Source organism: Trichechus manatus, unplaced genomic scaffold, assembly GCF_000243295.1.
Source record: "Trichechus manatus latirostris isolate Lorelei unplaced genomic scaffold, TriManLat1.0 scaffold00079, whole genome shotgun sequence".
Taxonomy (NCBI): Eukaryota; Metazoa; Chordata; class Mammalia; order Sirenia; family Trichechidae; genus Trichechus; species Trichechus manatus.
The window spans coordinates 114,882-166,965 of NW_004444015.1; the positions used below are offsets into that span (position 1 = coordinate 114,882).

The following is a 52,084-nucleotide window of genomic DNA, read 5'->3' on the forward strand; positions in this document are numbered from 1 at the left end:
CAGGACACTTAATTGTGCTCATGAGGAACTTATACATAGACCAAGAGGCAGTCGTTCGAACAGAACAAGGGGATACTGCGTGGTTTAAAGTCAGGAAAGGTGTGCATCAGGGTTGCATCCTTTCACCATACTTATTCAATCTGTATGCTGGCAAATAATCTGAGAAGCTGGACTATATGAAGAACACAGAATCAGGATCGGAGGAAGACTCATTAATAACCTGTGATATGCAGATAACATGCCTCTGAATTATGGTATTGGCAAAGAATATTGCCAGAATGAACAAGTCTGTCTTGGAACAAGTACAGCCAGAATGCTCCTTGGAAGTGACAACGGTGAGACTTTGTCTCATGTACTTTGGACATGTTATCAGGAGGGACCAGTCCCTGGAGAAAGGCATCATGCTTGGTAAAGTAAAGGGTCAGCGAAAAAGAGGAAGACCCTCATTGAGACGGGCTGACACAGTGGCTGCAACAATGGGCTGATGCATAACAACGATTGTGAGCATGATGCTGGACCGGGCAGTGTTTCAGTCAGTGGTACATAGGGTCGCTATGAGTCGGAACTGACTCGACCGCACCTAACAACAACAACACCAACAACAACGGGGGTGGGGAGGCGGGGAAGGCAGGGAGGAAGGAAGCGAAGGGAGCCCTTGGTGTGCTTGGCCGGGAGGTGGCCGGTTGGATGGCAAGTGCCTACTGTGGTGAGGGCCGGGGATGGTTCTCAGAGACCAGGCGACAACCATGCAGTACCAGAGGTGGCAGAGACAAAGCTTTTTCAAAGTCCCTCAGTGCAGTGGCGGTGGTAGCAAGGGTCCTGGGCCCGTCCAGCGACTGTCCTGTGCGCCTCTCTCCTGTATAAAATATGGTGTCCACACAACGTCCAAATCACATAACCTCCTATTTCACAGAACGTATTGTGGATGTTAAGGGACATATACCTTTATTTGTATACGTGTGTAACTACACAAGTCCAGTAGTGTTCATTGTCCGTTATTTTTAATAGGGAAATTTGGGATCAACCTAAACATCCATCCAAAAGGTAATGGTGGGATAAATTATAGTGTTGTTAGCTGTTGTCAAGTCAGCCCAAGTAGATTGCCAGGCCTTTCTTCCTCATCCATCTTAGTCTGGAAGCTGCGCTGAAACCTGTTAAGCATCATAGCAACACACAAGCCTCCACTGACAGATAGGTGGTGGCTGTGCATGAGGGGAATTGGCTGGGAATTGAACCTGGGTCTCCTGCACGGAAGGCAAGAATACTACCACTGCCCCCATAAATTATGGTACATCTATACAGTGATATACTATGCAGCTGTTAAAAAAGAATGAAATAGATCTGTATGCACTCACATGGAAATGTGTCCAAGATATATGTTAAGTGTGAAAAACAAGTTACAGAATGCTGTACGATTCCATTTGTGTTAAAAAGGCAAAACAAAACAGAGCTATATGTGGTGTGTGTGTGTGATTTGTGTATACATAGAAAAAATCTGGAAAGACATACGTGTATATATGTGGGCTTTCACTTTTTCCTTCATATATATTTCTTTATTATTCAAATGTTCTCAGAAGAGCATGGCTGTCCTTTGTAATTTTCAGGCAAGCAAGCAGAAACAACAACCCCTTTGCACATCCCCAGTAGACCCCTTCCCCCCACCCCCAGCAGTGACTCTGCGTCACTCATGAAGGCCTGCATCCCCCACTCTCAGTTTATGATCTTCCCCTCCCCCCAGTTCTTCAAGATAAGGAGCCCATCAGCGGAGGCCTGTCTCGATCCACACTTAGACCCAGCCTTCCCTCCTGCCTGTCTCAGGGACGAGGGACCACTCCGCATCGTCAAGCCCAGAAACAAGTCCAAGAAGGAACAACGGGCATATTTTGAGACAGGACTATGTGCAACTTTTGCCTCATACCCTTCTTTGGTCAACTCTGGGGTTTATTGAATTATTATTTTTTATTAATGGCTTTTAAAATTATTTCATTGTGAAGAAATATGTAACCAAACATTCACCCTTTCACCTATTTTTACTTGTGCAATTCAGTCACTTTAATTATGTTCTGCATATTGTGCAACCATCCCCACTATTTCCCAATTTTCTCATCACCTGTAAGAGAAACTTGGTGCCCTTAAAGCAATACTTAAAGGCTTTTTGATCAGGACAAGTAGAATTAGGCCCTCACAGGCAGCAAGTACTGCTATGAGAAAGTATTCCAAATGAAAGAAAAAGAGGAAATAAGGGTAAGAGCAACTTTCTAAACATCCATTAGAGTCCATGTTGACTATGGGTTTCTGGAATTATTAAGGCCTTTATTCTGGGAAAGAGCGAGAGCCTGAGCAGCCACCAGGACAGGGCAGGTGTCAGGATGAGGAGGGATAGCTGGGGTGCTGTCTGAGGCCTGGCAGCTTGGGCGCTCGGCTGGGGTTGGCCCACCCTGAGGGACTTGGGAAGCCTTCAGGTCTCTGTCAGGGAAGGCAGAGGCTGGCCTTTCCCAGGATGTGCCCTCCAGGTTCCAGTGTGAACGGCTGCCCCCTGCTGGTGCAAAGCAGGCTTGGCAGCAATGACAGCCAACTGCAGGAGATTCCCATGCTCTGACTGCTGCCATCCTACTCGCCACAGCCTGGCTGTGGGCCCTTGGTCAAGCCATTAGCTTCTCTGGGCTTTCATTTCCAGATCTGTAAAATGGGAATGATAGTAGCACCCAGCACCCAGCACGGCAGTGAGGAGTAAAAGAGCTACTGCTTTTAGCTGAGCATGTTGCCTGGGGCAGTAAAACGTCCCTATCTGTCTGCATGGAGCTAGGTTGTTTCAGAGCGAGTAGGGAGAGTCAGAGGTGGAGGGCCTGGCCCACAGCTCCAGCTCTCCAGAAGCTCCCTGTTGGGTGGATGGACGACTGTGATGTCCTTCCCAACCTTCAGCCCAAGGCAGACAGTGAATAATTCTTGCCACAGAAGTTATGACCCTCCTTCCACCCATCTCCTCCCCACTTTTTCCATGCCCTCCCCCAGCTCCTACCGCTTCCCCAGTTCCTATGCCCTCCCTTTCTCCTAACCCTTCATCCCATCTCCTCCCTGCTCCTTCCTTCTGCTTTCCTTTCCTCCCTCCTCCCCCATTTTTCCCCTCCCCATCTCCTCCTCCTCTCTCCATTTCCTCCCTCTTCCTCTCATCTTGAAGGAGTCCCACGTTCAGTTCCTGGCCAATCCACCTAATGCCCAGCCCCTGCCTGTCTGTCAGTGGAGCCTTGCATGTTGCTATGATGCTGAACAGGTTTCAGTGGAGCTTACAGACTAAGACAAAGAAGAAAGGTCTGGTGATCTATTAACAAAAATCATGGGATGGTGCAGGACCAGGCACCTTTTCATTCATTTGTGCATGGGGTCGCCATGAGTCGGGGAAGCTAACAACAACCTCTCATCTCCTCCTCCCCCGCAGCCCCAAGGCCTCTGGGCCCTCCTCCAACACTCTCAGACTTGCTGCTCCCTCAGCCTGGAGCACTCTTCTTCGACATCGTACACTGCTGGCTGCCTCCCCTCACCGCCGGCAAGTTTTAGTCCGTGTATCACTCTACTAGTGAGGCCTTGCCTGGCGGCCCCGTAGAAACGAAGGAGCGCCGCGCCCGTCCTGCCCTGCTTTACTTTCTCGGGCCTGGGCAAGCCCCCTGACAGGCTATGTGTGCAAATGTTTCTTCATTGTCTGTCTGGAAGCCCCACGGGTCAGGGGACTCGTGACTCCAGTGCCTGGTGGCCTTATTTGCGGTCCTTAGTATTCGTTGAACAAATGAATAGGAAAGGAGGTCCTTGGAGATGGAGGAAGGGGGCCTCAAAGCGAAAGGCCTCCCTGAAGGAAGGTGGCGTTTGGACCGGCCTCAGGCGAAGTGTGCTTTACAGAGAGGAGAGAAAAGCAGGGCTACCGGTGACAGGCATGGCACGAGGGAGGGCACGCAGGTTGCAAACAACGCGCACAGGTGGTCGGTGGGCCTACGGCTAGCGCGGGGACGCACTGGACTGGGCGGCCACCGGGTCTGCGCTCCGCCCGCGGCTCCGCCCACTGTGGCCTGGATCACGCGCTCGGGCCACGCGCACCTCCAGGCCCCGCCCTTGAGGGGCGGGGTAGGGGCTTCGTGCGCAGGCGCTTTCGGCCCGGCCCGGGCCTACGGGGCCCGCCGCGGCCGCCCGGCGCAGTCGGCGGTGCTCGTTCCCGACGCCGCGGCTCAGGAGGCGGCTCCTATCTGGCCTCCCCACCCTCCCGGCCGCAAGCGGTCAGCGCCGCCCGGGGGCGCGGCCTGAAGCAGAAATGCCGCCGTCGCCCGGCCGGGGCCTGCTCGGGCTCAGCCTGGTCCTGGCCTCCGTCTGCGCGGCCCTCAAGTCTGCGGCGCAGGGGAACTCGGCCACAGGTGTCTTCCCACGCCCACACCCGGCCCGCGGCGCTCCCCGCTTTCCTCTTCTCCGGCGCACATCCATTCCTTCGTCCCAGTATCTCGTCCTCCGTCCAGCCAGCCATTTTCCTTCCTACCTTCCCTCCCTTCAGCCATCCATCTTTCCTTCATCCATCCATTTTTCCATCCCTCCCTCCATTTTCCTTCATCCATCCATCTTTGCTTTTCTCCACTTCACTTCTTCCTCCCTCCCTTCATCCGTCCACCTTTCCCTTTATCCATGTAGCCAGCCATCCTTCCCTCCATTTTCCTTCATCCCTCCCTCCATCCATCTTCACCCCTTTTCCCTCCCTTCCTTCCTCCATTTTTCTTCAACACAGCCATCTTTCTGTTCCTCCATCATTCTTCCCTTCCCTCCATTTTACTCCATCCTTCCCTCCCTTCATCCACCCATCTTTCCCTCCCTCCCTCCCTTCATTCTCCTTCATCCCTCCATCTTCCCTGCATTTTCACTCTTTCCTTCTCTCTCTTCTTCCATGTGTTTCCCTTTCTCCATCCATCTTCTCTTCTCTCTATTTTACTCCTTTCCTCTCTCTATCCATCTGTCTTTCCCTTCACCATCCATCTTTCTCTCTGTCCATCCCTCCCGCCCTCCATTTTCCTTCATCCTTCCATCCAGCCATCTTTCCCTTCCTCCATCCATTCCTTCAGTTTCCTTCATCCATCCATCTTCCCTGTTTTCATTCTTTCCTTTCCTTCCTTCATCTGTCTATCTTTCCTTCCCTCTATCCATCCTCCCCTCCATTTTCATTCCTTTTTCCCCTTCTTTCATCCATCCATCCTTCCATTTATCCTTCCTTCCCTTCCTCTCTCTTTCCATCCCTCCCACCATCCAACCTTCTCTCCTCCCTGCCTTCTTCCCTCCTGCCCTCCCTTCCCCCATCTAACCTTCCCTCTCTCCATGAAACAGCATTCCTTACCTCCATCCATCCTTATCTGTCTTTCTCACTACTTCTCTGCCTTCCTTCCACTCCGTCTTTGATCTGGGCTTGAGACCTAGCTAAAGCCTGATCCTGCCACCCAAGACTCGGGCTTCTATGCACACCACTCCCCAACCCCCCACTGAGGCAGAGTGTGGGTTTTATGCCCCCCAGTGCCCCCCTGCCCATGCCTTGCAGGCCCAGTGTGGGCACTGGCTGGGCTGGTGAGGTGCAGAGGCCCGCCTTGGGGTTCTCAGTACCTCAGGCACCTACCATGGGAATGGGGGTTCAGTGTCAGCACGGTTGATCTCACTGAAGCCTGTCCTCTCTCCCTCCCTCCCTCCTTCTCTCCCTCCCTCCCAAGCAGATGCGCTGAACGTCCTTCTCATTGTTGTGGACGACTTGCGCCCCACCCTGGGCTGTTACGAGGACAAGCTCGTGAGGTCTCCAAACATCGACCAGCTGGCATCCCGCAGCATCCTCTTCCAGAATGCCTTTGCCCAGGTATGTCTGGGGACCCCTAGGCCTGGGGGTGTGCCTCGTGGGGTCCCTTCACTATCGTTAGATGGCACCGATGGTGCCAGGCATCTTGGGGTTAGAGGGAATCACAGTAATGGCGGCTGAGAAAATCCACTTGGCTGCTCACAAGGAAGCTTGTGTGCGCAGAGGTGCCCCCTCCTTGGAGGATGCACTCTGGCCCTCGTGCTCAGGACAGTCCTAGCCAGCTGTCTTCCTAAGAGGTGACTGCCCGGGGCTCAGGAGGAAGGTGCCGCAGATTGCCACCTTTGGGCGAGTGCCATGGGGTGTTCCTCCCTGAGTCCCTCACAGGGCTGCTCCCAGGACGGTGTCTGCTCTGTGGGCCTGTGAGATGCTGTCACATACAATTATCTGCTGGTTTGTGGGGGCTGATTTCCTCCCTTTCTCTTCTGGGAAGACTTAGCTCTGGCAACTGAGTGAGGCCCAAATCCCACTGATTGGCTTTGAGAGCTGCATGACTCAGCCTCTAAACTGTTGACTGAGGCCTTCAGGAGGTTGCTCGGTTACCTTCTAGACGACAAGTCTGTTTTTCTCTGAGGATGATTAACTTTGCTTCTGTTCCCTACCAGCAAGCAGTGTGCGCCCCGAGTCGCGTGTCCTTCCTCACTGGGAGGAGGCCCGACACTACCCGCCTCTATGACTTCAACTCCTACTGGAGGGTGCATGCTGGAAACTTCTCCACTATCCCCCAGTACTTCAAGGAGAATGGCTATGTGACCATGTCGGTTGGAAAAGTCTTTCACCCTGGTACGCCTTGCTGTCCAAATTTTGGGCTTGCTTTTTGGGGTTGAGGTGTCTTTGCAGAGGGCCTCTTCCAGCTGGGTGGGCACCTCATTAGCCACTGCTGCCTTTTTTTAAAGATCACTTCTCAGCGTGGCTTCATGTTCTCACCAGAAGTGAAAAAGCGTAGGAGTCCTTCTTCCCTCAGAAACTGGCTGTGGAACTGTTTGGTTGCTTCAGAGCCTCAGGTGGTAGGAAGCACACTGGGCGGGGAGGTGGGAGGGTGGAGTGCCAGCCTAGCTTTGCCCTTGACTGTCTGCACCTCAGGGTCTGTCAGGAAACTGAGGGGTCTGGCAAGAACATTGGAGGGCCTCCCACATGGCCGGGGCTGCTGAGCTGACTTGTTGCCCACCATGTGGATTCGGTCAGAGAGAGGAGTGTAAGCTGGCCCCCAGGGCCTTTAGTTTGCCTGACCTTGACCCTCCCTGAGAAACTGGCTCCATTTCATGGCACCATGGCAATGCTGAAGCACAGACCAACTCATGGACATTTTTTCTGTTTATAAAAGTAGTGCATGTTCATTGCCAAAAAATTGGGAAGACAGGAAAAGTGTCAGTTAAAGGATCTAAACCACTTGTAATCTCACTGCCCTGAGGAGAGCTGCATTTTGAGCAGCCCTGTTGTGTGCAATTATTTTTCTGGTTTGAGATCATCCTATATATGCAGTTTTACAGCCTGGAATTTTCTAAAACATAAAAATGCTCCTGTAGAGTTATACTTCATAAAGAGTCATTTAAAAAAATTTTGTGGTGGTGAAGGAAGTACATATAACGGAACATTTGCAGTTTAAGCCATTTTTACGTCTGCAGCTCAGTGACATTAATTGGTAACCACTGCATCTCTTTTGTCTATGCATTTGCTTACTCTAGACATTTCACATAAGTGAAGTCATTCAGTGTTTGTCCTTGTCTGGCTTATTTTATTCAGCATATGTTTTCAAGGTTCACTCGTGCTGTAGTGTGTATCACAAGTTCATTCCTTTGTATGGCTGAATAATACCCTATTGTGTGTGTGCCACATTTTGTTTGTCCAGTCATCTGTTGATGGCTACTTGGGTCGTTTCTATTTCTTGGCTATTATGAATAGTGCTGCAGTGAACATTGGCGTGTATATATCTGTTTGAGTCCCTGCTTTCAAGTCTGGGATATATACCTTTTGGGGTATATCTATTTTCTACTTAGGAGTGAAATCGCTGGGTCTTATAGTCATTCTATGTTTAACGCTTTGAGGAACTGCCAAATTTCCACAGCTGTAAAAAGTCATGTCTCATGACAGGTGGTTGTCTAACATGCAGACACACCTCAGTGTAGTCCACCGTTGAACTTTGTTCTCAGTTTCTTGCTGCATACATACCGCTGGCATGAACGTCTCTGGAAGCAGAGGGAACTGCTGATGGGCAGTGGCACCAGGAATCTGGGACCTGGGTTCGAGTCCCAGCTCTGCCACTTCTGAGCTGTGCAGTTGACCCTGGACAAATCATTTGTCCTCTTTGAGCCTCAGATTGCTTGTCTGTGAAGCTGGAGTGATGGCTGCCCTGATTACCTCACAGGGAAGCATCCAGATCCAGGTAGGGAATGATGTGAGAGCACGCTGAAAACGGTGCCGTACAGATGGCAGTGCTTATTAATAGGGGCGACAACTTGAAAGTTCCGGGACCTTGCCTTTGCTCACTGGTTATGCCAACAGGCTCAGCAGCCTTCCGGAACCCAGCTGGCCAGCCCAGGTTGAGGGCAGTGCTCAGATGGGCTAAGTCAGGCCGGCTTGGAAGGTGAATCTGTCCAGTATTTAGGTGCTGCAGCCGAAAGCCCAACACGAGTAGAACTTTCTGCAGTTTGGTATTCACGTCATGACACCTTTTGCTTGCCTGAGCACAGCTGGAGGGAAGTGGTGAGCTTGGAGTGAAGAGGAAGTACAGCTGTTGCCTGGCCTCCTCCTTCCTGAGGATTTGATCTCTGAGTCAGGCACTAAACCTCACATCCTAGCCAGAGAACAAGCCTTTTCCTGCCATCCTCATGGAAACAATTTTCGACTGGTCTTTGTTCTCAGGATCTTTTGCTGTCAGGCATGGGCCTGCTCAAGGGTGACAGCAGCCACCACTGAGTGCCAGGTACATGCCAGTGGCTGTGCTGGCCACTCCTTGCCGCCTCTCACCAGTGTCATCATTTCCCAAGCAGGAATTGGAGGCTCAGAGAGGTCAAGTAGCTTGCCCAAGGTTGCTCATGTGCTATGGGGCAGTGCCAGGATTGGAACCCAGGTCTGCCAGCCCCCGGTGTGCTCTTTGCACTCTGCTGTGACCCAGCGCCCCCAGCTTCCCCCGGGCCTGCCTCTACTGGTGCTCCCCAGTGGAGCCCAGTGTAAGTCTGTTGGCGATGCCCTTTCTCCCGTGGCTCTGCCTGTGCTCTCTCGGCCCCTCCTGGCTAATCCTCGGGGCAGCGCTTCCTTCAGATTCCTCCAAAGCCCCACAGACCCCTAGAAGGCTTCCCTGTCTGCCCTCCCTGGCCCATGCACCTGTGTGCTTGGGACCTCCCGCCCTCACATGGTGTTCCTGTTCTTGACAGCTGCCAGTCGGTCTTTGGTTTCACCTGTTGGTGTTTTGACTGCCTGAGTAGACTTTAGACTGCTAAGCTTAGGACTAGGTTTCTGCTGCTTGAAGGAGCAGTAAACTGGGAGTGCTGAGGCCTGGCTTGGAGCCCTGCTCACTTGCCTAAAATCTGGCTGGCACTGTGCAAGGCCAGTGACCTTCTTTGAGCCTCCGTGCCCTCGCTTGTCAGATGGTGGTGCCCGTGCCTCTGCTGTCTCCTTCGTAGGGTGGGGGGAGGATCCAGTGACAGCAAGTCCGGGACAGCTCCAGTGTGGACTCTGAAAGGCTGCGCTGCTGTAACAAATTACCACAAAGTGGGTGACTTCCACAAACAAAAAACCAGTTGCTGTTCAGGCAGTTCCGACTCATGGCGACCCCCTGTGTGGGAGAAGCACTGTGCTCCATAGGGTTTTCAGTGGCTGATTTTTCAGAAGTAGATCTCCAGGCCTTTCTTCTGAGGCACCTCTGGGTGGACTCAAACCACCAGCCTTTCAGTTAGCAGCCAAGTGCATTAACCATTTGTATCATCCAGGGCTTCTGGCTTAAAACAACAGAAATTTAGTCTCTCCCAGTTCTGGAGGCCAGAAGTCCGAGTTCACGGTGTCAGCAGGGCCATGCTCCCTCTGAAGGCTCAAGGGGAAGATCCTTGCCTCTTCCAGCTTCTGGTAGCCCCAGGGGTTCGTTGGCTTGTGACACCATAACCCAGTCTCTGCCTCCGTCTTCACGTGGCTGTCTTCACTGTGTCTTTGTGTCTCTTCTTTTCTTGTAAGGATACCAGTCATATTGGAGTAGGACTCACCTACTCCGATCTGGCCTCGTTTTAACTAATTACATCTGCAAGGCTCTGTTTCCAGTCAGGTTAACTAATTACATCTGCCAGGCCCTGTTTCCAATCAGGGCCACATTCACAGGTGCAGGGGTGAGAACTTGAACATATCTTTTTGGGGGATACAATTCAATCCATAACAAACGGGCTGGCTGGCCTTGCCCTTTTGAGTCCCTTCCACAGAGCCTAACACAAATTGTGTGGGCTTTAGGGGCTGGGAGGTCAGATGCTAATTACTCAGCTTGAAACCTAGAGAGTTAGCTTTGGTGGGGACTTCTTGTCATCTGGCCTAAGCTCTTGATTTTATAGATGAGAACACTGAGGCCCAGTTGTTTACAAAGTGTTAGCTTTTGGGTGGGGAGGAAGGCATTGAAAGACCCTTCGTGTTTTATTGAAGGGCTTTCTTTGTTTTCCCTCAAGGAATATCTTCCAACCACAGTGATGATTCTCCGTATAGCTGGTCCATTCCACCTTACCATCCCTCCTCCGAGAAGTACGAAAACACCAAGGTAAGGCTGTAAAGACACTCACTTCTCATCCAGCAAATGAAGGCTGAGTCTGGGGATGTGGCATACTTTTTCCAGCTGTCACACAGTGAGGTGTGCGAGTTTCCTTTGTGAGTAATGTCTCGACAGAGCCAAGTGTTGGGCTCTTTAGTATCAGGCCCAGTGGAGAGGTGGCTTTGTTCTAGAGGCGGGTGAGTACTCCTTGTTCTAGAACCTTCAACTCTAATGTCTTAAGATTCATTTAATGGCTCCTTGGTGCTCACCGTGGATAAGGCTCTGTGCTGGGGGTTGTAGGAGAGAGAAGAGAGACCTGGACCCCGGGAGCCTCGGCCCAGATCAGAAGAAAGGCATGCTGTCTGTCTGCCCAGGACCTAATGGATACGTTCAGGTGCTGAGGCCTCTGGTGGCGATTTTACAGTTCTAGAGCACTGTGGAAACTTACCCTCGGTTCAGAGGACCCTGGTGTATAAGTGAAACTAAAACCCACATTTAAGGAACTCAGAAAAATCAGCTGGAGAACTGAGACGTGACATGTTCCTGGAGGTTTTTGGAAACACTGTGGGGAAGGGTGAGGATGTATTTTTTTGGGGGAGGGTGCTCAGGGGTGGGGAGTATTATTCTCCATTCTTGACAGCTTTCCCCTTCAGAATACTGTGAAAGCTGAGGCCATGGCCTTTGCTTTGTGACCTGGGTTGGAACAGAATGAGATCAAAGGCCCCATCTCCATCCCTCAATTCCCAGATGCCTTCTGGCTACTTTTTAGTGATCTCCCTTAGTAGCGCCGGGCCCTGCTCCCACCCCCTTCTCAAAGCAGGGGATCTGACTGTACCAAATCCCCGTTCAGTGTGGCCCATCGTGGGCAGGCAGAGGGTGAGCAGGTGGTCTGCAGTGTGGTGTCCTGTTGGGGGCAGGGTGGGCAAGGCAGGGCTGTGAAATGGTGCTCTCCTGGAGAGGGAGCAGCCGCTGCCACCGGCCCTGGGCTTCATGATGGCGAAGCCATAGTCGAACCTTACCATGACCTTGTGGCCAGCGTGGCTACTTTGAGACACGAAGCAGTAGGTTCCATTCTGTGTGAGGTATACCTGAGGAGCCAGAAAGTCCATGGATGGTAAGGTCACCTTCTCCAGTTGGCTGGGACCCTGTCACTTACAAACTTTAGGCTGTCACTGAAATTGGAGACAGATTTTTTTCCCCCAATTTTTTAGAATTGAGCTATAATTCACATACCATAAAGTTTATTCATTTTAAGTGTACAGTTCAATGGTTTTTAGTACATTCAGAAGTCTGTACCAGCATCACATCGTTTAGAACACTTTCAGCACCTCAAAAGAATTCCCATAACCAAAAAAAACTAAACCCATGGCTGTCGAGTCGATTCCGACTCATAGCAACCCTGTAGGACAGACTAGAACTGCCCCATAGGATTTCTGAGGAGCGACTGGTGGATTCGAACTGCTGACCTTTTGGTAAACAGCCATAGCTTTTAACCATTGCATCGCAGTACCCGTTAGCTGTCACTGCCAACTCGTCCCCCTTCCCTAGTCCCTGAAAACCACTAATCTCCTTTCTGTCTCTATGGATTTGCCTGTTCTGGACATTTCGTATCAGTGGAATCAGACATCTGACCTTTTGTATCTGACTGTTTCATCAGCATAACGGTTTCAAGGCTCATCGCGTCGCAGCACTATGAGACCTTCATTTCTCTTTCTGGCTGAGTGGTAGTCCATTGTGTGTACGGACCACATTTTGTTTATCCGTTCATCTGTTGGTGGACATTTAGGTTGTTTCTACCTTTTGGCTGTTGTAAATAGTGCTGCTGGGAACATTTGTGTACCAGTTTTTGTGTGGACATACGGTTTTATTTCTCTAGAGTAAATACCTAGGAGTGGAATTGCTGGGTCACGTGGTTACTCTGTTTTACTTTTTGAGGAACCACCAGAGTGTTTTCCACCATAGCTGCTCCACTTTACATCCCCACCAGCAATGGACGAGGGTTCTGATTTCTCCACCTTCTTGCCAACACTTGTTATTGTCCTTTTTTTTTTTTTTTTGGTAGCCATCCTAGTGACTGTGACGTGGTATCTCATTGTGGTCTCGGTTTGCATTTTCCTGATGGCTGTTGATGTTAAGCATCTTTTCATGTGCTTTTGGCCATTTTTATATCTTGTTTGAAGAAACGTCTGTTGAGCTCCTTTGCCCATTTTTTAGTTAGCTTATTTGCCTTTTTATAGTTAAATTGTAGGCAGCTTTATTTTTGATAATTAGTTTACTTGGGTTTCTTTTAATTAGTTATGACCTGGAGACAGAGAATTAACCGCAAGAAGCAAAGTGCGGGTGGATTAATGGCCTCTCTCCGGAAATAAGAAATGGTTTTGTTGTAGTTCTACTTCTGATCTGCCTGTCCAGTCTGAGTGACTGGCACTCAGTGGGCTGGCAGTGCAAACGTTAAATCCTTGGGTGCAGCCTACATGCCTTCTGCTTGTTGTACAACAGAGCTGACTTGATATATTTTGTTTTGAAAGACCTGTAGGGGGCAAGACGGAGAACTCCATGCCAACCTGGTTTGTCCCGTGGATGTGGCGGATGTGCCTGAGGGCACGTTGCCTGACAAACAGAGCACCGAGCGAGCCATCTATTTGTTGGAAAAGATGAAAATGTCGGCCAGGCCTTTCTTCCTGGCTGTTGGGTACCATAAGCCACACATCCCGTTCAGATACCCTAAGGTGAATTGCTGGCTGAGCGTTGATCCAGTACAACTGTTATAACAGTGTTTGTTGAGGGAGGGTTGTGTACTGAGGGTGGCCCCATCTTGCTGTCCGCAGTCTCCAGGGATGCCCAGTGGGCACTATTGTCCCAGTGGAGTGAAGATTTGATTCAGAGCTCAGGGCCAAGAAGTGTCCTAGGACATGTAAAATTCTGTCAGAAACACTTGGCTTTCCACCAGGAACATTCTTCTTTCCTTACCTTGAACTCAGTGAACAAATGTTGGGTTGGATGGTGAGATCACCATGGGACATGAGTTAGAGCTGGTGGCCAAAACTTGCAATAAGGGATGGGTCCTGGGAAACAGTTCAGGGGTCAGGAAGCCGTCTTCAACAGCTGCCTTTCCCCCAGCCCTGTCAGGTCAGACCCCTTCAACTCGGGGCATGTCATCTAGAGTACGTAGCCTTTTCCTTTCCAGAACGTTTCTCAATTTTTCTCTATCGTGCTTTCCCTGGGGCCTGAGTAGCCCATCCTCTGACTTCATGAAGGATGCCCCTCATTTGTAATGCAAATAGACACCGCAGAGGATGGCCTCCGAAGCTGCAAGTATTTTGCTTTGTTTGGCCCAAAGGCTGACGCTTTTCTGGCAGGAGCTGCCAGCCCCCTTGACAGAAGCCTGTGTGGCTCACCCCTCCTGCCTCCCGTGCAGGGAAGAGTTCACTGAAGAGGCCCAACTGCTCTCCTTGGAAAGGGCTTACAAGGCTGGTTTCGGGAACTCGTTAAGAGTGGCTCTTTGAGTCTAGATTTTTCATCAGGCAGTGCGGCTCCTGCTGAGCTCCTCCTTTCCTGCTGGGTGCTGACGTGACCAGTCCCCAGTAAAATCCCTGGTGGATGACATGCACACGTGCGGTCATACCCTGTGTGCCTCCGGTGGGGGCGGACTCTGGAGGCTTGGGCCTGGTGTCTCCCAGACTCCACCCTGGCACCTTTCCCCTTTGCTGATGGTGCTTCAGCTCTGTAACGCATCAGAGCTGTGAGGACGACTTGTGCTGAGCCCTGTGAGTCCTCCTAGTGAGTTACCACTGCTGAGGTAGTCCTGGGGACCCCCAGCAAACCTCTCCACACCTCTGCTAGTTGGGGGCAGGTGGGGACCGGGGCAGGAGGGCAGTGTTTGTATGAGGGGAGAGAGCTGCCAGTGCTCTGTTCGTGGAGACAGAATTGCATGAGTTCATTGCCATTGGCGCCTCGTGAGGGTGACTGCAGGCCTGGCTTTCAGGTGGGGAGTGTTAGTGAGCCGCTGTGTAAATGCATCACAGGCTTCCAGAAAAGGCAGCGCACACTGAGAGTGACAGCCTGTGCCTTTGTGTGCTCTCCCCAAGGAGTTTCAGAAGCTGTATCCCTTGGAGAACATCACCCTGGCCCCCGACCCCCAGGTGCCTGCTGGCCTCCCCCCTGTGGCCTACAACCCCTGGATGGACGTCAGGCAGCGGGAGGACGTGCAAGCCTTGAATGTCAGTGTGCCCTATGACCCCATTCCTGCGGACTTTCAGGTACCGAGGACACACTTTGGGGAAGCGTCGGGCACTGATGATGTGGTGTCGTCAGTGAAGCACCTCTTCTCGGCAGCCACTGCTCTGTAATGTCTTACAGAGAACCTTCTCCGTGCAGGCGTGGTGCAAGGTCCGGGGTGGGTCCTGTAGGTATCTGGGACACAGGCAGTGTTGGTGGCTCGAGAGTGTCCCCACCAGTCTCAGCTTCCAAAGAGGGGAGCATCCAGAGTTTGGTGACTTAGTAGATGTGGGCATGGCGATAGGGATGTATATTCCAGGTGACAGTGACAGGTCATCAGCCTAGGGCGTGGGCGACTTCCTTGCAGACCGGAATGCAGGGTTTGCCGGTTCTTGGGGGGTCCCCTCTGTGGGAAGTCTGCATGGGAGCCCGTCACTCTCAGAGGCGGTTTGGTGAGCGGGGTCTTGGTGCCCAGCCAGCTGTGACGTCTCATGTCCCTTCACTATGACGTGGGGGTGGGGCAGCCACGAATTGAGAATCCTCATGTTGACTGGTCAGCCACTGACTTAGTGTCCCAGGGTGGCTGTAACACAGCAGCTCACAAGTGGTGACTTTCAAAAACAAATTATTTATCTCACAGTTCTGGAGGCTAAAGGTCCAAATCAGGGTCTCAGCCATGTGGATTCCTTCCATGAGCCTCCCTTCTAGTTTCTGCCTTTGCTTGTGGCCAGGTCCTCCTGTGGCGTCCCTCTTTCCCTCCTTGCCCCTTCCTGGTTCTCGTTTCCCATGTCCACCCTCGTCTGCCCTGCTGTCTTCTCTCCTGGTCCATTCCCCTTCACCCTCCTCTTCTCCAGCTTCTGCCTTGCCACCCACTAAGCGTCCTCTCACCCAAGTCAGCATAAACTTTGTTGACAAATAAAATTGATCCTCCTGGGTCTGGCTTTCCTGAGCTTTGCGCCGCTTTCTCGCTGTTGCCCAGCCCTGCCCTTCTAGCATTGTCTGCTTCCCGGGCTTCCTTGCCAGCCTGCCTGAGCCTCCTCCACTCCCAGTCTTCATGGCTTAAGAAGCAACTGCCCCCACAGTCAGTCCCAGGCCCCCATTGTGCCCTTTCTGCCCTTCTCCCTGGTCCAGCTCATCTAAGCCCTGCTGGCAGATGACCACCGGAACTTTCCCTCCAGCCCAGGCGTCATTCCTGATTTTCAGACCTGCGTGTCCACCTGCCTGCCAGGGCCATCCCCAGGCGGTGCCCGCAGAGACCTGCCTCCCCTCCTCCCCTCCTTTTTCTCCCTCCTCCTCCTGGTTCTCTTGTGTCCCCCCCGCCCCATGCAGTAAATCGCACACCAGCTGAATGGGACACCTGGAGTCCACCCTTGGATTCTTCATTCATCCTCCTCATTCACCTCCCCCTGCCCCCGCTCCTACTGGGTCTCCCTAAATTCCTCCCCGGTCAGCAGGGTCCTCTTCATCCCTCAGCCCATCTCTCTGGACCACTGGGTGGGTCTTTCTTTGGTCCATTCATTCACCACCTGTCTGTTGAGCACCCATGACAAGCCCAGCCTGATCGGGCCCATTTTGTCTGCAGCCAGAGCTGCTTACTAACCTGTGGCCTGATGGCGTCTGCTCCGAAACCTTGAGAGACTCAGTGATAGCCTTGGCCTCCAGCCCTGGGATGGCCTGCCTTCCCGGCGCGCTCCCCCACCCCTCCCCTCCCATCACGTTCTCCAGCCTCACCAGCCTGCCCACCAGCCCCAGACACGCCTGCTCTGTGGAACTTTACACGGTTCCATGTGCCACAGCCCTGCTTAAAGTGTCCTACCTGTATTGTCTTACTTGAAACTCCTACCACCCTTCAGGCCTCTTCTCTAATTCTCCTCTTCTGTGAAGCCTTCCCTGATTTCCCCAGGGCTCATTCTCCTGGGTCGTCCCTGGCCCCCACCAATGATGCCTCCCTTTTCTTGTCTCCATGCCTGTGTCCTCCTCCAGGGCCCAGCACAGGAAGGAGTGAGAACTCTTGAATAGGACACAGTCATCCTTGAAGATGTCTTTGGTCCCCAGGAGGACCATTGTTCCCCATGTTACAGACTGAAGACTATCAAAAGTCTAAGTAGATCAGGGTTCACCAGAAATCTGGAAGGTTAGCTGGATATCTGTTTTCTTCATTGCCCCGTGCAGAGAGTGGGTGGGCCTTGTGATCGCCCTCACCCTGGTGGTGATGAGGACCTGCGAGTGGGGCCAGCTGATACTGCAGGGGTTGGGCATGTGGTGGAAGCTGGGGCTGGGCAGACGGGTCAGCAGCTCTTTTGCCCCTCGCTCTTGGAGGGTTAATCTCCTTCCTGATCATTTGTGAACAAGGCTGGTGGCGCCAGCACATAACCTTGTGTTCGGTTCCTGTGGCCACCATAACAGTACCACGGAGTGGGTGGCTTGAAAATGACAGAAATTTATTCTCTCTCAATTTGGAGGCCGGAAGTCCGAATTCCAGGTGTCAGCAGGCCATGCTCTCTCTGAAGGATTCTTCTTGCCTCTTTCCTAGCTTCTGGTAGTTGCTGGTAATCCTTGGCATTTCTTGGCTTGTACACGTGTTATGCCAATCTCTGCCTCCATTGTCACATGGCGTTCTTCCTGTGTGTCTCTGTGTCCAAATTCTCTCTCCTTAGAAGGACACCAGTCATTGAATTAGGGCCCACCCTAATCCATTATACCTTCATCTTACCTCGATTACATCAGCAAAGATCCTGTTTCCAAACAAGGTACCAGTGGTGAGCACTTGAACATATCTTTTTGGGGAACACAGTTCAACCCACATCAGCCTGACTGCTCCCGAGGTCCCTGTTGGGTCCAGGGATGTAAAGCCTGCGTTGCTCTCTTGTCCCTCCATTGCTCTTCTGCTTGTTGGGAGTTTGTTAAAAATGTGCCACACGCACTCTGTGACAACCAGCCGTCGCCGTCATGTGCTGGGTTAGGAAGAAGTCAGAGGAAAGGCCCAACGAGGGCCCTGTTGGTCCCTCCGGGTCAACCCACATCAGAGCATGCATGGGCCAGTGTTTAGGGGGTGCTGGGGGATCAGTGTCTGCATGTGTATCCATTTTCTGGGACCCGTAAGAATATGTGAGGGAGAGAGAGGGACATCAAGTGGCACGTGCACCCATTTGGATCTGCACCCCAAAGTGAATGCTGATTAGCTTAGAAAGGAATCTGTCTTTGGACCTGCAGGTTTTGCTGTGACTGTACGGGCACATGAGGGGACATAGATGGGAGGGAAATGCGTGCTGCATTTTGGCTGATCGAGAGGGACGTTCAGGAGAATATACCCTGGGTACGCCACGGTGATTGAACAGGGTACGCCACGGTGATTGAAATTGTAGCCACTCTCATTGTTTATTGTTTTTAAATTTGCAGCGGAAAATCCGCCAGAGCTACTTTGCCTCCGTCTCGTATTTGGATACGCAGGTCGGCCACCTTTTGAGTGCTTTGGATGATCTTCACCTGGCCAGCAGCACGATCATTGCATTTACATCCGATCATGGTGAGCCTTTGGAATGCCCTGGCAGTCATTCAAAGTATCCAAATTTTGCAGTGAAATGTGCTGTTTCTCAAATTGCCTTAAACAGAGGCATGTTCTTGTTTGTGAGTCAGTGCTGCCCAGGATCAGCTTGTGGCCTGGGGCCTCTAGATGGAGGCAGGGCCTCTTTTGGGTCAGAGGCCTATCTTGGATGCTTGGGTGGTAGAGGTGGGTGGCTGGTGGGGAACTGTAGCAACTATTTTTTCCTTGGCGAACTCAGCAGGGACCCTCCATATGTGTCTGGAGCTCTTCTAACCCCCACTTCTAGGATAAAGGGTTGGAGGATGTTTGATTCTTTCCCAGAAGATCCAGAACAATCCAGGCAGGGCCCTCAGACCTGGCCCCACCCTTCCCACCCCCATCCCTGCTGCCCTCTCTGCCAAGAGCCTGGAGTTCTCAACTCTTGGTCTTTTCTAAGGCTGTATCCTTCTTTTTCCAAAAATGGAACTGAGTTTGTCCAAATTACGTGAAGATCCTCCCTAATTCCCCAGCACTGGGGCCACAGTGGGGAAGCTCTCTGCCAGAAACATGGAGCGGATATGGGTACTATCAAGTGGAATTTTACCCAAGCCTTTTGTTAGAGAAATTCTCCCACTGTCTTATGTTCTAAAAAATGACAGGGCTTACTGCAAGGAACTGACCAATTCTGAATGGTTTACTGTGTGAATAACTTTAGTTTTCCCTTCCTCATCTCCTTCTCCTTTCTCCTGGGTCTCCCAGGACCCAGGTGACCTTATAAAAAAGGAAAACATCCTGAGCTAACTGGCCCTAATTACAACTTCGTACACCACTCACCAGCTCCCCTGAACTCTTCTCTAGAACGCTCGAAGTCCTGGACCTCAGCAGAGTGGACTTCAGACACAGGTCTGGTGTGTCTCCCTCCCCCCTGCACTGGTCTCCTTCCCTGACCTTATTCCTGTCCCCTCTCGCACAACTTCCTTTTCAGTGAAAGTCATCCTTGCCTGTTTTAACATTGCCCGGTACAATTTTTCTTTGACAGTTAGGGGCCTGCCTTGCTTGATTACGGATCGGTAAGAGGTCCCTTTCCGCTGTGGTCTTCTCAGGAGAGCACTGTTGACTCAGAAGAGGTTCCAGCCCTGTTCTGGGGATCAGAGTTGCTGTTGAGTCAGCTCCGACTCATGGCAGCCTTATGTACAACAGACCAAAACGTTGCCTGGTCCTGCGCCATACTCACTGTTGTTGGTATGCTCAAGTCTATTTTTGCGACCACTGGTACTATTTGGAGCCTTGGTGTAGTGGTTAAGAACTCGGCTGTTAAGCAAAGAGTTGACAGTTCGGATCCACCAGCCACTCCTTGGAAACTCTATGGGGCAGTTCTACTCCGTCCTATAGGGTCACTGTGAGTTGCAGTCGACTCGATGGCAGTGGGTTTATGTGTGTACTTATTTTAAGTGCCTTCCAACCTAGGGGACTCATCTTCCAGCATTATATCAGACAATGTTCTGTTTTGATCCATAGGACTGTCCCTGGCTAATTTTTGGAAGTAGATCACCAGGCCTGTCCTCCTAGTCTGTCTTAGCCTGGAGACTCCTCTGAAATCTCTCCAGCGTGGGTGACCCTGCTGGTGTTTGAAATACTGCTGGCATGGCTTCCAGCATCACAGCAACACACAAGCCACCACAGTAGGACACACTGACAGACGGCGGGTAACTTGCTATAAAACGCACCATCCTGTTTCACATGTCAGCAGATGTGGTTGTCATGAGTAAAATACACATTTGTTTAAAACTCTTCTTGAATCCATAACAGCTTCTTTGTCTTTTTTTGGAATACTAAATACTAAATCTATAATCTTGTGTCTGTGCAGCTTTTTTATATCAAATGTAAAAAGTGGGAATATACAACTTGGAGTAGTCAAGAGAGTTTTAAAACAGATGTGTCAAATTAGGGTTAAGGATCTGGGATCACAAGTTATATTTTTCTATCTGGTACATCTGTGAGTTGGAATCGACTCAACAGCAACAGGTTTGGCTTTTGGGTATGGTATATCTTAAAAATTGAGCAAGATGTCCTTGTCTTTTTTGAATGTGAGCTATGGTGCTGAGGTCTCCAAGCTCACTTTTTGGTGGTGTGCATCCAAAGGTAAAAACCTGAGCCTGTTGGAAAGAAGTGAAGAGACAGGACAGGGTAGTGGTGGCACTGTGGCTTCAGGGGTCCCCACTCAGTCAACAATGAGCCAGTCTTAGCAGGGGAGGGGTGCCTGTGTGGGGCCCATGCGTCCCCTGGAGCCCAAGGTGGGTGCATAGTGCTAATTGCTTATTAAAAGAGGATAGTTTAGTTCTGGAATTTAATTTGTTTTTCTTCCAGAGCTTTCGTCCGTGACAACAAATGTCTGAATAAAGTAGTATTCAGGTGAAGTTGCCCTTTTTGTGATGATTTTTAGAGGAGTTTCTTCTGGGCGACGAGTTCTCCCTTCCTCTGGTTTTTCCAGCAGGAAGTGAAATGGCGTCTAACGTGCACAAGCTGTGAGGGGATTATTCATTTTCTGTCTCTCTGTGCTTTTTCTGAACCAGGGTGGTCTCTTGGTGAGCATGGAGAATGGGCCAAATACAGCAACTTTGATGTCACTACTCGCGTGCCCCTGATGTTCTATGTTCCCGGAAGGACGGCTTTGCTTCCAGAGGCAGGCGAAAAGCTTTTTCCTTACATCGACCCTTTTGATTCCATCTCAGAATTGATGGAGCCAGGTATAAAATATGCTAGAGTGAAATACATTGCTTGAGTGCTTGGCTGCTAATGAGAAGGTCGGTGATTTGAGTCCACCATCCACTCTGGCAGAAAGATGTGGCAGTCTGCTTCTGTAAAGATTACAGCCTTGGAAACCCTATGGGGCAGTTCTACTCTGTCCTATAGCATTGGTGTGAGTCAGAATTGACTTGACAGCACACAACAACGACAACAATTGAATCATAAGCCAGGGTGTCACACAGTCCGCCCTCTGGCCCAGCGTCATTTTGATGAGGTTCCGTTTGTTTATTTTTTCTCTTGTTGCTTGTACTATTGGTGTCATATCTGAAAAAACCATTGCCTAACCCAGTGTCATTAAGGCTTATTCCTATATTTTCTTTGAAGATATTTATGGTTTTAGCTCTTACGTTTAAGTCCTTCATCCATTTGGGGGTGATTTTCATATATGGTGTAAGATAGGGGTCCAGCATGTGGAGATCCAGTTGTTCCAGCACCATTTGTTGAAGAGACAAATTTAAATTTCAGTGATTAAAAGTTTAAAGAGCAGATGTCAGTCACACTTGCCACAGTTTAAGTGCTCATTCGCCACATGTGGCTAGTGGCTACCATAGTAGACGGCACAGATGTAGAACATTTCCGTTGTGGCAGAAAGCTCCATTGAACAGAGTTGCCCTGGATTATTGCTGATTTTGAGCTGGATCCACCTGACTGTTGGCAGGTTCCTCCTGTGAGCTATTTAGAGATTTGTCCAGAGGTGAGCGAAGTATGCTTGGCTTAAGTGTAGAGTACAGAGTGTCACCATGGAACTTGGCATAATCTGACCACTCTTGCCGCCTCCACTGACATGCCTTGGACAAGGCTGGCACCACCTCTCCCTGGCATATAGCTTGCTACAGAGTCTCCTTGCTGTGCCCTTGCTCCCCTAGAGTGTTGCCTCCTCACAGCAGCCAAAGTGATCCGTGGAAAGCCCAAGTCACGGCCCTGCTCTGGAGCCTCCAGTGGCTCCCCCATCTCACTGAGGCGAAGTCCTTACAGTGGCTGCCAGGGCCTTACAGGATCTGGACCCCATCGTCTCGCTGACCTCATCTTCTTAGAAGTGTCAAGTCCCGTTGTCTTGTACAGGGTCCCATTTGTGACCTAGTGTCCTCCCATAATGCATCACATCAGGGGCTACTTCATGGCAGCTGGTTCCATTGTTAGTGATAACTTGGTTACATGGTGTCAGCTGGATTCTTGACATTGTAAAGGTACCTTTTTGTTAAAAAAAATATTTTTTTTTAGTTTTTTCATTTTATTTTATTTTTTTACTTTACTTAGAAATCAGCTGTTTAGAAAATATAGTCGGTCAGTATAAGCAAACCGATAAAAATCCAGAAAGGCCAGAATGATGATCCAAAAGCAAGATCAGTTTGACCATGGATCAACATCAAGCGCAGGATGTAGATTTTAATGATGGATAAAATGCAGAAGTCCAGAAAAAGGAATAGTTTGTGGACTCAGAATATCTTGTTCCCCAACAGACTTTTCCCAGTGGTTTTAGCATCCATTGATGATCCTTGCCCGAATCAGTTTTTACACCAGTTGTACTAAAAATCATTTAAAAAAGTGCCAGCAGGCTGGGGCCACCTTAATTTTGCATCCCGTTTTTGGATGAGTAGGTAGTGGAGGGTGAGGTGCTGAGTTGGCCTTGCTTCAAAAATTCTTTGGCAAAAAGAAATGCTGTCAAAGAAAAAGGGAAAACACGTGTAGTCCAACTAGGCTGGTTCTCTCCTGCTTGGCTGTGTGGCAGGCTTCTGGAATGTAACGGATTCTGCAATGTCGCTTCCTGTTTCAGGCAGGCAAGCCGAGGAAGTCGTGGAACTTGTGTCTCTCTTTCCCACGCTCGCTGGACTGGCGGGGCTGCAGGTTCCACCCCGCTGTCCCGTTCCCTCCTTTCACGTGGAGCTGTGCAGAGAAGGCCAGAACCTTCTGAAGCATTTTCAGCTCCCTGACTTGGAGGAGGACTCGGACCTCCGTGGTAATCCCCGTAAGTCCATTGCCTACAGCCAGTACCCTCGGCCTGCAGACACCCCTCAGTGGAATTCTGACAAGCCAAGTTTAAAAGATATAAAGATCATGGGCTATTCTATCCGTACGGTAGACTATAGGTATACTGTGTGGGTTGGCTTCAGTCCTGAAGAGTTTCTGGCTAACTTTTCAGACGTCCATGCAGGGGAGCTCTATTTTGTAGATTCAGACCCATTACAGGATCGTAATGTGTATAACGACTCCCAAGGTGGAGAACTCCCCCCATTGTGGATGCCTTGAATTTTGCTAGCCACATAGGGCAGGTGTTATGTGTTGGTGAAACGAGGCCTTAGAGCTGGTTATTTCATGATCACCCCTAATGGAGACAACCCAAGAGGAGGGCAGTCAAAATACGCACCAACAATTTGGCCTAAGAGTTTGTTACAGGCAAACCTTTCAGTTTAGTCTTCATTAATTTAAAATTGAATGAATAAGTGCTAAGTTAAACTTAAAATTATGCCATACCTTTAGATATCATTGAAACGTTAGGTAATTTTCAGTACCCCAGGATGTAGTTGTGTTTTCCCTAAATGTAAAAAATAATCAGCAAGGCAGGTGGTAGTAATGAGCTTACTCTGTCATCATTTACAAAAGGGATGGACTATTTACAACTAATATTTACAAACATGTTGCAGCTGATTAGGAAGCGGAATTAGCCACACTTCTTAAATAACAGCTAATGAAGTCCTGTACTGAAATCAGAATCATTTTTAGTAAATCTTTTCTTTCAAGTGCTTCAGTGTTTCACAGTAAGGTTTGTGAAACAAATATAGTGAATGACATTGTGACTGTAGTGGGTTAAATTATAACCAAAAGGGCACGATAGTATATTAAAAGATGACTTCAAATCAGTAAAGTTTCAAAGACAGATACTGTTTTTGTTTTGTTTACTAGTTAGCCCACCGTCGAGGCACATGTGGTAACAAAAGGCCCTTTGAGCAGTTACGTGTCCGGCAGCAGCCTTTTCTACTTGAGCGAGGGGCCCGGTTCATCCCTTCTGGTCCTGAAGCTCGCCTCTCTTCTGGAAGCCTTGGCTTTCGTAGACAGTTTCCCTGTTTCTTCTTTGTCATTCTACATTCCGTTTACTGCTCTCCTCACTTCCACTTTGATTTTTACGATTCAGTCTGTAAATTCCTCACAACATATTTTCAGTGTATTTAGCTTTGTCTCTTCCTCCGCAGTTGTTTGTTGCTCCTGGGTGACTCCAGTACGCACACTTCATCTGTTTTTTTCTCGCTTGATTTCTGGAAGCATAGTTTTAGTGTCACAGCCCTCCAGATTCTGGTCTTGATGAAGTTGTAAGCTGAGCTGTGCTGGGAGAGAGTGAAGGGATGCTTTCCTCCAGCTGCATCTTCTTGTTCACTGTGTGACTGAAGCCACCCCCAGGGTCCACATGGGGCCCCTCACGTGGCCGTCTGTTTCTACTGGAAGTGCTGTATGAGGGTGTAGCCCCAGAATGCTTCAGCCCTCCTTGGGTTTTCCTTTCTTTTGCCTGCCTTTCCAGATCTCTCCTTTTAGAAGCGAAGGCAGCATTGCCCGTTCAGTGGCTCTTCTAAACCATCTTCTGAGTGTGGTTGCTTTTTGTGGTCTTGACAGGGAATCCAAGTTAGAGCTGCTTTTTGTTTCCTTTTGTCTGTGTCTGACGTATTTTGGGATGAGCGGCTGCTTTCTGATGTTTAGACATCAAAGCTACCACAGTCCTTATCTGTTGCTTCACGTAACCTTTCTTCAGTCCTGCTGAGCTGAACATATTTTATTAATGGCTCTCTAGTCATGAGTTGGAATTGACTTGACGGCGATGGGTTTGGCTTTTGGTTTTAGTCACTTTATTTGTAGAAATCACCATTTCGTTTGAACAAGAGTTTGTTCATTCGGTTTCGTTGAAACCAGCGTGATCCCAGAAATTCTGAATGGGCCTAGGTCAGTGGCTCACAAACACTAGGGTGCATCAGAACCACCTGGGGGGGCTTGTTAGAACCCAGTGTGCTGGACCTGCCCGCAGAAGTTCTGACTCAGCGGATCTGGGGTGGGACCTGAGAATTTGCATTTCTTACAGACTCCAAGGTGATGATGCTGGTCCAGGACCACACTTTGAGAAACACTGCCCTCAGTGTGTGTTCTCTGATACAGGAGCCACTAGGCACATGTGGCTCTTTAAATTAAAAAAAAATTTTCTCTACATTGCCTTATCTCCCCAGCTTCTGGTAACCACTAACTCTCCTTTGTCTTGATGGATTTGCCTGTTCTAGATATTTCATAGAAGTGGTCTCATACAGTAGTTGTCCTTCTGTGTCTGTTTTCTGTCACTTAGCTTATGTTTTCAAGGTCCATCCATGTCATAGCACGTATCAGAACTTCATTTTCTCTAGGGCAGTAGCACACTGTGTTGGCACTTTCTACCCTTTGGCTGTTGTGAATAATGCTGCTGTGAACATTGGTGTACAAGTATCTGTGTGATTCCTTGCTTTCAGTTGTTTTGGGTATATACCTAGGAGTAGAATTGCTGGGTCATATGGTAATTCTATGTTTAACTTTTTTAGGAACCACCAAACTGTTTTTCTCAGCAACTGCACCATTTTACATCCCCTCCAGCAGTGGATGAGGGTTCCGATTTCTCCACATCCTCGCCAGCCCTGGTTATTTTCTGTTTTCTTCATAACAGCTATCCTAGTGGGTGCGAAGTGGTATTTCATTGTGATTTTGATCGGCATTTCCCTGATAACTCATGATGTTGACTATCTTTTCACGTGCTCGTTTGCTCTTTGTATATTTTCTTTTGCGAAATGTCTGTTCAAATCCTTCGCCCATTTTTAAATTGGGTTGTTTGTTTTTTTGTTCTTGAATTTTATACCTTATGTGATATATGGTTTCCAAATATTTTCTCCTATTCTGTAGGTTGCCTTTTTACTTTCTTCGTAATGTCCCTTGATGCATGAAAGTTTTAATTCTGATGAAGTCCAGTTTATATAATTTTTTCTTTTGTCAGTCTTGCTTTTGGTGTCATATCTGAATTGCCTAATACACTGTCACTAAGGTTTACTCCTATGTTTTCTTCTAGTATGGTTTTCAGTTCTCATATTTAGGTCATTGATCCATTTTGAGTTACTTTTTGTACATGGTATGAGGTTTGAGTCCAGCTTCATTCTTTTGCATGTGGACAGCAAAGATGTAGAACGTTTCCGTCATGGCAGAAAGCGCTATTGAACAGAGTTGCCCTAGATTAGCATTGATTTTGAGCTGGATCCCCCTGGCTATTGGCAAGTTCCTCCTTGAGCTGTTTCTCTACCCTGTGTTTGCCCCCGAGTCTTGTCTGGAGATGAGTGAAGTGTGCTTTGTGTAACTGCGGAGTAGGGAGAGTCACTCTGGCAACTGGCCTCTTCTCTTCACTGCCACTGCCACTGCCATCGCCATCACCCCAGCCCTCTCCCCTCCTCTCCGAGTAGTTTACCTCCCCCTCCTCTTTCCTCCCTTGTTCCCAAAGGAATCCATGTGTCTTCCTAGAATCCCTCTTTAATTTTTCCCTTTGAGAACACCGTCAGTGCCTACTACTGGGTCTAGACGACCTCCGCAGAGCAGTCCGAGTCTTCCCTTTATCCCACGATGCCCCTTTCCTCGGAGACCAGCTCACCACTGGTCCCTACTTGCCCTTGCAGATCCCTCCCTCCCCCAGTTCCTAGGTGCTCCGCCCCCCTCCTCTCTTCACTCATTCATTCATAACCATTTTCACAGCCCAGCTCCTGCCCCCCCACCCCCAAGAGGCTGAGGTTTTTGTGACTTTCTGTCTAGACTGTATCGTGGGATGTAATGAGCGTTGTGAAAGAATCTGTATTCACCTTTACTTGGAAAAGGGTGTTTTTTTCCTGATTATAAAATGGATGTGTTGATCATGGAAAATTTGGAAAACACAAAAGTAGTAAAAGGTAAAAAAAAAAAAAAAAAGCGTGAATGTTTTACCCTGAGATAATCACCTGGTTTTCTTTTTTGGTGTGAATTTTTTACATTATTGTGATCATACTATGTTCTCTATTGTGTAATTTTATATCCTTTTATTTTTGACTATCACTTAAGTATTATCTGTGGTTATAGATTTTTGTAAAGATACTTTATTTTATTGTGTAGTTTTACCATAATTTACTTCATCTGTTAATTATTGGAAATCTAAGTTATTGCTAACTTTTCAATACTCTAAATGCTGCTGTGATGGACCACGTTGGGAATAGCATGTTTTTGTGTATTGCAAATTATTTTCTTAGGATGTACTTTCAGTGCCCAACTGTCAAAACCACCTCCCTTGTACTCCTCTCTATCCGCGCACTTGCTACCTGAGGAGAGTCAAACTGAAAACTGAAGCAACCAAGTGTAGAAGTGCAAGCATAAAACAGACAAACACAAACAAAACCCTCCAGTAATAGGTGAAAGTGGTGGCCGGTTATACTGATCCGTGACCTTGATCGTTGTTCTCTCCCTGTGATCACTGGTCGTTTGGGTTTCCAGCCGTGTGTGTCTGCCTTCTAACTGTGGTCATGGGTTTCACTTTTTAAAGTAATCAAATGATTGACCTTTTCCTCTGTGACTTTTCTGCCTGTGTTTTCCTGTTAAACATGGAGACCCCCCCGGCAACCTGGAGATGGAATAAATACTCATTTTGCTTTGCCTTTTTTGTGATTTGGTTCTTCTACTTACCCTGTCTCTCCACTCCATTTTCAGATTAGTTATATGCTCGTTGTGGAAAATTTGGAAACTGTAAACAATGGTGAGGATGAACAAGATCCCACCCAAAGTGTAGTCCCTGTTAACCCCTGTGTATTCCCCGCCCACATGGACATGCACACATCTGGACTTTCTCTCTTCGCTGAGCTGAAGTCAACTGCAGATAGTCTCCTAGCCTGGAGGTTTTTTATTCACTGCTTTTTATCTAACTGGTTATTCATGTCATTAGCAGTTAACAGTTGTAACGACTGCACTGCCCTTCCTATCTTAATCTTTAATCCACTTAAAAATGTGGGAGGTGAGCAAGGTGACACTGAGTGGTGTCAGCCTGAGTGATGGTGAGGGCTGGCCCTGCCTCCTCACAGCCCTGGCCCGCGCGCCCCACCTCACTGTGTGAGGGGCTTTAGGTCTAAATTCCCATATGGTGCTCAGCCCCTTCTTGTCCCCAAGCCGTTCCTCAGATTATGGCTCCAGTGAGGAGTCTGTTGAGTTCCAGCCGGGGACCTGGGCTTGGACTGGGGTCCAGGTTCCCTTTCAGCCTCTGCCCGGTGTTCCTCTCGGCCTTAGGTCTAGCCCACTGTGGTTGAACCTGCCGGCAGCCCAGCCCCGGCCTGCCCCAGGCCACCTGGTGTCTCCTTGGCTCTCCTGGCCAGTCCTGTGCCTTCTGCTCTCAGGACTTGAAGCAGAGACGGTCGTCATTCATCAGTACCCTCAGATGGACCATAGTGTTGTCACTGTGGCTAGGAGCCCTCACTGCTCCCAGAAGCTGCTGCCCATGGCCCTGGAGGAGCAGACGCTATTCGGCTCTCAAGCGTCTGAAGAAGTAACAGGCAGCGTGAGGTGGTGATTGTTGTCAGCCAGGGTGCTGATGACAGAAGGATGAAAAGGTGCCTCTGTCTGATTCTGAGTTCCAGACGACGGCCCTAGGCCCCTGATGGGGAAGTGTCCACGCTGGAGAAAACCCCAGGAGTTTGGACTGCCTCTGGCCAGGTGTCCGGGAGGGCACCCGCAGGTGCCCTGATGCATTGGTGAGCCAGAGGCTGCCTCTCATATTGCCCCCCCAAGTTCTTTGCTTCTTCATGGGCAGCTGGGGCCCTTTAGCCTCCAAACCCCGCTGCCGCCAGACTCAAATTTGTACATATCCAGTTGTGGGCTCTCTGAAGGAGGGGTGAAAGGAGAGCATGGATGCTCTCTTGAAATCTCTGAGGAACTGTCATAGGGAATAGACTGGAGCAGCTCTGTGGCCCCAAGGGAAGAACCAGTACTGGACCCTGCAGCGAGATGGATGGCCGTTCCTAGATGTGGTGAGCTCTCTGTCACCTGAGGCATGTAAGTGTCACCTAGGCCAGTGGTTCTCAACCACGAGTGATTCTGCCCCAAGGGGACATTTGACAATATCTGGAGACATTTTGGGTTGTCATGTCTGGGGTCACAGAAGTGCCACTGGCATTTAGTGAGTGGGGACCAAGGATGCTATTCAACATCCCACAATGCATAGGATAGCTCCCACAACAAAGAGCCTTCCGGCCCTGTCTTAGTCATCTAGTGCTGCTTTAACAACTACCACAAGTGGATGGCTTTAACAAAGAGAAATTTATTCCTTCACAGTCTAGTAGGCTACAAGTCTGAATTCAGGGTGCCAGCTCCAGGAGAAGGCTTTCTCTCTCTCTTGGTTCTGAAGAAATGTCGTTGTGATGCATCAGTCTTCCCTTGGTCTGGGAGCATCTCAGCGCAGGAACCTCAGGTCCAAAGGACGCGCTTTGCTCCCGGCACTGCTTTCTTGGTGGTGTGAGGTTCCCATGTGTCTCTGCTCGCTTCTCTCTTAAGAGATTGGATTAAGACACTATCTAATCTGGTAGACATTATCAGTATAACCTCATCATAGTGCTGGAGTTTACAACACCTGAGGAAATCACATCAGATTACACAATCATGCAGTACTGGGAATCATGACCTAGCCAAGTTGCTACACACATTTTTTTGGGGGACACAATTCAATCCGTGACAGGCCCCAAATGGCAATAGTGTCGAGGTCAAGAACATAGGCTATCATTTGCCAGAGAGGGACTGTTCAAACCCCCTTTGTCACTGACACTTAAGATTTAGGGAATGCACATTCAATTATTAAAACAACACAATGATTCTGTAAGGCGAGCGGCCTTTGGCATGTAGCCTTGGCAGCATCTTTCAAGAGGGCAAGGAGCTTTCCAATAAAGATGAAGACTTAAAAGTTTTTCTATAACAGTAGTTGATTGGATTTCTCCTTTCTTCCTGTCCAGAAGGACCCTCCTGTCTCATCTCTAGAACGGGACTTACGCTAGGTGATTTCTTTCTTTTTACTGTGCATTAAGTATAAGTTTACAGAGCAAATTAGTTTCCCATTTGATAGTTGTACATAAAGGGTTTCACAGCCTTGGTTACATTGCCCACAATGAATCAGCACTCTCCCCGTTTCCGGCTTGCGTTCCCATTTCCTTTTGTTCTGATTTCCTACCCCTTCCTGCCTTCTCATCTTTGCCTTTGGGCAAAAGTTGCCCTTTTGATCTCATGTAATTGATTGTTGTAAGGAGCTTGTTCCTCTCGGGTACTGGGAGATTTCTTTGAAAGACGAATGCAGTATTGTATTTTTCCCCTATTGTCGAAGTATTACATATTCATCACAGAAATATTAGAAAACTATATAAAAGCAAAAACCAAAACTAACAGCAGTGTTAAACTGAGTGCAGCAACACAGGCAGACACATGTGCACCAGTGTTCGTTGCAGCACTGTTCCCAACAGCCAAACGGTGGAAACAACCCGGGTCCATCAGCAGACGATGGATAAGGACAACGTGGTCCATCCGTACAATGGAATGTTACTCAGCCAGAAAGAGAAATGAAGTCCTGATACATGCTACATGGATGAACCTTGAAAATATACTAAATGGTATAAAGTCAGACACAAAAGGACAAATATGATCTCATTTATAGGAGATGACAACAGGCACCGGTATAGAGTCCAAAGTTTCTTAGTGGATACTAGGGGTGGAAAGAAGGGAGAAAGGGGAAGTCATTGCTTAGGAAGCAATGAGTATCTGTTGATGGTGATGGTAGATTTGGCGACGATTATGGGGGATAGTTGCACAGTATGATTAATGTAATTGAGGCCAATAAATTGTACACCTGGAAAATGTTGAATTGGCAAATGTTGTGTTATACGTATTTTTACAACAATGAAAAAGACCAAGTCTGCTGCTTTTTTCAGCCTTGACCTTCACAGGTCTGTCTGTCGGCAGTGGGGTATGGAGAGCCCAGCAACTCCACGACCACCAGGCCATGTCACTTTTACTTCTTGAGTAGATCCTGAATCCATCCTGGTCTGTATCTCCACCCCTGCCCTTCCATGCCACCATCTCCTCTCCTGACTGGTCTCCTTGCTGTCACGCTTACTGCATCTACAATCCAGTTCCCTACACGGTTCTGAAGATGATCTTTGCAAAATACAGATCTGATCCTGTCACTGTGCACGGCCTGCACCTTCCTGCGCCCCCCTCCCAATTTATTTAAATGGTTTCCCATTACTATGAGGAGAGATAAAAAAGTCTTCAACCTGGCCTTTGAGTAGGCCTTTCGTGATCTGGCCCTTACTGACCTGCCACATTGCCACAATAATAGGGCAAGGACCTTCCCCAACAGAGGACAAATGTTCTCCCCACATGCCTTTGACCCACTGCTACAGTTTACCTTTTAGCCATTGCTGTGGACGTCGGTCCCGCCTCGTAGCAATCCTACAGGACAGAGTAGAACAGCCCCATAGGGTTTCTAAGGCTGTAAATCTTTACAGAAACAGATTGCCACGTCTTTCTCCTATGGAGTGGCTGGTGGGTTTGAACCACCAATCTTTTGGTTAGCAGCCGAGTGCTTAACCACTGTGCCACCGGGGCTCCTTCGTTACCTTTGACAGACACGTTAATGGATGCACAGCTCGGTTCTTTGCAGTGGTCGGGCTTTCACATTCATTTCTGTGGCTCTATCATTTGTATTTGCTTCCTAGGTGAGCGCCTTCAGGGCAGAGTTTTTCTTTTTGCACCATAGTCTCCCTGATGCCTTTGACTGAGTAGGGTAGCAGATATCATCATACCCATACCACACCTTCTTAGCCGGGGCTTACAGCAATTACAGAAAACCATGCAACCATTGTAAACATTGGCTTCGTTCATTTCTGCGACATTTATTTCACATGTTACTATGTGCCCTGAGGACCCCTGAGCTTGCGGCTGGCATCCTGAAAGGGTAGTGGGGCAACTCCCGAATTTATAGCCAGTAGGCCAGAAGTGAGGGTGTCATGGGGACTCCCAAGCTTGTGACTGTCTGGAGAACTGTGTCCTTTAACTTGTGCTTAGGGTCAGAGAAAGTCCTGCTGCATGGGCAGTTGATGTGAGAAGTGGGATTGATAAATAGATTGCATTGATTTGATCTGCACTTTTGGTGTCAGGTAAGTGGGATTTGATTTTCCCAGTAGGAAGAGTCAGAGAATCAGATGGGAGGATGCCATTCAGTTTCTTACTCTATGGAGGGGAGGCTGAAGCCCAGAGGAGGGAAGCAACTTGACTAAGGGCTTCACAGTGAGCCAAGTTGAAGTAGGCCTCCCACGCCTGCTGAGTCTACCTTATGCCGCTCCAGGCCCAGTCCTGCATCGGGGACATTCCTCGCTTTGGAGCTCTCCACCCAGGAGGTAGATTTCAGCTGAAATGATGCACAAATGAGCCAACTAAAAGCAATGAAGCTGCCAGAAAACCAACTTGAGAAAGGAGGAAAGCTGGTGATCACCCGTTCGGAAAATTACCTTTATCTGTAACTGCAAGGTTCAAACGTGTGTGTGTGTGTGTGTGTGTGTGCGCGCGCACTTGAGGATCAAGCGCTGGCCTTTCTCTGGCCATATTTCTGTTTCCTTTATTCTTTGTATTGCTTTGAAATCAAAGGGATGCCGTAGTGTAGAACCTCTTGCCCTGAGCTACATACATGAAAATTAACGAGGTTATGGGAGTCGCCGTTTTCAATAACGGATCGCTGGTGCTGTCCTTTCTAGGAAATGAAGCGAGACTGTTGCTAGGTTGGAGGTACCAGGCAATGGGGGTGGGTGGGCCCTAATTCCAGTGGTTTCATCTTGCCAGCACCCTCCTCCACTCTCCATTTAAGCCCAAGCAACGGGGAGAATAACAATCAATTCTGAGCCAGTCTCTTATTCTATTGAAAGGTTTTTTTTTTTTTTTTAGGGGGGACGTTTCTAGCACCACAGCTTAATAGAGAAAAATATTCACAAAGCCCAGTCCGTTTTGAAGAGAACATCTGTAAAATTGGGTCAGCAGATATGTAACATATTGGCATGGAAGATAAAATAGAACTCTCGTCTGAGCTTCACAGCGACAGGGAAAAGCTTTGTTTCCCTGTCACGCACTTAGGTTTGTGCCTGGTGGCTTTGATCCCTCCCCACCGCCCCAGCCTCTGGAAGCCCAAGGGCGCTGGCCTCACCTCGCTTTAGGAACCGGTTCACCCAGGCGGAGACAGCGCGTGGTTCTTCGGCGGACCACTGGAGGGCGCTGTGGCACCAAGAACGCACCAAGGTCGCCCAGCTGGCGGAGGGGGCTGTCTCCAAGGAGTCCTGACTGTCACACTCACACGCTGACTGTTCTCGAATTCTAGTCCAGGATTTAAAAGACACTGTTATGAATTAAGGAGAATAAAATACGCGGTAGATGCAGCTCGGGTCTCGGATCCCCTGGGGGTGTTTTCTAACGGCTTTCTAATTCATTTCCCCCATCTGAGACTGGGTCTCATTTGCATCCCATGAGATAGGGGCTTTATAGATTGTGAAAACGTCCTCCAAAAATGACACAAGACGAAGAAATGGTGCAATTGCAGCCTGTAGTATTTATTCCCAAATACGTTTCCGAAACAGGATGTTATCCTGTTTTCTCCAGCCGCCAGTATTGGCAGCAGGTGCCAGATAGCAACACAGGACGCCCGGTGACATTGGAATTTCAGATCAACAGGGAATTCTTTTTTAGTGTAAGTGTGTCCCAAATATTGCGTGGGTCATACTTATACCAAACAACTATTTGTTGTTTCTCTGAAATTCCAATGTCACTGGGTGTCCTGTATTGTTTTTTGCTAAATCTGGCGATCCCACGCAGGAAGAGTGACTCAGGAGAGGGAACTGGGACGCAGTGCACAAAGAGTTCTACTCCAAGGTGGGTGGTAATGAGTGCCACATGTGCAGGCAGAGAACACGTAGGCTCCGCGACCCGGCTAGACCCGGCCTCGGAGGAATGGCTTTTCTCACACAGAGGCAATAACCGGATAACTGGAGGTAATGTTCCACCTTTCTCTTTTTGCTGACCCTGTAGACCCCCAAACGCTAGCAGCTTTCTTCCAAAGGGTGTGTGGGAGCTGCCGCACTGCTCTGCAGACATCAATATGTTGATACTCAGGTGCGTCCAGCTTCCGGCGACTTTATCCCCAGGCCCAGCAGACAGCGGAGCTTGGCTCCATTAAGTTCAACCAGTGGTTAGCACCGCCGGGCTGTGGGAGGCCCAGTGCGCACACGCTGCACAAACACAGGTGCTGCTCCCGGGCAAGATCACCCCTGGTGCCAGGGTGGGCCTGGTCTGCAGGTGAGACCCAGGAGTAGATTCAACTTTGGGCAGCCAGAGAAGAGGCGTGGGGCTGGCAAAGGGGCATTTGCATTGCATTATGGGTAGCACTGGGGCCCTGGTGGCGCAGTAGTTAAAAGCTCAGACTATCAAAAGGTCAGCAGTTCAAATCCACCATCCACACCTTGGAAACCCTGTGGGGCAGTTCTATTCCATCCTATAGGGTTTCTATGAGTCAGAACCGACTTGACAGCAACAGGCATGGGTGCAACAGGAGTGCCCAGGTGGTGCAAATCGTTAAGCACTCTACTACTAACCAAAAGGTTGGCCGTTGAATCCGCCCAGTGGCGTCTCAGAAGAAAGGCCTAGTGATCTACTTGTGAAAGATCACAACCATTGAAAACCCTATGGAGCACAGTTCTACTCTGACACACACGGGGTCGCCATGAGTTGGAATGGACTCGATGGCAACTGGTTGGGTTTGGTTTTCTCAGCATTTAGAAAGAGACTGGGCCAAGGCAAGCGCTCAAAAAGAATGTGTTGCATCACTTTGTGATCACTGAGCACTTGTAAGAGAAACCATGGTGAATGAGAATGTGCCCTGAATTTGGAGTCGAAATTCTGGCTCCACCACTGACCAGCTGTGTGACCTTGGGTAAGTGCATTAACCTCTCTGAGCCTTAATCTGTTCCCTCATGTGTAAAAAGGGATGGTATATTCTGCCTATCTCAGTAGATCTCATTAAGGATAGGATCAGACCATGAGAAGTGAAAAGACTGTCCAAACCCAAAGCATCAGAGTGGTTATGTGGCTGCAATCTGGCCCTGCATTTGGGTAGCCCTTGACCTTGGGCATGCCACCCAGGGGATCGGGGAAGCAAGGATGCTGAGAAGTAGCAAATCGAACCCTCCCAAATCCCGGTGGGAGAAGAGTTGGATTTTTTTTTTCCTGCATACAGTTTGCTGGCCCAGTGCTGCTCTCCTGCAAGGAGGTACGAGGTGGGGGAAGAGATCAGAGACTGGTCTGCTTTGCGAAATGTTTCCTCTGTCGAAGGCTCGGCTGTCTCCGTCATCATCTGCATCATCTTTTCCCACTCAGCCTGTAGCAGAAACCCTTTTTGGTTTCTTCCTTTTCTCTTGATGTGCTGCAGACCCGCGGAAAGGATAGGGGGCAGGGATGTCAGCTTATTTCAAGTTGGAAGGCAAACCTTGTCCAGGGCTCCATCTTCCAGGAGCCACCCAGACCACTGTAGACAGCTTTGTCCCAGGAAAGAGTCCTAAGATGCCCAGCTGGGCCAGGGGTCTCCTGGGCTGGAGAGCAGAGCCCCATTGAAGGTGTTACACCACAGTGGGCCGCTGAGTTCCTCCACCCGTCTCACTCCAGTGAAAAACAACGGCTTCATTGTGAACCTTCCATCGAAACACGTTTCTGGTTTTACTAGCAGCCTAATTCAGGGAACATGCTGGCTGGGTTTTGAGTTACATGACGCTAAGAAGGTTGAATATGTCCCTAAGTCATGGGGTCTTAGGCAGCAGCCCCTTTGGCTGCTGTTAACCTGCTGGGTTTGCCATCTCTGCTGAGTTTCTCTTGCAAGTCCACTTTCCCAAATAGATGGCTTTAGATTCCATAACAAGAGAAGTTGCAGCATCTGTAAGAACTTTGGCAAATATTTGAATGCACCCTAGGCTTACGCGTGGGGACTCTTTTATTGTTCTTTTCTTAGCCAGCTCCCCTAAAGGCCACTGGAACAAGATACTGTGAAATAATTCACTTTGACTAGAGGTGTTCATTCACTCGTTTGTTTTCTCAGTCCATCAGCATGGAGCACTGACTCCTGGCCAGGCCTGTGTTAGGACCAGAATGTTCGAAGGAGCCTGGGATGAGATGGCTCAGCATGGAGGAGCCGTCAGATCTGGGCTCCGGAGCAACACTGAATTTCAAGCTCCAGGCCCTTGGGTGTAGGTTATTTTATTTTTTTTTGGGGGGGGGGGTGGTGGTTTCTGTTGCCTGTGTCTGGAAATAGAGTAGGCTTGAATCCATGTATGTGTGTCATGGGAGTGGGGTGGAGTGGGAAGGCACAATTGACTCCAGCTTCAAGGAACTGGATAAGGCAGCAGAGGTGAGGGGAAATAACAGGCACTGGCAGCCACTAGTAATGCAAGAAAGTGTGCTGATGTGTTTCAGAAAGGTTTTGAATACAGCCCAGAACAGGGATGGCAAATAGATTTCTTCTCGCACGCCAAGCCCTACTGACTACAAAAGGCTGCTGAGAGGGTTTCTGAGGCTGCACTAGGCACAGAGGAAGAGACCAAGTCACAATGTCTGCCGTGGACACAGGAAGGGGAGTGGTAGGTGTGTATTTGCCAAATCTTCATGGGTGATATTTTGTTTGTCTCTTCTTCACCCTGAGGGTGAAGGATGGATATTATGCATTAAATATACAAGATGGCTGAACACATGACACTGGACACGGGACAGAAGAAATTGACAGCAGTTTATTAGTCATATATGCTCACAGCCCAGGGGAATAAACACTGCACATCATGCAGGGCCACAGGAGGGTTGCACTCGGGAATAGCGTGAACAAGCAGGGACTGTGGGAGACAGGCTTTGTAGTAACAAGAGGGTGGGGTGACCCCTGGTTTCCATGGGTGGATGTGATTGGCTTGTTTAAATGATTCCACAGGCTGGCAGGGAAGTGAAACTCGTTAGGTTGAGGATGGGTGGAGTGCAAATGGTCCGGCTGATAGGGCAACTAGCCAGGTGGGGAGCCTTTCCCACTGGGTGGGGGCATATCTGGTGAGAACAGGGGAACTCATGGTTAGGCCTTTGGGGTCTTCTGAGGCTCAAAGATGCCAAGGCAACACTCAATATTGCATCTTAATTTCAGGCCTTACACCACAGTGGAAACAGTGCCAGCCAAGAGATATGACTTTTAGTCTGAGCTCTACAGCTAAGTAGTTTTGTGACTTCAACAAGTCACTTAGCTCTTCTTTGCATGGATTCTTTATCCTTAAAACAGGGTCTTAGTTTTGGCTTCCTCAGAAGCAGACCTTGAGACAAGGATTCAGGTACAAGTAGTTTACTTAGGAGGAGATCTCAGGAAACACTTGTAGGGGAGTGGAGACATGAGACAGAGAAGGGGAAACACAACTGGAACCAGATCCTTCTGGGGACCTTAGGGTATAAGAGTACAACATGCACCTTAGAATTATCCTGCCCAAGGGTGAATTCAGACACTAACTCCCATCAGTCATCGGTTAAGAGCTGCTCCCAGGGTGGGTGAGGGCTGTTAATTCCCTGGTCCTTCAGGGCTGCTGTGTGGACAGGTGAAGCAGACACTAGTGGCCAGAGAAGGCTTGCAGGCAAAGAGACTCAGGTGCTGGCAGTTGGAAGTTGGTCCAGCATGCATGAAAATGCTAAGAGCCAAGGGACATGGGTAGGGCACAGAAAGGGTCTACAAAAACAGAGAGAATAATACATTCTCAATCTCTCTCCTTGGGAACTTGTAACAGTAAAATGAGAAAATAGACATGAAATCACTAGAATTTTAGTGTTTATAAATGAGGTATAATTAACTATTTAACTAAAAAGTTAGAAACTTTAATTAACACAAACAGTCTATTCTTGGATATTCTGTTTAATCAAGATTGTACTGACAGATGCCATACCAGGCTAATTCCTGTTCATCCTTCCAGTCTCAAGGAGAATGCCATATTTTCCAGGAGGCCTTGTCTGTTCTCTCTGGCTAGGTCAGGCTCCCTGTTATACACTCTCAAAGCACACTGTTCTTTTCCTTCAGAACATTTACTACCTTTCTGAGGGAAGGAACCACATCTTTCTTGTTTACTACTGATTCCCCAACACCTAGCAAAGTATCTGGAACCTAGTAGGTGCTCAATAAATATTTGACATATAAATTAAAGAAGCTGTGGCAGAAAACCTTTCTTGGGATCCATTAGAAATTAGCGAACACTGTATAATAAATTCATACAATGACACAAACCAGGATCAGAAAGTATCTTTGGGAACCTGGTTTAATGAAACAATAATATTGTTACTTCTTGTCAAGTTGTCTCCAATTCATGCCCAGTCCTGTGCTATCTTCATGGTCATTGGTATGTTTGAGTCCATTGTGTGGCTATTGTGTCAATCCATCTCATTGATGGTTTCCTTCATTTTTGCTGTCTAAAGTGATAATCATGACTTTATATCAACTTGGAAATTGTTCATAGGTAAATGGGTACTTTTAAAGTACTTGAGGAAGGTTAGGTTACTTCCTTAAGCAGATTGTCTGCTTCCTGAAATTATGTTTACACTACCAATTTCCTTGGCAAACTCTTTCATCAAAGATAGTATGGGCTAGGTTAGGCTGTGGTGAAAAACAACCCCCCGCATCTTAGTGGTGTGACACAACAAAGTTATATCTCTCATTTACACTGCTTGTCCAGGGCAGGTCTGCAGGGGCCTTTGCTTCTTAGAGTCACTCAGGGGATGCAGACTGGCAGAGGCTTCCTTGTCAACATCTGCTTCCATGATCACAATGGCAGGGGGCAAGGAACATGGAACATTATGCACTGGTTCTTGAAGCTTCCACCAGAAAGTAACATGGCCACATGGGCACCTAGACCTAGCTTCTAGGGGGATGGGTTCCCAGAAAGAGTACTGGAAATATTTAGTGAACATCTTTAATGATGTAGTTGTTGTTGTTATGTGCTGTTGAGTCAGTTCTGACTCATAGCGACCCTGTGTACAACAGAACGAAACACTGCCCACTTCTGCGCCATCCTCACAATAGTTGCTATGTTTGAGCCCATTGTTGCAGCCACTGTTTCTATCCATCTCCTTGAGGGTCTTCCTATTTTTACTGACCCTCTACTTTACCAAGCATAATGTCCTCCACAGACTGGTCCCTCCTGATAACATGTCCAAAGTATGTGAGATGAAGTCTCGCCATCCTTGCTTCTAAGGAGCATTCTGGCCATACTTCCTCCAAGACAGATTTGTTGGTTCTTCTGGAAGTCCGTGGTATAGTCAATATTCGTCACCAACACCACAATTAAAAGGCATCAATTCTTCTTCGGTCTTCCTTACTCATTGTCCAGCTTTCCCATACATATGAGGTGATTGAAAAGAGCATGGCTTGAGTCAGGCACACCTTAGTCCTCAAAGTGACATTTTTGCTTTTCAACACTTCAAAGAAGTCTTTTGCAGCAGATTTGCCCAATGCAATGCGTCGTTTGACTTCTTGACTGCTGCTTCCGTGGGTGCTGATCATGGATTCAAGTAAAACGAAATCCTTGACAACTTCAATCTTTTCTCCATTTATCATGATGTTGCTTATTGGTCCAGTTGTGAGGATTTTTGTTTTCTTTATGTTGAGGTACAATCCATACTGAAGGCTGTAGTCTCTGATCTTCATCAGTAAGTTCTTCAACTCCTCTTTGCTTTCAGCAAGCAAGATTGTGTCATCTGTATAATGCAGGTTGTTAATGAGTCTTCCTTCAAATATGATGCCTTGTTCTTCTTCACATAGTCCAGCTTCTTGGATTATTTGCTCAGCATACAGATTGAATAAGTATGGTGAAAGGCTACAACTCTGAGACGCACTTTTCCTGACTTTAAACCACGCAGTATCCCCTTGTGCTGTTCGAATGACTGCCTCTTGGTCTATGTACAGATTCCTCATGAGCACAATTAAGTGTTCTGGAATTCTCATTCTTTGCAATGTTATCCATAATTTGTTATGATCCACAGGGTCAAATGCCTTAGCATAGTCAATAAAACACAGGTAAACATCTTTCTGGTATTCTCTTCTTTCAGCCAAGATCCATCTGACATCAGCAGTGATATCCTTTGTTCTATGTCCTCTTCTGAATCTGGCCTGAACTTCTGGCAGTTCCCTGTTGATGTACTGCTGCAATTGCTTTTGAATTGATCTTCAGCAAAATTTTACTTGCATGTGATATTAATTATATTGTTTGATAATTTCCGCATTCAGTTGGATCACCTTTCTTGGGAATAGGCATAAATATGGATCTCTTCTAGTGGGTTGACCAGGTAGCTGTCTTCCAAATTTCTTGGCATAGACGAGTGAGCACTTCCAGTGCTGCATCCATTTGTTGAAACATCTCAATTAGTATTCTATCAATTCCTGGAGCCTTGTTTTTTGCCAATGCCCTCAGTGCAGCTTGGACCTTCTCCTTCAGTACCATCGATTCTTGATCATATGCTACCTCCTGAAAGGGTTGAATGTTGACCAATTCTTTTTGGTACAGTGACTGTGTGTATTCCTTCCATCTTCTTTTGATGCTTCCTGTGTCATTCAATTTTTTGTCCATAGAACCCTTCAATATTGTAACTTGAGGCTTGAATTTTTTCTTCAGTTCTCTCAGCTTGAGAAATGCTGAGCGTGTTCTTCCCTTTTGGTTTTCTAACTCCAGGTCCTTGCACATGTCATTATAATACTTTACTTTGTCTTCTAGAGCCACTCTTCGAAATCTTTTGTTCAGCTCTTTTATTTCATCATGTCTTCCATTTGCGTTAGGTACTCTACGTTCAAGAGCAAGTTTCAGAGCCTCTTCTGACATTCATTTTGGTCTTTTCTTTCTTTCCTGTCTTTTTAATGACCTCTTGCTTTCTTCATGTAGAGTCCAAGGTAAATTCCACTGAATCACACTGCCCTCACTGTCCACCTTCCATATTCCAATTCTTCATTAAAATCACAGAGCTGGAAGGGATGGCAGTGCTCATCTGGCGAGAGCCTGCCTTCAGGCAGATGACATTCCAGAACAGATGGCCAAGAGTCCCATCTTGAGGGCCAAGGGATAATAATATTCCTGGCTGACCCACTACTCCTCTTCAATATGCTTTGTAATTAATCCTGACTCTTTCTGTTAATTACATATTTGCCTTCTGTTATTCAGGCAGACTCTCATTTTTACCAACTCTGGTGAGAATGTAATGCCATTGTGTCTATGTTAATGCAGTGGGAAGGCCACTGGTTTGGGAGCCACTGACTTGTGGGATAATCCTGAACAAGTCTTTCCACCTCTTTGGCCCTCATTTGCTATATGTAAAAATAGAGGAGGGGTTGTACTGGCTTATCTTGGAAAGTATCTGCAGCCCTAGTCTTGTAGGTGTTGGTGATTCTTGACATCCCATTAAAGACCCCTTGCTAGCCAAACTTTTCTCATGGAAACACCACCAATTATGCTTGGTCTGGAGGTCTTTTAAAATAGGTGCATCCTCAAAATCTCTTTTCCTTAGGAGTCAAATACAATGAAGACATTGGTCTTAGATGATGTGCCTTGTACGGAGCCTATCATGGAGAGCTATCCGGTGGAGTTCTTAGTTGTGGATGAAGTTGATTGATTCTCCCAGCCTGAGAGGTGGGGAAAAGATTCTAAGATTATGCCCAGCTTTTTGGTTTAGGTGATTGGGTACATGATGGAGTCATTCTCTGAGATAGAGGAAAAAGAGCAGGTTTAGAGGGAAGATGATTATGATTTGGACACGTTGAGTTTGAGGTGCCTATGGGCATTTTAGTGGGAGATATTCCACAGTCTATTAGAAAATGTTCTGTTTGTCAGGCAAATCATGTTCATTTTCCACTGACTGCTCTGACAAGGATCACAGTAGAGGGTCCTGGACAGAGGTGGAGAAAAATGTAAAAAAATTGAAACCTGCAAAAAAGGACTAGACTTACTGGTCTGACAGAGACTGGAGAAACCCTGACAGTATGGCCCCCGGACACCTTTTAGCTCAGTACTGAAGTCACTCGTGAGGTTCACCCTTCAGCCAAAGATTAGACAGGCCTATAAAACAAGCAATAATACATGTAGCTCAACCATGTATACGAGACTAAATGGGCACACCAGCCCAGGAAAAGGATGAGAAGGCAGGAGGGAACAGGAAAGCTGGAAACAGGGAACCCAAGATCGAGATGGGAAGAGTGTTGACACGTCATGGGGTTGGCAACCAATGTCACAAAACAACATGTGTATTAATTGTTTCATGAGAAACTGATTTGCTCTGTAAACCTTCACCTAAAGCACAATTAAAAAAAAATCACGTTCATTTTTATCATCTTACTTTATTGTCTTACCAGCTTTATAATATATTCCCACCTGACAGATAAGTTGTAAGTATTATTCCCATTTGGGAGATAAGGAAGCCAAAGAGGCTAAGTCAAGGAAAATGAGATGATAGACAAGAAAGTGACTTATCCACACACAGGAGGGAGGATGGCCATGTGAAGGTGGAGGTAGAGATTTGGAGCGATACATCTGTAAGCCCGGTAACACCAATGATTGTGGGAAACCTCTGGAAGCTAGGAGAGAGATATGGAACAGATTCTCCTTCAGAGCCTCAGAAGGAATCAACATGGCCGACCCTGATCTTGGACTCTCAGCCTCCAGAACTGTGAGGCAATAATTTTCTGTTCTTTAAAGCTACCTACTTTGTGGTACTTTGTTATGGCAGCTACAGGAAAATAATAGACCATCTTTCCCCCAGCCTAGCTCACCCTCCACTCAGCACTGCTTTCTCCTCTCTTTTCTCAATGTCTTGCAACTTTGAGATTTAGAAATAAAGTCTTAGGAATGAGGTTTGGTAACAACCAGCCCAAGGTAGATTCAAACCAGTGACCTCAAGGGGAAATACATTTTTTAAATGATTTTTTTTCTTTCAGGCTTTCAAAGGGACTGGTAGTGTCCTTTTTTCATTTCACACACCACAAATTTACATCTTCAAAAGCTGGAAAACGTCAACACCTCAGGAAAATCGAGCGTCAAATATGTGGACATCTGTTCACCTGCAGCAGCAGTCATCACAGAGGAAATTGTCATCTCCTGACCTAAGCCATCATCCAGTTTTCGTGCCTAAGACCACATGACTTAGGGACATCTTCAACCTTCTTAGCTTCATATAACTCAAAACCCAGCCAGCATGTTCCCTGAATTAGGCTGTTAGTAAAACCAGAAACGTGTTTCAACGGAAGGTTCACAATGAAGCCGTTGTTTTTCACTGGAGTGAGACGGGTGGAGGAGCTCAGCAGCCCACTGTGGTGTAACACCTTCAGTGGGGCTTTGCTCTCCAGCCAGGCCCCTGGGATGGGAGTCAACATTCTGCAGGTATTTCCTGAGGGCGCCTCGCCTGTGCAGTTCCCTCTCAACGTATGCATTCATGGCCAAGTCGTTTATCCTGCCTGCCACCTTGGGCTGATGAAAATGTTACTTTGACTTATGGCTTGAGCACTTCCTCAGAAAGTTGGGGACCCCAAGTGAGTTCTACCCCTAACTTTTCTCCATGAAAAGCTTTTCATTGTTTATAGTCTGTGAATTTTGGATGACAGCCAATGCTGAAGCCAAGAGGAAGACTTTCTCTGTGGGACTTTGCTGCCTCCACCACCATGATAAATATATGATGTTATTATCAGTATACTTGACTTTACAGAAGTGCTTTCTTTGTCTGAGAGGAGAGCTGTGTTGTTTGCAAGTTCATACATTGTTCTATGCTGGTAATTGGCCATTATGTTTTCATTTAATTCTTATGAGATTAATGTAACCTCTTTCTGAGCCCTAATACATCATGGTAGAGAAAATCCAGACTGTTTTGGGTTGAGTAGAACTAGCCTCCCATCGGACTCCTCTTCTAATTCCTGGAAGATGGGCCAATTATACTAAGAGTTAGTGGCACAGAAAACACAAACTTATCTGTGGGGAGAGGAATTGGTAGCAGATAAAAGAATTATTTGATTTTGAGAGCCACTGTCTTTTTGGATAAATAACTGAAGGAGGTGGTCAAATCTTTTCTGACAATCTTTAGAAATAACAGGTGATCCTGGCTGACATGGTTTAGGCATTGCACTGTTGAGGTTGGGGGTCGGGGTTGGTACAATGATGGGAGCACCATCTAAGGGTGATGGTTGGTGATGTGCAGAGTTTCTCAGTCCCAAAACCAAAACCCCTTGCCCTTGAGTCAATTCTGACCCATGATGACCCCATGTGCTTCAGAGTAGAACTCTGCTCCATAGGGTTTTCAACAGCTGTAATCTTATGGAAGTAGATTGCCAGGACTTTCTTCTGTGATGCTTCTGGGTGGATTCAAACTGCCAACCTTTCAGTTAGTAGCTGAGCACAAACCATTTGAGTTTCTCAAGGGCAGCAGAAATGGTTCTTCTTTACCTTTTTTTAGTCATGGACCTCTTTGGGAATCTGAGAGAATTTATGGTTTGCTCCACATCTCCATGCTCATGTGCACATATACACACATTTTTACCTTCAATTTCAGGGAGTTCATTAAAGTTCTAAAGACCTATCCTAAAGGACCATGGACTCCAGGTTAAGAACTCCAGTTCTGGAGTCTGATTCTCAGCTTTGAACTGTCTAAGGACCCCAGAATTGAGGATAGACTCATGCTAAATGAAATGCCAGGACAGTGATGTGTATATAAGGCGAAAGTAAAACAAAAATTATAACAAGACTTCCCTCTTTCCAGTAGCCAGAATTCTTTTGTGCCTCCTTCTCAGTATCTAGAGATCCAAGAAGCAGAATCACTCAGCCAAGTATTGCTTGGTGAATAAAGAATCAGAACATGGTTAGGTGGGTGGCCGGCGTGGGGACGGGGGTGACTCATCCCTGCCCCAGAGCAAAGATCATCTCCTCAGTGACCCTAGATCCAGAAATTCTCTCCTGTAGACAGTGCTGGATACACATGACAACTTGAACTTCCTTGAATTCAATTTCTCATTCTGGTCAGCCCCCTCTGTTGACATATTCTTTTTTAGGCAGTACCTGTTTGCTTGGGCCCTGGAGCCATTTCTGTCTCCTCCAATTATGGGATGCCCATAATCTTAATGTATAGCCCACAGGGTAGGGGATGGACCTAATCAGTGGTTTTCATTGCCTCCAGCTGTCCTAGGAGAGCACAAGGAAACTGGAGGTTGCTGCTGGAAATTTGATGTGATTTGTAGCAGCCATGCTTCCTTTGGGTCTACCCCAGCCCTGCACTGAAGCTGCACTTGGGGTGGGAGAGGACAGCAGTTGTCAAGGCTGAAAAATTCCCAGGTTCAACCCACTGGTAGGGCCTTGTCTAGTCAGGAGGCCGTGATTCACCATTTCCCCTGAATGGCTGATTCAGGGAGTACAGATGCATATTTTAGTGTTGTCTGTTTGTACTTAGGACCACATTTCCAGCCACGCTACCAAAAATCCATCTGTACAGTGTGTCCCATTGACTTCTGTGTTTGAAGATTCAAGGTGGTCTGCAGATGGAATAGTTGCGTGCCAACTTTGAGAGTTGTTATGGATTGAATTGTATCCTCCCAATATATGTGTTGGAATCCTAACCCCTATTCCTGTAAGTGTAATCCTGTTTGGAAATAGGGTTTTCTTTGTTATGTTAATTAAAGCAAACCCAAGTAGGGCAAGTTCTAAATTTAATCACTTCTGAGTTGTAAAAAGAGCGGAATAGATACAGAGGTGCACGCTTGCATGAGCGCACACACATACACACAAACACACACACACACACACACACACACACATAAAGGAGGGGGGAAGGAGACAGATGCCATGTGAGGATGGTCTACAAACCAAGGAACCAAGGAATGCCCGAGACTACCTACAAGGAAGCAATCAATGTGGCCAAGACCCTGATTTGGACTTTTAACCTCCAGAACTGTGAGAAAATAAATGTCTGTTCTCTAAAGCCCCCCACTTATGGTATTTCTGTTACAGCAGCACTAGGAAATGAAGACAGGTCCATGGCCTTTTTGAGCCACTGACATTTGGGGGTTCTCTGATGCCCCAAAATATCTTCATTGACTCATATAACCTAAGATGGCAGAAGGACACTTCCTTAACTCGAGATGAAGACTATTTTGGCCTTTTCTGAACCTTAATGGAGCAAGGTTATTTTAAAATGCAAAGGCACCTGGGAGAATTTGTCTTGTTGTGATCCCTGGGAAGGCAACCCCCAGACCAGGCTTTTCTTCATCAATAGGTAAGTTGGACATCTGGAAAGATGATACATATCTTAGAACAGTTATTACATCCCTGTCAAAAGTTTGACAGTTGAGCTAAGGCCTAATGTTTCTAACAATAAGGCAAAATGGTGCAAACTAGTGACTGGTCCTGGAGAGAAAGGAGTGTCCGTAGCACAGGGCACTCATCCCTGGGGCACAGCCTTGTATTTTCATTCTTTAGAACAGCCTTACACCTCATAAATCTGTCAGTCATTTCCAATACAATTTCTGTTTGTGTTGGAGAAACTATTTCCAGCATTTTATATGAAATACCTGGCAAGCTGATAAGACAATGAAGACTGGATTCCACATTGAAAGAAGGAAAGAAAATGAGTTTTTATCTTAAGTGATCATTTCTTTGCTATCTCTAATGCTGCACACCTACCACGAAGCTAGTGTCACATTTCCCTGAGTTTGGAGAATTTAAGTGGAATCTTCTCATTTGGGTTGCCATCTGGTGTGCTACTAACAGTCTCGGAGAGTAAGAGGCCATCTGTTAATACTTTTTCCAGGAAGCTTTTTATAGAGCAGTGAAGTGGCAACTCTCAAAAACACATTGTAATGACTTGCAACATCTCTGGTATATGTATAAGTTGAGGCTGATATTTTATTTCTACCAACACCATTTTCTTCCACTGAGAAGGGACGGAGGAAATAAGGAATATGGCATGTTTGCATGCAAAATGCTCATCTCTAATATGTGGGGAGTCATAAGGTTACCAAGTTATTGCCCTTATGGAATTTCAAAAGGAAGATTGTAAATACACACCGAGAAATAATAGTAATAATGTAGATAGTCATGTACTGAGCACTGTGCAAGTCCTTTTCCTGCATTTTATCCTAACAACAATCCTCTGAAATAGTTGCTGTAATTATACAATTTAAAGATGAAAAAGAATTGGTGCTCAGCAAGGTTAATGACTTGCCCAGAGCACAGAACTAGTAGTAGTCAGGACTTGAACACAGTTTTCTTGTCTTTTCTTATTTATTTATTTATTTTGCACTCCAAAGCCTGTGCTCTTAATGAAACTTAGAGCAGTTCTCCTTTTTGTAACAAGCTGGATACCAGCAACTGAACTTTGTATTTCTAGAAATAAGACTTTAGATACGTTTGATCAAGGACAGCTAATGGTTTGGATTAATAACAGTATGGGTCAGTGTGAGCTAGGATTTGCTGTAGTTACATATAACTTTGAAGTTTTAGTGGTTTAGAAAAAAAGCTTATTGATTGCCCATGCTCCATGCCTGACCCAACTCACAGGGCGTGCCATCCTGACTCAGCTTCCATCATCACCATGACACTAGCCGCTCACAATTCTTTGGCCAAAAGCAAGTACTTGGTCAACCCAAATGAGAAGATTCAACTTAAATTCTCCAAAGGGGTTGTGGATTGAATTGTGTCCCCTCAAAATATGGGTTGGAGGGAGGTGGAACCAACATGGCCCTATAGACAGAAGCACCATGCCGTCCCTCCACAGCAAAGACCTGAAAAACTAAGTAAAACAGAGACAAACGTGAATCCCCGCACCCTAAGCATCAAATGAGGAGATAAAGAACTCAACCAAGCACCGAATGAAATAAGAAACTGACAGAGAACAGAGAGCAAGGAGAGATTCAGAGTGGAGGTCCCCTATCAGTTAATGTGGCACGGATTCGCTATCTTGGACTCCTTAGCCACCCAGATCAGCCGACAGGGAGTATGAGAAAGACAGCTTCAAGGAGCTCCCAGCAGGCAACAGAGCAGCCGGTAACCAGCGATGCACGCTTTCCCACCCCCCACCTTCTGCTCGACCTCCACCCGCTACCTGGCCGAGATTGCTCGGTGCCATTTTTTGTTCTGTTGTTGCTTTTTTTTAGCTTCTTTTGATTTCTTCTCGGTTGGGGACTCACTTCCAGTGGGCTCCTTTGGGGCTCTTGTTTTCCTTCTTCTTTTTACTTTTTTTTTCTTGGTTTCTTGTCTTGCCATACCTCCCTTCCTTTCCTTCCTTCCAACCACCTAGCATCTTTTTTTTTGTCTGTTTCTTGTCTGTCTCTACATTCCTTCTATTCTTTTCTCCTGATCACTTAGCCACGTGTGCCTTTCTCTCTCCTTTTGTTTTTTTAATCTAGTTTCTTATCTCTCTCTTCCTTCCTTTCATTTCTCCTGCCCATCTAGCTTCATGTGCCGTATCTGTCCCTTTTTCACAGGCTGTACCTCAACACTTGGCTAGAAAGCCACCAGCAGACAGCTTCCCCAGGTCTGCACCACTCCAACAGCAGGCTCCCTCAGCACTTTTTTTGCTCCTGTTTCTCTCGCCTCTTTCTTTTCTTTCCTACACTCACTTAGCTCCACACATCACAACCTCCCAACCAACCTGCCTATCTGAACTGTGAGCTGAACATTGCACCCCTGAGCAGCACAGGCACAGTCTACTGAAACCTGCCCTGCACTGATCCACAGCCCCGCCCTTTAGGCCCCAGTACATGTCACAAACAACTCATCCTAGCCCCTCCCCTTCTGCTGGACCTGCCCTGCTGCACCATAGCTGAGCGACTGGCCCCGCCCATTGGACAAGGTGATGAGAAGTATTGTGCCGACAGATGAGCAAACAACAAAGAATGCCCAGGCCACCTGCTCAGACATAACCAAATAAAACAAAAAAGCAGGATGAAACAAAGAAATCTACAATCAAAAAACAAATAAAATAACTACTGAATGTCCCCAAAAGAGAAGACAATATCAAAACTTATAGAAAAACAGGATGATTCCAGTGAGTGCCCAAAATAAAACACCAGATGACCTTCCAGTAGAAGAAAAGGCACTGGAACTACCTGATAGGGAGTTTAAATCTCTAATATTCAGATCTATCCAGGAATTGAAGGAAAAAGCAGACATAAAGGAGGTAAAAATAGACACAATCATGGAAAAAGCAGACAAAACAATGGAAGAATTCAGGAAAATAACACAGGAACAAAATGTGAAAATAAATTCTCAACTAGAAAGCATAAAAAAACAGCAACTAGAAATTCAAAAGAAACAACAAGATTTCAGAAATGGACAGTGTCATAGAAAGTCTGAGGAGCAGTTTTGAAACAATGGAAGACAGGACCAGCAAAATTGAAGACAAATCCATGGATACCACTTTGTTTGAGGAAAAATCAGAGAAAAGAACAAAGAAAAATGAAGAAACCCTGAGAGTGATGTGGGATACAATCAAAAGCAAAAATTTGCTAGTGATCAGAGTTCCAGAACAGGGGGAGAAAATGGAAAACACAGAGAAGATCATTGAAGAATTGCTAACAGGACACTTCCCTAATATCATGAAAGTTGAAAAGCTGACCATCCAAGAAGCTCAACGAACCCCCTGTAGGATAGACCCCAAAAGAAAATCACCAAGGCATATCATAATCACATTTGCTAAAACCAAAGACAGAGAAAGAATCCTGAGAGCAGTTCAAGAAAAAGGAAAAGTCACATACAGTGGGGAAACAACAAGACTAAGCTCTGATTACTCGGCAGAAACCATGAAGGCAAGAAGGCAATGGGATGACATATATAAAACTTTGAAAGAAAAAAATTGCCAACCAAAAATATATCCTGCAAAACTCTCATTCAAATATGATGGTGAAATTAGGACATTTCCAGATAAACAGAAATTAAGGGGATATGTAAAAACCAAACCAAACTTACAAGAATTATTAAAGGGAGTCCTTCAATTTGAGAACAAACAACATCAGACCACAGGCTGAGTTTAGGATGCAGGATCATACCAGCCAGATACCAACCTAGGTAATGAATTCTCAAGGATTAATCCAAACTAAAAGATTTACAACAGACAACCAGAGACGTTAATATGTAAATGACAAAAACATCAGAACAATAAAAGAGGGAATAAACGGTGTAGGTATAGAACTTTCAAATGGAGAGAAAGGCAAGATGATACCAAGTAATAAAGGACTGGTTCAAACTTAGGAAGATAAGGGTAAATTTCAAGGTAACCACAAAGAAAGTTAACAAACCTACCCATAAAAATAAAGAAGAAAAACATAAAGTCTCAGTAAATACAAAATCTACAAAAACGAAATGAAAAAAAAATCCACAAAAACAAAAAGAATTCAGCACAGGAGAGTAAGAGGAACAAAGAAACAAACAAACAACAACAAAAAAACCCCTACAAAATGACAGCAATAATTTGGACACTTCACCAAAGAAGAAATGTGGATAATGAGTATGCTCTAAGGCATTAGTCTTTAGGGAAATGCAAATTAAAAACATAATGAGATACCACTACACATCTACTAAAACGAACAAAAAAAAAAAAAAAACCTATTGCCATCGAGTCGATTCCAACTCATAGTGACCCCATAGGGTTTCTGCAGAAGCAGACTGCCATATCTTTCTCTTGCAGAGCCACTGGTGGCTATGTACTTACTCAAGAGAAATTAAAAAAAAAGTCCACACAAAGACCTCTAAGTGATTGTTTACTCATAATAGAAAAAAACTAAGAATAACCCAAACGTCCTTTAACTGATAAGTGGGTAAACAAACTGTGGTACCTTTATACAGTGGAATACTGTTCAGCAACAAAAAGGACAAACCACTGATTCACTCAACGATAAGAATGAGGCTTACATGAATTTTTCTAAGTGAGAGAAATCAGAACCAAAATGCTAAATGTTGTATGGTTACATTTATACAACATTATGGAAAAAGAAAAACAGATCAGATGGGAAAATTTAAGAATGGTAAGGGTGATGGTTGAACAATCTGATGAACACAATTAATGTCACTAAACTGTACATGTGAAGACTGTTGAAATGGCAAATGTTTTGTTACATTTATATTTACCAGAATAAGAAATAGTAAAAAAAAAATGACAGAAATAAACTCACACTTATCAATAATTACACTGAACATAAATGACCTAAATGCACCCATAAAGAGACAGAGAGTGACATAATGGATAAAAAAAAAAAAAAGATCCATCAATATGCTGTCTACAAGAGAGACAGAAACAAAGATATAAATTTATTACAAATCAAAGGATGGAAAAAAATATATCAAGCAAACAGCTACCAAAAAAAAAGAGCAGGAGTGGCAATACTAATCTCAGATAAAATAGACTTTAAAACAAAATCCACCATAAAAGACAAAGAAGGGCATTATATAATGATTAAAGGGACGATCCATCATGAAGACGTAACCATAATGAATATCTACGCACCCAATGACAGGGCTCGAAAATACATGAAATAAACTGTAAAAGCACTGAAAAGAGAAACTGACAGTTCCACAATAATAGTAGGTGTCATGGATTAAATTGTGTCCCCAAAAAATATCTGTCAGCTTGGCTAGATCATGATTCCCAGTATTGTATGATTGTGTAATCTGCTGTGATTTCCTTATGTGTTGTAAACTCTGTCACTATGATGAGGTTATATGTGATTTTCTTATGTGTTGTAAACTCTATCACTATGATGAGGTTATACTGATGAGGTTTACAAGATTAGATAGTGTCTTAATCCAATCTCTTTTGAGATATAAAAGAGAGAAGTGAGCAGAGACACATGGGAACCTCACACCACCAAGAAAGT

General features: G+C 47.0%; 1 protein-coding gene across 1 annotated transcript; it reads left to right on the forward strand.

The window, feature by feature from the left end:
- The first annotated feature begins 6,441 nt into the window (after nucleotides 1–6,441).
- On the forward strand, nucleotides 6,442–24,519 carry IDS (iduronate 2-sulfatase). The gene is made up of 7 exons (XM_023735453.1): nucleotides 6,442–6,643; nucleotides 10,504–10,592; nucleotides 13,112–13,312; nucleotides 14,672–14,842; nucleotides 18,201–18,327; nucleotides 20,898–21,071; nucleotides 22,907–24,519. The coding sequence occupies exons 1-7, from the start codon at nucleotides 6,616–6,618 to the stop codon at nucleotides 23,377–23,379; spliced, it is 1,263 nt and encodes a 420-aa protein (XP_023591221.1). The 5' UTR covers nucleotides 6,442–6,615; the 3' UTR covers nucleotides 23,380–24,519.
- The last annotated feature ends 27,565 nt before the right edge of the window (nucleotides 24,520–52,084 follow it).

Coding starts and splice junctions, on each gene's coding strand:
- IDS (XM_023735453.1), top strand. CDS start 6,616: ATGTCGGTTGGAAAAGTCTTTCACCCTG. Junction 13,313..14,671: donor TCCCGTTCAGATACCCTAAG/GTGAATTGCTGG, acceptor GCTCTCCCCAAG/GAGTTTCAGAAGCTGTATCC. Junction 21,072..22,906: donor CTCAGAATTGATGGAGCCAG/GTATAAAATATG, acceptor TTCCTGTTTCAG/GCAGGCAAGCCGAGGAAGTC.